Source organism: Pyrus communis, chromosome 9, assembly GCF_041283825.1.
Source record: "Pyrus communis isolate YQ-2024b chromosome 9, ASM4128382v1, whole genome shotgun sequence".
NCBI classification, from domain to species: domain Eukaryota; kingdom Viridiplantae; phylum Streptophyta; class Magnoliopsida; order Rosales; family Rosaceae; genus Pyrus; species Pyrus communis.
The window spans coordinates 26,395,137-26,456,084 of record NC_142573.1 but is presented as its reverse complement, the minus strand read 5'-3'; the positions used below and the strand labels follow the sequence as shown (position 1 = coordinate 26,456,084).

The 60,948-nt window shown below is 37.0% G+C and overlaps 4 protein-coding genes and 3 long non-coding RNA genes across 9 annotated transcripts in view; 4 read left to right on the top strand and 3 right to left on the bottom strand.

Moving 5' to 3' along the window:
- Positions 1–274: 274 nt before the first annotated feature.
- Positions 275–3,912, bottom strand: LOC148694491 (uncharacterized). The gene is made up of 2 exons (XR_015966345.1): positions 825–3,912; positions 275–770 (listed from the first exon to the last, which is right to left on the bottom strand). It is a non-coding gene; the product is annotated as an uncharacterized LOC148694491 (long non-coding RNA).
- Positions 3,913–6,102: 2,190 nt separating this feature from the next.
- LOC148694489 (uncharacterized) lies at positions 6,103–13,399 on the top strand. The gene is made up of 5 exons (XM_088699678.1): positions 6,103–6,263; positions 6,380–9,061; positions 10,737–11,306; positions 11,487–12,317; positions 12,507–13,399. The coding sequence occupies exons 2-5, from the start codon at positions 7,934–7,936 to the stop codon at positions 12,534–12,536; spliced, it is 2,559 nt and encodes an 852-aa protein (XP_088555804.1). The 5' UTR covers positions 6,103–6,263; positions 6,380–7,933; the 3' UTR covers positions 12,537–13,399.
- Positions 6,423–7,571, top strand: LOC148694490 (disease resistance protein At4g27190-like). The gene has a single exon (XM_088700716.1). The coding sequence runs from the start codon at positions 6,423–6,425 to the stop codon at positions 7,569–7,571; it is 1,149 nt and encodes a 382-aa protein (XP_088556842.1).
- Positions 13,400–33,495: 20,096 nt separating the features above from the next.
- On the bottom strand, positions 33,496–34,150 carry LOC148694488 (uncharacterized). Its single transcript, XR_015966991.1, has 2 exons — positions 33,998–34,150; positions 33,496–33,812 (listed from the first exon to the last, which is right to left on the bottom strand). It is a non-coding gene; the product is annotated as an uncharacterized LOC148694488 (long non-coding RNA).
- A 14,802-nt stretch (positions 34,151–48,952) lies between these two features.
- On the top strand, positions 48,953–54,962 carry LOC137740763 (disease resistance protein At4g27190-like). Its single transcript, XM_088699680.1, has 4 exons — positions 48,953–51,612; positions 52,372–52,941; positions 53,128–53,937; positions 54,124–54,962. Exons 1-4 carry the CDS (start codon positions 49,678–49,680, stop codon positions 54,313–54,315), a joined length of 3,507 nt encoding a protein of 1,168 aa, XP_088555806.1. The 5' UTR covers positions 48,953–49,677; the 3' UTR covers positions 54,316–54,962.
- LOC148694487 (putative disease resistance protein At5g43740) lies at positions 48,986–49,675 on the top strand. Its single transcript, XM_088700715.1, has one exon. The coding sequence runs from the start codon at positions 48,986–48,988 to the stop codon at positions 49,673–49,675; it is 690 nt and encodes a 229-aa protein (XP_088556841.1).
- Positions 54,963–55,570: 608 nt separating the features above from the next.
- LOC137739782 (uncharacterized) overlaps positions 55,571–60,948 on the bottom strand; it is a 5,483-nt gene continuing 105 nt past the window's right edge. The window contains exons 1-7 of one of the 3 annotated variants that reach the window (XR_015966340.1): positions 60,819–60,948; positions 60,416–60,615; positions 58,139–58,401; positions 57,883–58,021; positions 57,520–57,606; positions 56,711–57,236; positions 55,571–56,455 (exon numbers count right to left, since the gene is read on the bottom strand). The exon at positions 60,819–60,948 is cut by the window's right edge and continues 105 nt beyond it. This is a non-coding gene — a long non-coding RNA (uncharacterized LOC137739782). The remainder of the gene's footprint in view (positions 56,456–56,710; positions 57,237–57,519; positions 57,607–57,882; positions 58,022–58,138; positions 58,402–60,415; positions 60,616–60,818) is intronic. The other 2 variants (XR_015966338.1, XR_015966339.1) reach the window with 2 other exon arrangements.

Genomic DNA, 60,948 nt, shown 5'->3' with positions numbered 1-60,948 from the left:
CATGCCACACTCAAGTTGACTCTTGCTTCACCAAGTTGTTCCATCTGGAGAAGGAGACGCAAATCTATTGAAATCCTAATTTGACTACACCCAACTTAATTCCTATACACCCAAATTGAACACCCACTAGGATTTTTATACAAAGAAATGTGTTCATCAAGTACAACGTTGAGTTCAACTTCACTCACCTTTTGTCTATCTCTCCAACGTTGATTTCAACTTTTAGTTTTAAAAACCTATTGAAGCTAACTTAAAAAAGGAATTAAAACAATAGAAAGAGATTTCTTCAACTTGCAAAACAAATTCTCCTTCCTTTCACTTTGTACCCATCCGGTTAAAAACATATAGATCTCTTCATGCAAATCACCATGTAGGAAAACCATCTTTACATCAAGTTGCACAAGCTCAAGATCATATTGTGTAACAAGAGCTAACATAATAGGAATTGAAGAGTGCTTCACAATCAGAGAAAAGATTTCATTGTAGTCAATCCTTTCCGTTTGTGCATACCCTTTAACAACTAGTCTTGTTTTGGATCTCACATTGCTTTTCTTATCAATACCTTCCTTCTTGCCATACACTCATTTGCAACTGATAACTTTCTTACCCTTGGGCAATTAGCTAATTCCTAAGTCTTGTTTTTCAAGAGAGAATTCATCTTGTCACCCATGGCATTGCATCACTTCTTCTTTTCTTCACTCTCAATGGCTTCCTCAAAATTGGATGGAATCTCATCAGTGCTAATGGGAAGAGCAAAAGCAACATAATCACTATACCGAGTTCGCTTGTTAATATTTCTCCTTCCTTTGTTCTTGGCAATAGACTCTTGAGGTGAAACTTGCTCTTCATCTTGAAAAGAGCATTCAACTTCAACATCTTCAACATCCTTTTGACCTCCTACTTCTTCACTTGTAGTGGCTTTAACATTAGCGGAATAGGATATGAAGTACTAGAGGCAACTTTCTCAAGCTCCACCTGTTGGACATCTTTCACATTCTTCTCAGTGTCTCTAAGCATACTTTCTTTGTCAAATGTCACATCTCTATTGATTACAAGTTTCTTCATGGATAGGCATCATAACCTGTAATCTTTGACATCATTACTAAAACCAAGAAAGATATTCTTTTTGGCTCTAGGATCAATTATTTTCAGTTACATGAAAAGGTGAACCAAAAATACGAATATAACCATAGTTAGAGGATGGTTTTCCAATCCATAGCTCCATTGGTATTTTACCCTAAATAACACTTGAGGGTAACCATGATGTGACATGCATAAGTATCTTTGCCCAAAACGACTTGCTCAAACCTGACTGAGACAACATACATCTAACCTTCTCAAGCAAGGTTTGATTTAATCTTTCTGTAACTCTATTTTGCTGTGGAGTTCCCCTAACACTGAAATGCCTCACAATCTCTTCCTTTTTGCAAACTTTAAGGAAATGATCAGATATTTGTTCTCCACCATTATTTGATCTCAAAATCTTAATTTTCCCCCCAGTCTGGTTCTCAACCTTTTTCTTCCAACCTAAAAAAAATTCTCAACACCTCATTTTTGTGCTTCATAGTGTAGACCTAAGACCTTCTAGAATAATCATCAACAAAGGTCACGAACCAATGTCTAGGGAGTCTTTGTAGTGCCCTAAATATTTGAATGCACATAATCAAGAATGTCCTTTATTTGATGTACTACAGTACCGAATCTCATTCTAGTTTGCTTCCTCAAGACACAATGCTAACATAAATCAAGCTTACAAGTCTTAGCACCTTTTTGAAGACCTTGTTTCATAAGCCCTTGTAGAGTTCTTTCACCGGCATGGCCCAATCTCATATGTCATAGTTTAGTAGTATCTGAATCAGACATGCCCATATTTTCTGAGACTATAGGCACTTCACCTGTCACAGTGCTTCCTTGCAATGGATACAAATGACCACATCAAGGAATTCATCACAATAAGCGAACCATAAGTAACTTTCAAAGTGTGCCCATTTGAATGAAACTTGAAGCCCTTGGATTCTAAAGTACCCAAAGAAATAATATTTTTCTTCAAATTAGGTACATACCGAACACCTGTCAACTTTTTAATCATTCCATCGTGCAACTTCAAACAAAATGTACCAATCCCTTTTATTGTACAAGGATTGTCAAACAATAGCACCGACAAACTTTTTCAAGCTTGAAAATCAATCCTTGTGAGGAGTCATATGATGAGTACAACCTGCATCAAACACACACTTAGTAGCACAATCAAATGATGAGGAAGGAGTTAAAGCAAAATAAAAAACAAATAAAAATCAGTTTCAAGCTCAACAACATTAGCTTCAGAACCCATTTTGCCTTTGTTCTTCAATCTAGGACAACCTTTCTTCCAATGACCCTTATTAGGACAAAAAGCACATTCATCCATTTCCAAACTTTTTCTACCTTTAGAATTTCCTCTAGGTCGAGACTTTGACTTTTTCCTACAAGAGAAAGATCTTCTCTTCGATGATTTACCTTTAAAAAACAAAGCCTAAGAGGTACAATTATGATTTTTATCTCTATGCCTCATTTCATAATTCATCAAGGCATTTGACAAATCTTCAAATTTTATCGTTTCCTTACCATGCATAATGGTGGGTAACAAAATGCTCATAAGTCCAGCAAAGAATTCAACAATATTAAGGCCTTATCTTCATCATTAATATCCTCATCTAAATTCATTACATCATCAATCAACTTATTAAAAACATCAAGGTGTTTAATCATTCTTGTACCTTCTCCATATTGGAAGCGATAAAGATTTTTCTTCAAGTGTAGTTGGTTCTCTGCACTCATCGTCATGTACTTTTCTGCTAGTTTCTACCACAACACATTTGCCAATTTTTCCTGCATCACAAAATACTTATGAGTTTTTGCAAAGCACAACCGAATTGTATAGCAAGTCCACAAATTTAATTTCTCTCAATCTAGCTTCAACATAGTTTTCGGCTTATCTCCCAAAGTGGCAAGTAGATCTTATTGATCCAACACATCCTTGACCGCACATTGCCACATCCCGAGGTTGTTTGTACCGTCAAACTTTCCACTTCAAACTTGGCATTTTACATCGCAGCTCTTGCGAACCTGGAGTTTCTTCCAGAAGAAGTCTTATCTTGCCTGTTTGACATCTTTAGCAACTAGACGGTACCCAAGATCAACCAGTGTTCTAATACCAATTGTTGAGCTTGGATGGCACCAAACCAATTTGGAAACCAACTCAAACTAACCCACAGGAAATATATCAAATGAAATGCAAGAACAAAAGTAGAAATGACATCAAAATTTAACGAGGTTCCTCAACAGTTAATGTAATTGTAGTATGTTCTCGAAGCAGTAGAAGCTCACCAATAATCCATTATCAATCAAATGGGAGTGTTAACAAAATATTTGACAATGTCACAACCTAAAACCCCAATACATTCAGTAGCTCTCACACACCAAAGAAACAAATAGAGAAAAAAATATAGTGAATAATTTTCTCTCTATGCAATGTTCAAAGTTATTACAATAACAACTACTTTGATGGATGATTGCTAACCAAAAAGGGCAGTAACTCTCTTCTCTTCTCCAATAATGGGATCGTCGGCTCCTCTTAATTTGCCCTTTTTTTTTTTTTTTTTTGCTGGCTTCAAAAAGGGAGCAGTTGCTGCCAATTAAAACCCTAGCTGCCTCATGTGCTAGCACATGGGCCAAATAAAAAAGGCCCCTTCAATGGGTTGTTCGGCTTACAACTAAAGGCCCACAATAATTTGATCACATATTCAACACCTTGAGCCTCTGAGACTGTCGAATGGCCAAAAAAGCAGAGAAATCTGCATAAATCTGAAAAGAAGACAAAAGGTGGGATAGTTTCTCAGATTTAGTAGATATGCTCTTTCATTGAAATCATCCGAAAAATTACAAAGCCTTCGAACTTTCATGCTCCGTAGAAAAGAGAGTGCGAAAAATGATACTAAAAACAAGAGTAAATTACACAAAACTACCTCAATTATTGAACCGAATCAAGAGGAAGAGGAGAAAAAGAAAATATAGGGGTGGGTCCCATATGTTTTTATAAAAATATTTAAATAATTTATCTTTAATTTATAATATTTAATTAATATTTTTATCTAGTTGGGCCAAAGAGTGGGTCCTACTCTAAGCTACATCAGCACTTAACAGAAAAATTAACAGACAAATTGACGAAGGTCTGACGTTGCAATAAATTTGTAAGATAGGGTATGACATTTTAGTTTTTAAAACATGAGATATGAGATTGTGGTTCGACCCAAATTGAGGGAAAAGAAATTAATTTCGAAACATAATTGAAATTGTCACTAAATGCATAATAAAATGAAGAAAACCAAGTTGAGAAAAGCTTGAGCCTTTCTTGCTCTTCCGCACCTCTGTTCATCGAACTTGTCATCTCCTGAATAAATCAGTTGTCCTTTTCTTTTCCTTGTTATGTTTCCATTTACTTCTCCCTAACCGAAAATGGCTTAAAGTTCATTTACCGACAACATTAGAAGAGAAAAACACAAAAACTCTTCAATTATCTGCACGCCACTTTAGACATTAAACACACATTGATTAATTTTTTCATTTGACAATGTCTTCTCTTGTACCTTTGGTCTACTTGAGGCTAATTACCGCAATGTTCCCTTCTTTAATTATCCACTGTTCTCATTCTGGGACAATACTTGGGTACTGAATAGTCAGTACCCAAAATAATAACCACATGAAGTGGCCCATTCAGAACAAAACATTTGTTACAATTTTAATTTATAAACGTGTAACCAAACACAATATTAACCTCACATCCAAACATCCCCTTTCTTTCTCAACGCCTGGCTCTTCAAGCCTCACTACTCACTTTCTGCCATGGTTTCAGCGCCAGAAACCTTGTCCTCTCCAACGCTTCCAGTAACCTTGTCTCTTCCATCGGTGCCACCCACTTCTCCTCCAAACTTTCTCTGTCGACGACCCCGCCCCAAAATCCTCATATTCTTTATCGTGGAAGCCATGGCAGCACTCTGTCGTCATCGGACTTCTCTGTCATGGAATTCACAGCAATATAGAAGCCCAAATTTCCCCAAATAATTTCAACCTCCTTCGTGATTTTTCTTCTAAGTGAAATTTCCTTCATAAGGTTAATTAGTAAGATGGATATGATCTGTCATGAGTTGTGAAATTTGGGGGTGGAGCAGTCATGACTTTGGGAGAAAGGGGAGGGAGGTGGTTGATGGAGGTATGGCAGCACTACTCTCGTCATAACCACCATCTCCACCAACACTGCCATTATCTTATACATTACAAAGATATTACTATCAAACAAAATACTATCACGTTTTAATATTTTCTTTATAAAAAAAATCATTATTAAATTAATCTAATATATACATTATCTAATTATAAAAATGTAAAATTGTATTTGTCTTTGAGAACCCAATACGCGGACTTGCTTATGTGGTTCTTTCAACACACAACCAAACACCTTTTAAACAAACAACCAAACAGCTCATTTCTTCCTCCCTGTAACTTTTTCACCCCTTTTCCTCCATCTCCCTTCGTCTAGGACCAATCACCATGGCTGCCATTATCATACTTGTAAATAAATAAAAAATTGAATTCTCTTCAAGATGAACAAAATCAGACACTCTGCAGCCCCCTAGCTCTGCTCGACCTTTCAGAGCGAGGTTATCTCTGTTCCTAACCTCGCGTTGCTCGAGCTCACGGCTGCCTGGATTTCGCAGTTGATGGCCTCAGATTTCTTTCGTAAACTAGAGCTCGTCATGAGCCTCTGGAACTCGTCGAGCCTTGGCAGAGTTAACTCGCTCAGCTCCTGAGAATCGGGGGTCAACTCCATCGTACCATCTAGATCAGTAGCTCTGTGGTACAAACTTCAATTGGTGGTCTTCAACGAACAACTCGTTTTACATTTCGTTCTCTGCCTCATGCACCGGCTTTAAGCGTACAGATATGGTGTTTGTTAAAATGCCTCAGTGAAATTCAAAGCAGATTACATATGTTTTTCATAGTTTTTAAAAATTTGAAAACAGTTACCTAAATTCCGTACCAAGCAAGTTTTTTTAGTATAATAATTGTATGTGAAAACTTGTTCATGGTCTCGACTTCTACTTTGCAAGTGTGGAATAACCTTCTTTTTGCTTTTACTATGCAGATTTCTCCAAAAGCAAAAGAAAACCAAAAGATTTGCGTACTGCTCTGTTTTTCTTCAAGCGTAGCGTTGATCATGAGCTAAGGTATGACCTATTGTTTTATTTTTTATTTTTTTTAATTTCATCTGCTTTGAAAATAAAGGATTCCTTTCTCGTATCTTGAATTTTTTATTTATTTTGGATTCATATATATTCAACAGATCGGAGAAGCAGACGAATTGGTAAGTTGAAGGTGCCATCGCGATGGAGATACTCACTGCAATTATTCCTACAATAATTGACTACATAGTTAGACCACTTGGACGGCAAGTGAGTTATGTCATTTTCTGCAAAAGCAACCTTAAAGATCTAAGGAGTGCATTGAAGAAATTTAATGATGTCAAACAAAGGATGAACCATGACGTTGAAAAAGTCGAAAGAAAAGTTGATCAAAAAGTGGAAGCTGATGTCCGGAACTGGCAGACAGAAGCAGATGAGATCTCTCGAGAGGCAGAAGCATTATGGGATGATGAAGGCCGTGCAAAGACAAAGTGTCTGTATATATGTCCTAACCTGATATCCTATCATCAGCTCAGCAGAAAATCAACTAAATTGGTGAGAAAGATTGAAGAACATGAAAATAAAAACAAGTTTCCCACTATTTCTTACAATGCTGCCTTAGAAGACATATCTGCCATAGCCTCCGACGAGTACGTGGCCTTTGAATCAAGGACTTCAATGGTGAAGGATATCATTACGGAACTGAAAAAACCTGATATCAACAAGATTGGTGTGTACGGATTAGGGGGCGTTGGGAAGACAACACTTGCCAAAGAGGTTTACAGAGAAGCTGTGAAAGAGAAGTTATTTGATGATGTGGTTATAATACTAAATGTCAAAGAAAAAAAAGACAACGAAGAAATTCAAAAAGAAATTGCTGAAAAGTTTGATAGGGACGTTGATGAATCTCTGAAAATGGGAACAAGGGCGAATCTCCTATGGGCCAAGATAAAAGATAGGAAGACTCTTATAATTTTAGATGATGTTTTGGGAATAATTGACTTGGAGGCTGTGGGACTTGTTGGCGTGCCGACTTGTAATTTATTGTTATCCTCTAGAGATCAAACAGTTCTTTCTGGGATGGGCATGCAAAAGTGTTTCCAACTTGGCCTTTTAAGTGAAGAAGAAACTTGGAGGTTGTTTGAGAAGATGGCAGGTGACGTGGTTAAAGACGACCGTATACGGAAAGTAGCAACCCAACTAGCAAGAAGATGTGGAGGTTTGCCGGTTTCAGTTGTTACGGTTGCAAGGGCTTCAAGAGAAGATAGTCGTTTAGAGGTATGGAAAGATGCCTTGAGGCGCTTCAAAAGCTTTGCAAGGACGGACCAGCAGAAAAAGCAAAATTTGCTATAGAGTGGAGTTACAATCGGTTGAAGGGTGATGAGCTTAGGCCATTATTCTTGCTATGTGGAGTTATTGCAGGGGGGAGCTGTAGTATTTCTCTCAGTGACTTGTTCAAGTATAGTATGGGTTTGGGTTTGATAAAAAATGTTGATACAGTGGAAGATGCACGGAATTCATTGCATGCACTGGCTGCAAAACTAAAAAATTCTTGCCTATTGCTGGATAGTTACGACCATAGTACTGTTAGAATGCATGAGCTTGTATGAGATGTTGCTGTCTGGATTGCATCTGATGATCAAAAGGCCTTTTCAAGAGCATATGGAGAGGAGGTGAAAGAATGGCCCGCTGAGGATTTATTTAAAAAGTACACTATGATCTCCTTAATATCTTGCAAAATCCCCAGACTTCCTGAAGTACCTTGGGAATGCCCAGAATTAAAATTGTTGGTCTTGGAGAATGATGATATTGGCGACTCCGAGGAAATCCCAAGCAAATTTTTCGAAAGGATGAAAGAACTCAAAGTGTTGGATGTAACCAAATTCCATATTCCGTCACTACCTCCATCTCTTCAATCCCTAAAGCATCTCCACACATTGTGTTTAGATCGGTGCGAGTTGGTAGACATAACTCTTGTTGGACAGCTAACACACTTGAAAATTCTTAGCCTCCTAAAGTCCAAGATTAAAGAGTTGCCCAAAGAAATAAGGCAATTGACTCGGCTACAATTATTGGATTTGACCGGTTGCTCTGAACTTGTTCTGATCTCACCTGGTGTTATATCAAGCTTGACAAGACTAGAAGACTTGAGGATGGGTATAAAAAGCTTCAAGCAATGGGAGGGTGAAGGTTTGGTCGATGGCAGAAGAAGTAATGCTAGCGTTTCAGAGCTGAAGCACTTATCTCATCTATCTGCATTGGACGTACACATTCCAGATGCTAACCTTCTTCCAACAAACTTGTTCTCTGATAAGCTAGAAAGATACACGATACTTATCGGTGATTGTTGGGCATATCCTGACATCCATCCAACCTCCTCGAACATGCTAAAACTGAAGCTTACAAGTGGAAATCAGTTCGACCGAGGTATAAAGTTGTTGGTAAAGAAATGTGAGCAATTGTACTTGGATGGGATGGAGATTGAGAATATTATTTCCTATCTGTTTGACAGTGAAGCTATTAATCAGCTGAAGCAGCTCCATGTCCAAAACAACGACGAAGTTAAGTATGTGTTTAACTACGTCAAATTGAGTTATTCTCATAATGCCTTCTCCAAGCTGGAATCTCTAGCCCTTGAAGACCTTGTGAGTTTGGAAAGTGTATGTTATGGGCAACTCATAGGCGAGCCTTTCCGAAAGTTAAAATCTTTGATACTTCGGAATCTACCAAAGCTTATTGGTTTCTCTTCCAAAAATAAGCAACTAACGATTGCTACAGAAGCCGACGAAATCGTTACGGAGGATGAAGTTGGTGGACCACCGAGACTCTTCAATAATGGGGAGGTACTTTCTTAGTTACTTTTCTAGCAAAATGGTTGCATGATTCTTTCTCCAAATAGCCTTCTTCTTCGAATTTCGACATATAATTTTTTTTTATTCTTTCAATAAGAAAAAAGATACAAATGCTTAAGATTTTTTTTTTCCACAAGCAAAAACCATTTAAATAATATATTATGTTATTAGGTTTTGATATTAAGATTTTTTTTTTTTAGGTATTTTCTAACAAGTTCAAAACTTCTGCACCCATTTATGCATACGGCCGCTCTGTGATTTTTTAAAAATTTTGATATCTGTCCATTCAGTCATCCAAACTTAAGGGAGTAAACTCCAAATAAAGTAAAGAAAAAAATACAAAAAATCAGAGCGTAGCCCAGCATAGCGGGTACCTCTCGCATTCACTCATCCAAACTCTCCGGCTCCCCCATTCCCCTTCCTTAATGAGAGTCTTTTATTATTTTGGTTTAACACATTGCAAGTAAGGAATGCCGGTGTAATATCATTCAGCATGGTCAAATCAAGCTCTACACAAATTTTTCTCAGGTTTTGATATTAAGATGTTTTATTCCCAGAGCATTCAACTAATGAGTTCAAATATTCTGCACTTATTTATGTATGCAGACGCTCTGTGACCTTTTTAAATTTTGAAAATCTGTCCATTCACTCAACAAAACCTAACGGCGATGACTCCAAATAAAATAAAAATATAACAATCAGATCGTAGCCCAGCCAGCGTAGTGGGTACCTCTCCCATTCCCCTTCATTCCTAACGCCACCAATCACCGCACCCTCCTCCCTCACGGATCCCCACCTCTTCAAGCACAGCGGCAGCATCTCCCTTGATGACATCATCGAGATAGCCAAGGTTATGAGGAACAGATCCATGGCCGAAGGAGCTCGCGGGAACGGTGAAGTAGATTCTCGGAACCTGATTCTCGGTGGGCTGCACGGTCAACGGCAAGGACCCAAGGATTTGCAATAGGAGATGGTCGATGGTGCGTCAGGGGAGACGCTTATATTCACAAATCTGACAGCCAATATTCCCAGATTTGGTCGTCCCCTATTGTTTGAAGGAGCAATTAAATTGAAGGGCGAGGCTTTTGGGTTTGATTTATGGATTTAAAGTGTGAAGGAGATGCAATTGATATTGCTGCTGTTTAGTTTGGGGAAGTGAGACAGAGAGGAGGATGAGCGGCTTCTTTTTTCTTACTTTTATTTAATTTTACTGGGAGGACAGGGTTATTTTAGGGTTTGGATTATGGACCGGTGCCAACTAATGAAACATGTCAAAGAGGAGTCGCACTTATTTTGAGTGCAAAAAATTTAAACTTGATGATCAGAATAATTCATCATTTACCATTAAAAATATTCATAATAATATGTTTTTGGCATCAATTTAAATAAAATAGTTTTTTATTTGATCGAAAAATAACTAGTTTAAATTTGGAATAAAATTGACTTAACTTTGGCCCTATAAAATTTGATATAGTTTTTTACTCCAATTTGTTCTTTGCTAGTTAATGAATGTACAAAGATATACAGCTGTCTAATAGCCTGGTAGGTTACATTTTTTATATATGACCTTTTACTTTATATTCACACATTTGGAACATATATGACTAACAACAATGTAAACTATAATTTCCTAAAATAAACATGAATTTTGCTCTGTGCTATGCAGGTTTTGATACCCAACTTAACAACCTTAGTTGTGCATCAATGTGATAGTTTAAGATTCTTGTTTTCGAGTTCCATGGCTAAATGTCTCGGACAACTCAAACATCTCACAATATCCAAATGTCAGGCACTACAAATGGTATATGACACATCATCTACCACTCAAATGAATGGTTTTGAATGCCCAAATCTACACTTCGTTGACATAGACTCATGTGATAGTTTGAAAAATGTTTTTCCCGCCTCAGTGGCCAAAGATCTTAAGCAGCTAGAGATGTTGAAGGTTAAGAATTGTGATTTACTGGAGGAAATTGTCGCGAATAAAGAAAGACCAGAAACGGCATATGAGAAGTTCGAGTTCCCGAAAGTAACATTTATGCAATTTTATAACTTGCCCCAACTTGGGAGTTTCTATCCAGGATTGCATGTTTCTAATTGGCCATCACTCAACATCTTATATTTCATGAAATGTGGTGGTGTGAAGATTTTGCCTGCCGGATTTTCAACATATCAAGACAAGCTTGAGTTGGGCCACCCAAAGCCAACGAAACAACCTTTCTTTTTAATGGAGAAGGTATCCATACTTGTACGCAATTCTTTTGATATTTAAAATTTTATGTGATTTTTACATACTAGTTAAACATACACCATCAAGTAAATACAGTTATTATGTTTTTAATATTAAAGTTATTATGTGGTGTCCAGTTTTTCCAAAATATTTTAAAGCATGCTCTTACCGTTGATTATATTTCAGGATAAGTCATTCCTCAACTTGGAATACTTAGTTTTGGACGAGAACACAGAGATTTTGTATGGTCCACTCCCGGCAGAGTTGTTGAGAAAACTAAAAGGAATTGGTTTTGCTACTTCACATCCCAAGTCGGATGATTTCTTTGAGAATTTACAGAATATTGAACAGCTCCGTGTGCTCTCTGCTCCTTGGAAAGAATTAATTGTCCACGACCACCAAGGAAGTAGTAGCGGGGAGATACATGAAGTTAAGACCCTCCCACATGTAAAGATTCTGTGGCTCGGCAATATGCCGGAGCTGATACATCTAGGAAAGGAGAACTCCCAACCAGGGGGCCCTGTTTTTCCAAACTTGGAATTTCTATGCCTAGAAAAATGTGGCAGATTAGAGAATCTAGCTTCAACTTTGATATCCTTTCGGAATCTAACCACTTTGACCATATTGGATTGTCACGGACTGCAATACTTAATACCTTATTCTGTGGCTAAGAATCTGCAGCACCTCAAGAAGTTGGTAGTTAAGTCCTGTGAAAGAATGGTAGAAATAGTGGCAAGCAACGAAAATGATTCAGAAAATGAGATTACTTTCAATTGCTTGAAAGATTTGCAACTTTCTGGTCTACCAAGTTTGCAAGGATTTTGCACGGGAAATTGCATTTTCAAAGTCCCATCCTTACCCACTTTGATTGTCGAGGACTGCCAGCTGATCAAGTTAAAGATTTCTCCTGATGGGTTACTCCAAAGTGATCCAAGACCAGAAAGACAACAAATAGCAGAGGAAACTGATGATGTACTGAAGCTAAGTGATTCAAAGGAGAATGATCGTGATCAAACCGTAAGTTCTTCATTCACTAATTAAGCATCTATTAATTTCACTCTCCAATTTTTCATCTTTTTCTGAACCTTGAACCGTTAAAATTAAAAGTCTGATTTATTCATCTTATTCGTAGTTCTTCAGTCAGATTTCTTATTGAACAGTTTGTGTGGTTGTTTGTAATCGTCAACTAAATATATATTTTTACAGGACCAGCTGATGATTGCGGATACAAATTAGATGTTACAATTGCAACACTCTCTACCAAAGAGGAATCCTCATTTTTTGGCTGGCATGTTAAGTTTTTCCGGGTGTGTGTGATTGCTTGTTTGTGTGTTATATTCTTCTTTCTTTTGTTTTTCCTTTTAAAGGAAGAAATATCATCCTGGGGAGCAGACTAGAAGGCTCTCTGATCTATTGGACCACACAACACATTCCCCAGAAATCGCATTGGTATGTCCAAATTTTTTGGATAGAGACAACTATGCTACTTGATGTCGTGCTATGACTGTTAGTCATAGTTCCAAGAACAAGATGGGCACCACTCTTATTGTCAGTGACCGCCATATTGGATTTAAGCTGGCAAAGCTTCCTCCTCAAGGAAGAAGCCTTGGTTATGTGATTTCTGTGGGCTAGAGGCCAGTTCTAGCCTTGGTTATATGATTGCTTGGACCTTTTTGGCTTTGGCGTTACTGTGGTGGTTGAATCAGGGGCATTGGAGATCCTGAAGATGCAGGCTATATTGGCTTTAGCGTTATTGTGGTTGCTAGTTGGGTGTTACTTGCTGTGACTATTCTCTGTTCACCCCTCAACGGTCTGTGCCCAGCTTCGTATCCGAGGCCGATTTCATCTTGTTTGATATAAGCCTGCAAACTACGGCATCAACGGAAAAACTATCCCAGAAACTTGTGTGATTTGGGTAGGCACTGATACATATTCCGAGTCATGTTACACTTGTGTTGACTTGTTAATGTTTCGTGGTAAAAGTGTGATTTGTATTTGGAGCTTTGTTCGCTACATTTTCGATATTAGTGTGATTTCTGTAAACATTGATGCATTTGAACTGGTGCTTGTATGCACTTGTCTACTGAAACTGCTTTGTACTAGAGAGTGCTTATTCTTTACTAAAATTGAATCAATCGAATCGCATCTTCTAACTGGATGTGTGTCATGTGTATATTTTTCTTTTTCGTTTGGAAAGAAAGCTAGATTCCATTGGTTGGAGTAAAATTTGTTAACAGAGCTCCTAAAATGATGTTTTTTTTTATTTTTTATTTTTAAATAGTTTTAGCTAAAACTTTGCTATAAAATAGAGAGCATGAGATAATAAGTGTTTGTTGTGGTTGTGTTGATTAATCCAAGTTTCGCTGTGATCCCACAAAAATACACCCCACTCATGTTTCAATGTTGATAGCCGCTTTCTTGCCTGCTCATAATCAAATCCTTGTCATCCATACCTTGATCAATTTGTCTGACCGTACAATCTCCATTACCTCCCTCAAAAAAAAAAAAAAAAAAAAAAAAAAAGAGCAGGAAAAAAAAAATTTGTTTCGATAAAGAACCAAAATTCACAGGTGCAACTTCTCCTTGTCAAAACTCGACCACGTCCATCTTTCTACAATGGAGGGGAGTAATTTTGAGAACTTGAAGAAAAAGATTCTTATGCAAGTTATCTCACATTGAACTTGGGGTACAGAAATGAGGTGGATATTGAGCATAAAAAAACAATAAGATCATTGAGCAGACAAGAACATTGGTTACCGTAGGTGATGTTTTGGGAAGAAATGATTTGGACCTTGTGGGACTTCTCCGGGCACCGACTTGTAATTTACTTTGAGCAGACAAGAACACTTGTTACCGTAGGTGCTGCTTTATATTTCTTCCTCGAAGAGGTCAATTGGAAGCTTGCTGGCCCAAAACAATGAAGGAAGGAAGGAACAAGCCATATAATACCTCAGTAGAATCCTTACTAAGCCCGAAGACTTGCGCCATATCTAGGATAGTCGAGGACATGGGGCCCATCCTAAAGTCAAAAGTGTTGGTGCCCAAGTTCCAGAAAAGGAGAGCGGTGGTCAATAATTCGAGCTTAGCAACCACGGTGGTCTTTGAGAGCATTATCATTTCCTAGATACCATTGTTCATCCATTTCCTTTTAAAGATAGGCTCGAGCTCGTTTATCCACTTAACCTAGAATTTATCATTCATTAGAAGGAAGCCGCGATGGTGGTTTAACCACTTGGATTAAGAAATACCCGACTCAGCCAGGAATGGGTTTGGAGTGAACCAATTGGCCATGGGCATGTTGGCCTCTACTGAGATTGGGACCTGAGAAATCCATGCGGGTCCCAATAAGTGCACCCCACCTTCTTCAAAGAAAAGTTCAGAATGCAGGCCTGCCTGAGGACGATGAAGGGCATTGAGCAAACGGCGTAGAGTGGCAATACCCTAACCAAATTCATAAGAAGATCGGGTTTGAGTAGCTTTTGGGGCCATTGATTAAACTTGGAGGGAAATGAGAAGATTTAAAAAGGGAGCCGGGAACAAGAAAGGTCTTTGAGGACTCTGGGAATTCTGGGAAGTTATGAGGATTTCGGGGTTTAAAGCTGCTTAAGGGATTAAGAAAATTATATAAGGAGTGGTTGATTAAGGACAGAGATCGTGGGTTAGTGTAAAAGATTCTAATAAGCACCAACTGCATTAAATGGCGCACGTACTAAGTAAAGACGTGCGTCTGTTGTTCAATTATTATTAGCGCCTCGGTTTGCAGGCTTAACAACTATTGAAGGGGGCACTGTTTAGGTTAATATTTAACTTTGGGCTTCAAGGGAAGGAAGCCCAAAAGAGCTCAATAGAGGAGATTTTGCCTGAGGCCCAGAGTCAAGCCCGGATACCTGTCTCAAAACAATACGACAACTCGGCTCCCCATTAAATTCAAAGGTTAGGTGCTTACAAGAGAAGTGACAACCAATGGAAATCCACCTACTCTTGGCCCAAAAGAACTTTTCCAAATGGCAGAACATGTAAAAATGTTGATGACTCACTACCCTCTAGTTGTTTTCGGGCAAGAGCAGATGCACCACAGTCGGGCTAATTCGCCTATAAATAGGGGAAGAGGGCCCAAAGACAAGGAAACTCAACCAATCAAACAAACAAACATACAACTTGCCTCTTAGTCAAGCAAATACCCAGAAAGTTGCGCTTTGTCCATATTCTACACCCTTTAGCCTTAGACACCCCTTAGAAAGACATTTTTCATCTATGTAAAAGCTCTGCTAACTTTTTCAAATGTTGTAGTACCAATTCTCTTATGTAAACTTGTTTGCCATTCATCCTTCTTCAGTACTCAACCTCTTGTAATTGCAAAAAGAAGAGACCGCAAGATATTTAACCTCGACCGATAAGGTGAAATCTTGTCCAACTCTCTTTGTATCGTCTTTCAATTCATAGATCTAGTGTTGTAATGTATTCCCTAGTATATATTCAAGTCATTTCCAGTCTCTTAATGATTCAAAGCTCCATCAGTTGTCAGATCTGGTTTCCTTAGTGGTTTTTACTGTCATAAGAAGATTAAAAGTGAACTAAACTGATGATTTAATCAGCTCTAGACTTCCACCCTCTAAGCATACAAGATAAATGAAAGTTCTTGATCTCAAGGCATAGAAAAGAACTTAATGTTGACTTAACCCATCCACGACAATCCTTTAATAATAAGAAGTTAGAATAACTTAGGGTGCAAGTAATCAACTTAAACACACTTGTTCTATATCTGCCATATTGAGATGGCAGTGGCACGCCTTTGCACCAGTTAGTTTTGATTGTGAGCCTCAAGGCCTATACCTAAGGCCCCACAAAGGCACCTTTCAGAACTAACTGTGTCCTCCTCTTGCAGCAACCCGACAAGCAGGAGCCCGATAACCAACCAAAGTGCCAACTCCTCGGGGAGCTGTGTGTTTGAGCCAGGAACGCCCACCATCGAGATTTCCTGCCCGAACAAACTTGTTAGTGTTTTGTGGTAAGAGTGTGACTTGTATTTGGAGCTTTGTTCACTACATTTTCGGTATTGGTGTTTGGGAAATAATGCTAGTATGATTTCTGTAAACATTGATGCATTTGAACTGGTGCTTGTATGCACTTGTCTACTAAAACTGCTTTGTACTAGAGAGTGCTTCTTATTGTTTACTAAAATCGAATCAATCGAATCGCATCTTCTAACTGGATGTGTGTACATGTGTATATTTTTCTTTTTTGTTTGGAAAGAAAGCTAGATTCCATTGGTTGGAGTACAATTTTTTCAAAGAGCTCCTAAAATGATTTTTTATTTTTTATTTATTTTTTATAGTTTTAGCTAAAACTTTGCTATAAAATAGAGAGCATGAGACAATCAGTGTTTGTTGTGGTTGTGCTGATTAATTCAAGTTTCTTCGTGATCCCACAAATTCTAAAAATACACACCACTCATGTTTCGATTTTGATAGCCACTTTCTTGCCTACTCATATCAAATCCTTGTCATCCATACCTTAATAAATTTGTTTGACCGTACAATCTCCATTACCTCCTTAAAAAAACAAAAAAAACAAAAAAGAAAACTGTTTCGATAAAGAACCAAAATTCACAGGTGCAATTTCTCCTTTTCAAAACTCGACCACGTCCATCTTTCTACAATGGAGGGGAGTAATTTTGAGAACTTGAAGAAAAAGATTCTTATGCAGGTTATCTCACATTGGACTTGGGGTACAGAAATGAGGTGGATATTGAGCATAAAAAAACAGTAATATCATTGAGCAGACAAAAACACTTGTTACTGTAGGTGATGTTTTGGGAAGAAATGATTTGGACCTTGTGGGACTTCTCCGGGCATCGACTTGTAATTTACTTTGAGAAGATGCGTACCCAAAAAGATTTTACACCCTGAGATGCGAACCCAAAAATATTTTTCAGCTTGACCTTGCGAAGAAGAATCGTGGAATTTGTTTGAGAAGATGGCAGGTGAAAGTAGCAACCCAACTAGCAGAACAATGTGGGGGTTTGCCGATTTTAGTTGTTGCAGTTGCAAGCACTTTAAGAGGGAGTGCTTCAAAAGTTTAGACAAAAAAGGATTAAAGGAGATAGCATACTTGGGTCTAGAGTGGAGTTATAATCAATTGGATGATGAGGAGCTGTTTCATGCTCTGTGGAATGGTGGCACAAAGTGACTCTAATTTTTTTGTTAGACTTGTTGAAATATATTCTAGGTTTAGAGTCGGTTAAAAATTTCGATACTGTGTAAGAGGCACCGAATGCATTTCATTCATTGATTCAAAGATGGTTATGATGATCAATGCTAGAATGCACGAGCTTGTACGGGATGTTGCTGTCCAGATTGTTAACATATGCGGAGTTGAAAGAATGGTCAGCTATGGATTTGTTTAAAGAGTCCTCTATGATATTGGTCTCTCTCCGTTACTGTACTGTCCATACCCACGCTTCCCTAAGTACCTTGGGAATGCTCAGAACTGAAAATATTTTATTTAGGAGTAGTGATGGCTTGCTAGAAATCCTTTGCAATTTTTGTGACGAGATGAAAGAGCTTAAAGTGTTGGATTTAACTGTGCTTCATTTTCCATCATTACCTCCTTCTCTTAAATACCTAACAATTCCTCAAACATTGTGCTTATATCAGTGCATGTTGGGGGATATAGCTCTAGTTGGAGAGCTAAGAAACTTGGAAAATTCTTAGCTATGCACACTCCCAGGTTAAAAAGTTGCCCAATGAAATAGGGGAACTGACTCGTATACGATTGTTAGATTTGAGTGGTTGCTGGGAACTTGTATTGATTTCACCTAACGTTTCATCAAGGTTGAAAAGACTAGCAGACTTGAGAATGGGAATAAACAGCTTTGAGCAATGGGAGGGTGAAATGTTAGCGTTCAGAGCTGAAGCATTTGTCTCAGCGAACTGCATTAGATATATATGTTCTGGATGCTAACCTTCTTCCGAACAACTTGTTCTCAGATAGTTTGGAAAGGTACACCATCTTTGTTGGTGATTGGTAGTTATATTCTGATGTCTACGGAACCTCCTCTAACATGCTAAAACTCAAGCTAAATACGAAGAATCAATTCGATCAAGGTATAAAATTGCTGCTAAAGAGATCCGAGCATTTGCACTTGGATGGGAAGAGGCCCCGCCGGGGGGGGGTGTGGGCGGGGTGGGGGGTGTAAATACTATTTCCCAATTGTCACATTTGTCATGAATATTCATCTTTTCTGCATTTGATATTCGTTGGAGAAAACAACATTCATGACAGAAACCTAGTTGTGTCTTCCTTTGCTTCTTCTTTGATGTGGGGTGTATGTAAGGTATGTGTAGAAAGTGTGGGGTGTGAGGAAACATGGGATGGTATGTAGGGTGTACTATGATAAACATAGGTTTTCCGAAACCTAGCATGTCGTGCAATGTCTCAAATCATAACTTGTATATATAATAATCACTAGTGAATGTCCGATAACCCCTAGGCCCCATGCCGGCTCCCCGTTTCTAAGCAGACAGTTAGAGGAAAATACATTTCAGGCCTCATGTCGGCTTCCCATCCCTGTGCTAAATAGCCAGAGGAAACATACTCCAGGCCCTATGCCAACACCAAACCGTCACTCGGGACGGACCAGAATCTATCCCTACGTCCCGTAGCGGAAAGGACCACTAGGTAAGTACAAAACCAATGTACATACATATATTGAAAAACAACTTCATCGTATAAAGTCATCCATCATCTATACTATAAGGAGGTGTTCGAAACATGTTCTAAATATCATATCTTCATCCATCGGATATTCTATAAGAACATGGGTTATAGGAAAAATAGTAATAATTCAAACTAGCCTCAATAAGCACGTTATCTCAAAGCGTTTCATAAAACATAATTATGAAATCATGCTTTTTCCATGTATGCATTTCTACCATTAAAACATGCATTTTTAGAAGGGGTCCACTCATAGTACTTAGCTGTCGAAGAGCCACGCAACTAGCGAAGACGGAAACGCCATAATTAATTGCCCCTAAGCACATAAAGGGTACATTTAGTCAAACTTTACTCAAACGATTGAATTTGGAAAAACGGACATAAAAAATAGGTTCAGAACATCAAAATTAGCTTAAGAGAGGTTACGCACGAAAACCCAAAAAGTCAACCCAAAAAATCAACTTTGACCTTTCACAATTCAAAGTCAAAGTCAACCGGTCCGGGTCGGTCAACGGGTCAGGTCAACTCGGGTCAAAGGTCAACTGGGTTTGGACTTAGGGTTGGACTGGGTTGGGTTAAAGGGTTTGGGTCCAATAGGGTTTAGGGTTTAAAAGGTATTGAGCTTGAAAGCCCGGTCCAATTAAAAGGGTTTTAGGTTTGAATTAAAAGGGTTTTGGGTTGGGCTTCACGAGACTTGGGCCTCTGGACATTTGAGCTCCTGGTTTGGATCAAGTGCGTTGGGTAACCCGGCCCAAAGGCCTGGGTTGAGGGTGGTTTTCAGGCCACCCTTTGGCCGGTTTCTGGGTTGCCTTCAAACGCCCATAACTTCTTTGTTACACAACTAAATCAAGTGATTCAAAAAGGAAAGTTGTAGTACTCAGCAAGACGAAGAGATTGATACCTTGCACGCTGGCCAAATCGCCGTGGTTTGGCTGGAAATTGCCTCAAAAGGGGCAGTGCTCGCCAAAAAATTTGGAAAAGCTACTTCGAGCTATTTTTTGCCATTCAAACGTATACACAACTTAAAACAAGCTTCAATCTAACGCTAAAACACATCCCAAGGGTTTCTAGAAGCTTACCAATGTCGGAAAAACACAAAACACGTTGGAGAAGATGATGAACAGTACCGACCTAAAGGAAGAGAAGGGTTTGTGGTGTTCTTTCTTCGTTTTTTAGAACACAAGGGTGATGGTGATGATGTTTTGTTGTTGTTGTGGTGATTGATGATGAGGGAGTTGAGGGTGTGCTGGGAAGGGAGAACACAGGTGAGAGGGAGAAAGAGTGAGAGGGAGTCATAAGGGAGAGTGAGGGAGAAGAGACAACTGAGAGAAAAGGGGGAGAGAGAGACTTTTCAGAAAAAATAAAAGAAAAGGGAAGGGAACCGGGGGACAAATCAGGGGTAGGCCCCCCTTGGGCACACCATTTAAGACCCAACAATCATTTTTAAAAGAAAAATATCCCCAAACTTAGTGAAAATATAAAAATACCTTTTTTGTTCCATAAATCCCGGGACGGGTTGTTACAATGAGTCCCCTTATAGCTGGAATTAAGGTAGCAAAAGATTAGGATAAGATAAGATAAGGTTGGATAAGGTTTGGATAAGATAAGGTTGTTTGGATAATGTTTCCTTCTTTATAACTGATTCCTTATCTTCCAAGTCTTGAATTAATTCTTCCAGATGTTAATCACATTCCTAGCATCTTTTGATCTTCAATTTCATCCATCCACCTTGCTCCATGCATGTGATATCCATTCCAAGCCCAAAACTGCTCTAAAATGCTCCAAATTGCACTTTCTTGCCAACTTTGTCATTTGAACTTGAAAACACACGAAATTAGTCTAAAACACTCTAATAAGTAGAAATTAGCTATGTAAATGCAAGAAAACAAGCTAACTAAGTCGCATAAATATGCTCCTATCATTCATAGTCATTACGACTTTCTAAAGTAGAGAGTGGGGAGTATCGTTGGAGTACAGCTTTTTTTAGAGAGTTTTTTTAAAGTGACTATTTGGTAGTTGTAGCTAATACGTAACTACCCCAACAACTAAGCCCAAATCTGTTACTAGCAATAGACATATGTACAATCAAGATGATGTCATCTGACATCATAACAATACCCCCTCCGTGAAATGAGCCTTGTGTTCAAGGCTTGAAATTTGGGAATCACTGCTTCAAATCTTGAGAACTTTCCCAAGTTGCAACATCTGCAGATTGATCAACAGCAGTGGAATAGACGCACAACAGTATCTGCCAAATCTTATCGGAAAGTAATGCTGCCACTTGATTAGCACAATAGCAGCTACATTAGTTCTCTTTACCAATCCTCTGCAAGTTGAGCTTGAGACGAACCCAAAAGATCTCTGACTGATTAGTTCCTCGAAATGCATATTAGGAACAGGCCATGTGTTCAACATGATGGAAAGAAATGTAAAACAGCAGCACTGCAATTCATCATTTTACTTTTCATGCTGAGTTCTTCCATAAAATTGATCCCAAAATACTTGACCATTGAGAACCCAATGAGCCAATGCCATAATACACCCTCCCATTATTAGAGACCTTGTCCTCAAGTTTTTAAGTCCAGTAGCATCTTCCTTACATAAATGTTGACAACAAACCCGAACTATCATAGTGGTGCAATAATAGCTTCTACAACATGCATCAAAGTAATACTAGCTCCCCAGATCAAATTACTACTCTAGAGCTTTAACAATAATGAATCTAAAACACTAGACCATCCTCCAGTTTTGGTATGTGCTTTGCAACCATGAAGGCAGCATCCAACTTCCTTTGCTCAACATATTCGCTACTAAGATGGTAAAGAATACCAGGGTCTATCATTGTCATTTGTCACCATTCTTCTACCAATGGGTACCAATTAAGTACCCATCGTGTGTCAGGGATGTCGTTGTGGTGGTGGTAGTGGTGATGATGATGGTTATGGTGATAATGGTGTGTGCCCGTGTGTCTGGAAAATGCTTGTGTTCACTTGTGCATAACTGTTTTGTATTACAAGAATGCTTTTTATTCGAGCTCTCTATGACAATTTATTGTACTGCTACCTTGATTCAGGAACTAATTAAGATTGCTTTCAGCTGGTTTGGAACTTTCATCTGCCAAATCTGCAAGGCTTTTGGTCAGTGGTTTATACGTTCCTATGAGATTGACTCGATGGAGAAATTTGAGACTCTTGTACCATACTATATTTTTGATGAAAAGCTGATTTATACCTTCCTTTATCTTTCTGTATGCTTTCATTTGCAACTAATGCGTCCCACTTCTGTATGCTTTCATTTGCAGTATACTCAAAATCATCACTAAAGATATTTTCAAACAAATCACAATCCATTACACAAAGTGGATCCAATTCCAAGGCAAGACTAAGCAAACACAAACTGTATAAAAACCCAATAAAAGTAGAGGTGTAACAATATTGCTATGCATCTAGATTTATTCTCACCGATAACGAATATAAGAATTTCATGATCTTGTTACTCAAGCTCCAAGGAAAAATGAAATAAAATTCAATGGTTAAAATTAATCCTTATGTAAATGTATTCCCCACATCTATATCATTCAAGTACAACGAAATTCAGTGTTTCAACAAAAAAATAAAAAATAAAATAACCCCGATTGAGTTGAGTTCAGGACATTCAAGTACAACGTAATTGAAATCTGTGCAAAACATACCATGAAAACATAACATACAAACAAAACTTAATTGAAAGTAGAAAGAAAAACTTGGACATGAGAACCAATTTGTGAGGGGTATAGTTTACTCCCATTATCATACTTTCCTTCTCTCAATGTCACAATCCCACCCACCGAATCGAAAATCCGCACGAATGGGTGACATCCTCACTCACAATTTTTCTCTTCTCTCCCTATTGTATAAACACATTGTACCATAAAATGGCTCTACATGAGAAAGAGAGAGCGCACAGAGTCATAAATCTTGAAACATCCCAACATTACAAAAGCAGTAGTACAAAGTGAGCACCAATGACACCGCACCAGTACAAAGAGTACATCACTCACTAGTTATTCTAGCTTGAAATGGTAGGGAAGGAACCTTGACTGAGATCTTCAATCCACTTAGACAGCCCAAATGAATAGAGAAAAACACAATTAATAAACACGGGGACAAAGAACCTGAGAAGCAGAAACAAACTTCTATGCACAAAAATTTTGTGCAAGTAAACAAACATCCAATTGTACCGAGACTTGAATGATCCATGTTTTCTAATATAACTTAAACCTAACCATGAATTTACAAAAAATTTAGATAGAATTATTAACATAACTCAGAAAAAAAGACTCAACTTCGCAATTAAATTTTCTTACATAACTTAAACCCAACAAATTTAACTAGTAACTTTCATCCACAAAATAGATTTTAACATGACCTCAAAGAGTTTCTTCTAACCAATTAAACCATTACTTAACAAAAAACATGTAGACAAAGCTCTTATCAAAATCACAATATTGTACTGAACGGGAACTTCAAAATAATCTTAGCTATGCACTTTTCCAAAACGAAGGAAAAATCTACTTTGTAACTTAACTTAATATAAGAAACCACCAATTAGTCACCTAAAATTCATAACCAACACAGAAGACAACTCCAAATCCTCAGGTTTACACATGTATGAGCCAAAGGTCAAGTTTTTACAAAACACTCATCCCACAATATGAAAAAGCAGATCGAAAATTTTAATTTTTGTATAGAAATAAGCCAAGGGTTAAATTTTTATAGACACGGTAATTTTATACACAATAAGCATACATAAAAACATAAAACTTGACAAATTTTCATTAACTTCTCAACCGATACAAAGAACTCAGTGGGTGCTGATGAATGAAAAATAATTCAGAATTGTTTTTACATTTTTATTATTTTCTAAGTTTTTAACGGAGCCAAATTAAACCGACTTGCTTAAAAAAAAATGATACCTGTAAGGCTGGAGATTGCTTTCAAGGCCTTTTTCTTTTCTCTGTCGTTATGTAAATTCAATTTCACTACCACCCTCTGCAGAAAGAAAACAATTTTCAATTAATAAATTGCTTTGGGAGACAAAATGAAAATTCATTAATACAAAGACCAATAACGATTTATGGGATTTTAGGGTTTTTTGTTACCCTTGCAACTGAAAGCCTAAAAATCCTAGAAAAATGCCAAGAAACTTAAGCAGAAAAAATCATATTTTCAACAACCAAAACCCAACATCGATTTAATCATAAACGAAACAAGAAATTAAAATCTAAACACAGAATTACAAATTAACGAATTGAAAACCCACAAAAATAAACATAAAATAAAAATAAAAATAGACAACTGACCTTAAAACAAAGAATAAATACACAGAACCAAGAGAAGAATACCCAAAATGAAAGAAAATGAAACAAATATATAGAGAGACAACCATCCCCCAAAACCTGACCTAACAGGACTAAAAAATTTGAAAATAATCCGTAGCCTTTTAATCACTACATGTAGGGGACAATATTGAAATCCAATACAAAACTACGGATTTTCATATACCACAATATTTAACAACTACCATACATGGTTCTTTAAAAATGAGTATAAACTAACCTGTAATCACAATAGCAAACAACAACAAAAATCAGAGAACGCAATATTCTTTCATATTTTCTAATCAATTTTAAACCCAGAAATGGTTACATCTAGACCTTTTATTTACACCACACCCATTGCTCTACCCTTGCATCTATTAATCCAAATTCATTCAAGGAACAATGCAGAGGAGAAAATCCAAAAATAAGAAGTGTCCCCTAGATTCTTTTTTTTCATTTATTTCTCACAAATCAATCATATATTTAAAAATCAAGCATGAAAGCTTTACAAAGATAAATAAAAAATGTACATAACTAATTAGGCTTTGAACATGCAATCAGGGCGCATAATTATATACCTAAAAATGGCAAGGAACCAGCTTCTTCCTCCCACGACCAGAATTTCTGAAATTTCCAAAGAAAATAAATCCCTTAGCAATTCAGAGAAATTCGAGGACCAAATCTGATTAAATTTTAGACAAATGACCAAAGCTACACCAAATAAATGAGATTAAAAACATTTTGAATCTAAAAAAATGGAAGAATGATCATATTAAGACTCCTAATATGACTATATTCAAACATTTTACAGACGAAAGGGTGGGGGAAGGCAGATTATAGCATCGCGAACAAAGAGATAAAGTGAGATTATAAGTTTGACATATATCAAAGTTCAAACGAACGACAAATTATGCATGTATTTAGTAAACAAAAGAAAACAGTGCTGATATTTGTATATCGAAGATATAAAACTGTGTAGCTACCCTCTATTCGATAAAGGCACTCAAAATCGAAAGATAATGGTGAATTTGTGATGCAGATGCTAAGATTAGCAATTGGATTAGCTTTTGTTCTACAATTGGGGATGCAAATGCTAAGATGGCTTTGGAAAACAAAGTAATTGGAGTCGCACCTTTTCAAATCAAGAGAAGTTTTGAGTCGTACCTTTTCAAATCAAGAGAAGCAAACTGGCAAAATTTATCATAAATTAGAGGCATACCTTTAATCAAAGCCTGCAGAAAACTGGTAGTACCCTGAAATTAACAATAAATTTAACAAATTGGATGATGAAAATCAAAACAAAGAAGCCCTAAGAAGCAATTAAGAGGGGCCTTTGGAGTTGGGGGAGAAGAACCAAAGAAATGAAAATGAAGGGGGCTTTTGGAGGAATGGGGAGAAGAAGAGAAGTAGCTCTACACACACACACACACACACATATATCAACTTGTCATATTTCATAAAACTAAAAGCATGGCAATTTAGCGAACCTTGGTTTCCATTTGTCATATCCGGCAGTTGCTTCAGCCACCCCCACTGGAATCCAGGGTTGAGTGCATTTCATTCAAAAATCCATCACTTTGAAAAACGAAAACAAAAAATCAATTCAAACCTAACATATCCAACAACCCAAATATTATAATAATCGAATCAGACAATAAACAATTAGAGACGAAGCTCTATTATCATAAAGAAATCAGGGGTTGTCTGGTATAAGCTAGCTGAAGCTTCATCAAATATATAGAGAATGATCAAACAATCAAAGACTAATCTCAATTACCAGAAAGTATTTGTGCCTTGTTTGGTAGAACTAATTGAAGCTTCATCCACTATATAAAGGATGACCAAAGAACTAAAAAAAGTGGTAATATGTTGTTATAATTGAATCATAATTCGAGTCTTACTCCAAGATGGACGGCGTGGCAAGTTTAATTCATGAAATTAGGAATATATAGAGTCAAATAAAATTGGATAAACCAGAATTCTTGATAGATCAACTATGAGGGCTATATATAGTCATGTCACAGTTTGGATTATATGTAAAGAAGAGAACCAAAATTTATGAAGACACAAAGACTTCAGATACGAAGACACAGACTTTAGATACAAAGAGAATAAGAAAACAAAACAATTTGACACTATTTCTTTCTTGTATTGTGAAGCAGTGGATTGCCACATGCTAAAACGTTAAATCTGCTTGGATATGGAATGTGCAGACACAAAAACATGGACTCCATACTTTGGCCTACCAAAAACTCTTTGTGGATGCTTACCCCAGAATTGTCTGCATGAATTTTTTCCTTCTTTCAAGCCATGCTTTATCGATAGCCTGTCATATTTCGTATTCTAAATGTGTCCTTAGATTGTGAAACATACGCATCTTATTAAACTATAATTCTTATTTCACTTTAGTAATACCTCAAACTTTCAAAAGCTGCTTTAGCTTCATCACTCATTTTTCAATGGATTTTCTTCAGGCCTCCCTGGCCTATAAAATACAGAATAGGAATGTGAAAGATAAAAGTTACAAACACTGAAAAAACAGAGTATACTTTTAAACAATATGTTCAAACACCCAAATATAATTAATATCTTCCAAAAAAAAGATATCACCTCTCGATTAGATTTCTTTCGTTCACGAACTTTCTCCTTGACAAACTTCTAAGATATAACCAAAAAGGAAAATCAGGGCTCACAACTGGAGCAAGGAGTGGGGAAGGAGGCAGAGAGAAGTGGGAATTATACCTGGAAATAACCAAAAAAACCAGCAAGTACGACAATCTGTGAACAAGCTTGGCAAAGGTAGAAATTTCATTTAATATTCATATGAACATGATAAGATCCATATGCAAAATAAAAACAAAATACAGTATACTACAGCTCATAAAAACTTGCACTCAACTCCCAGTTCATAAAAACATAGAAAGAAAGTGTATTGGTTTGGTATAACCGAATAACCATGCACAATAAGGAGCTCATACTCATATTGAGAGATGTTCAAACATGATTGTACAAATCATATATAAGAAGAAATACTCTACGCATATGCTTTGAGTAACAGAAATTATACTAAAAAATTGAAATTATTATTGATTAAGCCCTCCAAAATTTCTCAATCACTTCAAATGTCAACTCATTGTTTGCAAAAGATATACAAAATAGTATATTAGTTGGGTTACGAAGAGTAATGCACTCTTACAGTGACTCTCACATGTTGAAAGACCGACAATCAGACCGTTGCACGTGCAAAAAACATGATTATACAAATCATATATAAGAGAAAGTACTATGTAGGTATACTTGAAGGTAACAAACTTTATACGAAAACTCAAAATTATTATAGAGTAAGGACAACTATATTATACAATCAACTTTGTATTGTTATCCATTGGTAAATTTTCAGTATTAATTCTATTGGATTATCCATAAGAAATTAAGAATCTAATACTGCATCAATTCTTAGTTCAAAGTTCAAACCAACAGCCACTGTGCTTATGTGGTCTAGACCCAAAACATACAGTACAAAATTGAAAACTCCATAAAAATGATCCCTCACTTTTATTCAGAGAAACTATCCCATTTGAGCTTCCGATCTACCACATCTATATCTGGAGCTGGCCCGCAAAGAAGCCAGTGCTCTGCCGACGTAGTATGTGCACCAATTCTTCATCTATTCATTCATTAGAAAAAAAGATTAAAACCCAAACCCACCCCCCATTTGAAATTAATCAAAATTAGGTTAACCAAGAAACGTATGTATCATCGAAACTGTTTCAAATCATCCTCATAATCACTGAGGTTTTAATTGATATCATCCAACCTGTTTCATTCATTAGAAAAATAAAAAATAAAAAAAGATTAAAACCCAAATTCCCCCCCCCCACCCCAAAACCCCCTGCGGCGGGAGAGGGGGGGGGGACGGGGGCCGGGGGGGTGGATTTGACACTCCTCTGACCCTGATCTCAGCTCAACCATAGTCTCTAATTCAGCCAACCCAATTTAAGAACAATAATACATACAGTTCCCACAGTAATCAAATGAGCTGTGTCAAATCCGCCTATATGTCAAAACCCTATACATAAGTTTCATAAAAAAATTAAGGAGAAATTAGGTTCACATCCTTCTTTTTGTTATTCTATTGATTAAAATCCTATTCATTTTCAATTTTTGATCAAGGTCCTTGGGTATTAATAACATCATTAATTATCTGAATAATAAAATATTTTTATTTTTAAAATATATTCCTTTAGTGTTAAAAATGTTACAATTAGTATATTTTTATTTATGACTAAATTTTTTATCATATATTTTTATTTTTAGTTTGTACCTATTTTTAATTTGCAAATATTTTTTAATTTGTACCAATTTTCTTTTCATTTTTAATTTGTACCCATATATTAGTTTCTTTTTGTGCCCATATTTTTTAAAGTTTTATTTGTGTTTGTACCCATGTGTATACTGTCACGTGACATTGTATATTTAATTAATGATTGAAAAATTACATATGGTATATTTATGTTTTATGCTTAAACTTTGTATCATATATTTATATTTTTAGTTTGTACCCACTATTAATTTGCAACCTTTTTTTTTTTTTTATTTGTAGCATTTTCTTTTGTTTTATTTTGTACCCGTGTATTAATTTCTTTTAGCACCTATATTTTTTAAAAATTCATTTGTACTCATAATTTTTTAATCTTTTATCTGTTCCCTAATTTATTTATAATGTACCCATTCTTCTTTATTAATGTACCACTTTGTTATATGTGAAATGTACCAATTTTTTTAACACTATGGATACATTCTTTTGCCATTTATTATTTCTTATTTTTGCATAGTTTTTAATCATTTATTCAATCAAAATGTTGGAATTTTTTTATTGTAACCGTTTCTAATAGTATTATAATGAGGGATTTTAAATTTATAGGATTATAAATCTCATAAAATATCAAACAATTAATGTCAAAACTATAAAAATATCAATATTAATAGTAATATAATGAAGTGTACAAAGTCAAGGAACTTTGATCAAACTTTGAATACTATTAAGGTTTTAATCAAAGAATGTTAAAGATTAGGGACCGCATCCAAAGTATCCCAAAAAATAAATCCAAATAGAAAATCATGACAAAAAATTGGATTAATTGACACTAATCCAAGTCAATGAAATAGCCAAGGTCAAGAATCCATACCCGAATACACTTGTTACCCACAGTTCCTGCACCCAATCAAAAATCAATAAATCGTACTAATACCAAATTTGGACGGATGTATTTGCATCTTGCAAAATTAAATTAAATTAAACTAAGCAAACCCAAATTAAGTAAATCAAAGACTTCCAGACATAATGTGAAATATAAAATAGAATTTCCCCTTACCAGAAACCAAGAACCCTAATCTGATCAATGCCCGATTAAAAAGAACCAATTAATCAAAACTTCCAGACCGACACACATAACATAATATAATATATGTAATTGCTACTTTCGTCTTCCGTTCAAAAAATTATATGGTACTTCAAAATATTTTATATTACGTAATTTTTAATTGTTCGATCTTAAATGTTGTACAAACACAATGGGGAAATAATTGTCATTTTACCATAGCAAAATTAACTGAAAATGTGACTTTACCCCTTCAAACTCGATTTTTTTTACATAAAACCCACGATAATATATTTTTCTAACAAAAACCCAATGACTAGGCTCCACCTAAGCAAATTACCTAATCGAGATTGTGCGTCGTATTTAATATTATTTGGATTCCCCAAATTACCCTTAGTTAAGTCATTATAGCAGTTTATGTTGATATCAAAATTAAAATGGAAAGCTTTTTTAATGTTCTTGTAACGTGTGTACTGGCTTTGAAATTTTAGTTGACGTAGGAATAAAAATTCAAAACGTTTTGAATTCAACAATAAATTTTCAGATTAATGTACCCTATTGCGATTTAATAAAAACCATGCTTTTGTTTTCTTTAAAACAAAAGGGGTAAAAAATGATGTGTCTAGTATGTTTTGTTTTATTTTTCGAACATCAATGTACCTATTTTTTTTGTTTTGAAAAGATTAGTGTACCTACTTAGTACTAATAGTTTTGGTCATTTTGAAAAATAATGCACCTGTTATTAAATTTTTGAATCTGGAAAATATAGGTAAATTAGTATAAGATTTCATACATGTTTATCATGGTGTAAAACTTAAGAATGCTCAAGAGTTTACGTTAATTGCATGCCTCTTTAATGAGAGGCTGCATGTATTTATATTCATTTCAAAGTACATCAGGGAAAGCAATCCCTATTTACAAGGCTTTTCAAAATTCAAAGATTACAACAAACTGGAGGAAAGATATATATCCGAGAACCAACAAACATTTGTGGGAGTTGTAACCTAAGCTAACTCTTCATGGATAAGAGTTTAGATCGATCACAACTCCCTGAAGTCTTGGAAGTGAGAGTCAGACTGACGTGGTCTATCATCCCCCCGCAAGCTAACAGGTGGAGGAACAACGGAAAGCTTGGAAACAAGAAGCTTGAATCTTGTTGATGACAATCCTTTTGTGAACAGATCAACAACCTGATCTTGAGAACAAATATAATTAACAAGTAACTGACGACGTACCACCTTCTCTCGAACGTAATGATAATCAACCTCCAAGTGCTTTGTCCGAGAGTGAAAAACAGGATTAGATGCAAGAGCAATTGAGGAAATATTATCACACCAAATTGTGGGTATGTCAAGATGCAAGTACAAGTCTCGAAATAAAGACCTGAGCCACGAAATTTCTGCAGCAATGTAAGCAAGCTGCCTATATTCAGCTTCAGAACTGGACCTACTAATAGTCTTTTGTTTCTTCGAACTCCAGGACATGAGATTGGACCCAAAATAAATACAGAAACCACCCGTTGAATGTCGAGTATCTGGATTTCCAGCATAATCAGCATCAGAATAAGCCGTGAGATTAGTAGAACCAGGTTTGTAGACAAGGCCATGATTGTATGTGGCCTTTACATACCGAAGAATCCTCTTTACTGCCTGCCAATGTGTAGTTTTGGGAGACTGCATGAACTGACATACCTGGTTTACAGCATAGGAAAGGTCTGGTCTCGTGATAGTCAAGTATTGTAGGGCACCCACAACACTCCTGTATATCTCTGGATTGTTGTGTGGCTCACCATCATATGCACTAAGTTTGTGACCACTAGGAACTGGAGTAGAAACTGGTTTTACATCCAAAAAATTTGTTCGTGTCAGCAGATCCAATGCATACTTTGCTTGATTGAGATGCATTTGTTGACCAAAATAATTAACTTCGACACCCAAAAAATAATGGAGAGGACCTAAGTCCTTCATTGAGAATAAAGTACCCAATTTCTTGATCAACCTCGACATATGGCAAGGGCTATTTCCTGTCAACAAGATGTCATCCACATAAATCAATAAAATCAAATAGACCCCACGGTGATTGAAAACAAATAAACTGTAATCACAAGTTGACTCGTGAAACCCTAATTGAAGAAGAAACTCTGAAAACCGAGTGAACCACGCTCGAGGAGCTTGTTTCAAGCCATAGATGCTTCGTTGTAATTTACACACATGATTAGGATACTGCTGATCAACAAAGCCAGTAGGTTGCCGCATATATACATCTTCCTATAAAAAGCCATGCAAAAATGCATTTTGGACATCCAGTTGTCTTATGTGCCACCTTTTTGAAACTGCTAAACTGAGAATAAGTCGAATAGTGCTGTGCTTGACCACAGGACTAAAGGTCTCTGTGTAATCAATACCAGACTGTTGATGAAATCCATTGGCAACTAACCTGGCCTTGTGCCTCTCCACCGAGCCATCTGCCTTTTTTTATATCTTGAACACCCATTTATTTGGCAACAGATTCATATTAGGTTGATAAGGAACAAGTTTCCACGTACCACAACGTTGCAATGCATTAAACTCTTGGACCATGGCATCGCGCCATGCTTTAGTCTTGACTGCTTGACTATAGCACGTGGGTTCAACAAAAGAAAAATCAGTAGAAACATGCAATGCATATTTGGGATTAGGTTTTAGTATTCCTGACTGCGAACGAGTGGTCATGCGTTGCAATGGCTCAGAGAGCTGACGTATCTGAGTATGGGCAGTATCTGAAGATGATACGGGCGGATGGAAGTGTGGTTCAGAAACTTCTGCTTGCTCATTTAAATTAGGTTGAGTGGAGATAGGGTTAGGTGAAGATAAGGTAGGTGGCAGGTTTGTAGGTAGTGATAGGTTTGGACTTTGTGGAGGGTTGGTCAATGGAGTAGCAGCGGGATTTGATTGAGGCAAGCTGTCTAAGGTATGGGATGAAGGTAGTGAGTTGGTGGAAGATATTAAAATAGGAAAAGTGAACAAAAGATCAGGAGATGTAACAATACCTATTTGATCAACGTTTTCCAGTGGAGATGTGAGTTCCTTAAATGGAAATGAGTCCTCATCGAATAGAACATGGCGAGGAAAATATATTCGCCTCGTGGAAAAGTCCAAACATTTGTACCCTTGATGGTTCAGTGAGTACCCTAGAAACACACACGGTTTTGACTTGGGTTGAAGTTTATTTTGGGAATACGGCACAAGCCAAGGAAAACACTTACAACCAAAGACCTTAAATGTCTCATATTTGGGAAGTTTGCCAAATAATTTTTCATATGGTGATTGATAAGACAAAAGCCGAGTGGGCAACCTGTTGATTAAATAAGTTGCTGTTAAACAAGCATCAGGCCAATATTTGTTGGAAATATGAGAATGAGAAAGCATGACAATTCCAGTTTCAACAATGTGGCGATGTTTTATTTCTGCAATACCATTTTGCTCAGGATGTTTGGGGCATGAAAATCTTTGAGAAATTCCATGTTGTGCAAGAAAATTTTGAAAAACACGACTCTTATACTCTCCTCATTCATCACACTGAAAAATTTTAATGGAAGTATTGAACATATTTTCCACTTTAGATTTAAATGTGACAAATATTTCAAACACTTCAGATTTATGTTTAATGGGAAAGATCCAAAGAGTATCTACAATAGTCATCCACAAATAAGACATAATATTTAAAACCTTCATGGGAAACAACTGGAGAACACCAAACATCCGAATGTAAAATTTGCAAAGGAAATTGGGAAACAGACTCAGAAGCACGAAAGGGGAGTTTAGTACTCTTTCCTAATGGACATGATTGACAAAACATTGCATCAGAAGTACCATGAATTGGTACTCGCTTATTTGAAACTAAATACTTAATAATAGACGACGAAGGGTGACCAAGGCGTGGATGCCATTTTTGGGCCGAGACTCGGATGCCTACACACACTGAAATAGGGTAATTGGACTGTCCACCGCCACCAGGAAATGGGTATAAGCCATTCTCACATCTCCCGTGGAAAAGCGTCTTCCGGGTCTTGAGGTCCTTAACAAGAAAAAAATGAGGAAATATGAGTAAATAACAATTATTATCTAGGGTAAACCTATGGGCAGAAATAATATTGGTGGAGGCAGTGGGACATCTTAGAATATTTTGTAATTCAAATGAGCAAGACGGAGTTTGAATTGTATTTGAACCAAGATGAGAGATAGAGAGACCAGTATCATTACCTACACCACCAACATTTTCATTACCATGATACTCTTTTGGATTGATCAAATTTTGAAGATCTGGAGTGACATGTGCAATAGCACCGGTGTCAAGCAACCACTGTCCATTAGATTGCTTGTTGATGGTGACCGGTGATGTTGCCATAGCAGTAAGTCTCTTAGCTGGAATGCGCCCTTCATATGCTGCATTCATTCTTTGATAAAAATCTAGGGCAGGATGCCCTTGTTTTCCACATATTTGACAAGTGAGTCTTTCACCGGTAGCCGTGAACTTCTCACCATTGCAAGCCGAGTTTAGCCGTTGATTATTACTGAGAGGAAAGACACCTCGCTGGTTGGCAGCACCACCACCACGTGCAGACGGAGACACACCACGTCCATTACCTCGAAATCGTCCACCACGACCTCGAGTAGTCACAAATGCATTCACAGGAGCAACCTCCACAGTAGGAGCAGTTTGCTCAGCCATCATCCTCTCCGTTGTCAGTAAGAGAGCCTCAAGTGTAGGGCACGTGATTGGAGTGTCACGTGCATGTGCAGCACTCACAGTCATTTCATAAGCAGGACCCAGATTGTTCAGGATAATCTGGACAAGCTCATCATCATTCACTGGTTGCCTAGCAAGGGCAAGGTTGTCAGAAATCGAGTTCATGCGATCAAGATAGTCTGCAATAGACATATCTCCTTTTTTGGTTTGCATCAGTTCATTCCGAAGGAACAAGATACGATTTTGGGACGATGAAGCATACCTTTGCTCGAGAGCCTCCCAGGTATCACGAGAGCATCTCTTGCTTGCCATAACCGATAGCACAGATGGCGTGAGGGAGCCATTTATCCAACTCAATATCATTTGATCATGATGAACCCAGGTTGTGTATACAGGATTGATGTCAGCGGCACCAGGAAGCTGTTTGGGAGGACACGCAATGGACCCATCTACATAACCCATCAAGTCACGACTCCTAAGAATCGGGAGAATCTGAGCCAACCATAGAGGATAGTTGGTTCGATCCAGTTTGATATTGACGACTGTAGTCATGGACGAGAAGGAGTTCATATCAGGTAATGCTGGGTTGGGATTGGAGATGTTTGGGGTTGCAGCACCGTTGGAACTATCAACCATTGGAAAAAAAAATTGGATCTGTGTCGTTGGACTTGCTAAGGCTCGTATACCATGTAAAACTTAAGAATGCTCAAGAGTTTACGTTAATTGCATGTCTCTTTAATGAGAGGCTGCATGTATTTATATTCATTTCAAAGTACATCAGGGAAAGCAATCCCTATTTACAAGGCTTTTCAAAATTCAAAGATTACAACAAACTGGAGGAAAGATATATATCCGAGAACCAACAAACATTTGTGGGAGTTGTAACCTAAGCTAACTCTTCATGGATAAGAGTTTAGATCGATCACAACTCCCTGAAGTCTCGGAAGTGAGAGTCAGACTGACGTGGTCTATCACATGGATCCTAAGCCTCTATTAGGTGGCATATTGTTAATATTTCTCGTATAAAATATATTTATCATTTAAATTAGTGAATCTACAAAATATAGGTAAATTAATTTGTATAGGTAAATTAGTATAATATTTCATACATGTTTGTCATGCATCCCAAGCCTCTATTTGTAGGCATATTATTGGTATTTCTCATATAAATATACTTATTAGGCAAACTATTGATGTTTCTCATATAAAATATATTTTATTATTTACATTAGTGAATCTACAAAATATAGGTAAATTAGTATAATATTTCATACATGTTAATCATGCATTCTGAGCCTCTATTAGTAGGCATATTATCGATATTTCTCATATAAATACACTTGTTAGGCATACTATTGATATTTCTTAGATAAATATACTTATTATTTAATCAACAAAATATAGGTAAATTTGTTGGTATAATATATTAACAGTATAGGAGCTTGTTGCTCATCATAATTAGGGTGAGTTATGATAACCTTTATTGACTTAATTAGGGAGTTGTGGCATAAGTTGTAAATATATTGTAACAATAGGTCACTTTTTTGCTTACATGTCAGTTTGTTTGAAAATTGGGTTTTATTTAGAGATTTAAATTTATATGGGTTTTTGTTTATGAAATGTAATTTGTCAGGGCTTATATCTAAAGAACCCAAAAATTAATACGCATTTCTGATCAAGTGATCATGCAACCTCTTAAAGCTTCATGATCAAGTGATCATGCGACCTCCTGAGGCTTACTGATCAACTTAAAAAGCTTACTGGTCAAGTGCTTACTTGAATCAGATTCAAACCCCAACATAATAGAATAAAATAAAATTATTTTCATAGCTAATACAGTTAGTACAATTTCGTCGATGAATCAAATGTGCTAAATAATTGGTGTAGATTCCCACGCTAAAGTGCTAAATAATTGCCAGGAAAATTAAGTTATAATTTAAGATTGACGTCAACTAATACAGCCATTTCTTGCCTACCAAGCACCACTAAGTCTTCACTTTTAGTCTTTTTCAATTGCATTTCTTTGTCGTACCACGTTATCTCTCTCATGCATTATTTATCTCATCTTCTTCTGCTAAGAGAGTCATTCTTCCCATTGCCCTTCTCTTGTCTGGTTTTGGTTTCTTTATCACAGCAACCTTCTTTTGCTTAATCTACTTTCCTTTACTTATAAAAGTGAAAAGTCGAATCCGAAAACCAAAAGAAAAAAGAAAAATTACGTTCGGTCAATTTCGTTGTTTTCCGTGCCTCTTGATTTCATTTTTTGACAATTTCAATTTCCCATCACTCGGTTTTACTTAGAAAGGGAAAAAAAAGGCATATATACGCAGTTGGCTTTATAAACATACAACTTTTGCTCCAGTGTTCTATAGGCAAAGGAATCCGGAGAGACAATGTACAAGGTGCGTCTTTTGATTTTTCCTTGTTTTTTGTTTCATTCCTCAGCTCTTTATGAGGTTTTTAGTTGTTTGTGCGAATTTGTTCGTTTTGTTTAACCCATATTATTGCTTTACCAGTCAACTTGAGATCAAGTCGAACAACAATCAAATCTGAATCGTATATGTTGGCTATGAGATGCTAGGATGCTATAGGAAACGCTGATAGATAGTTAGCCATTTGGTTAAAGTGGCGCCCCCAGGGTCCTAAACCCTAAAATCTTTGATCTAAAGTCTACGAACTTCAGGTTTACATACGTAAGTTTCTGCAAGTCACACACAGTACCAACAATAACATATTAAAATACAAAACTGCATTCTAATCTTTCAAAAATATAACTTTTAAGCTAAAATATTGTGTAAGATTAAAATCAAATTTAGTCCCTTGATGCATTTAGTAACCTCATAATTATATTCTTTTTCTTTTTCTTCATTTAATTGTATTATGATATATATATATATATATATATATATATATATATATATATTTTTTGTTATCATTATTTAGGTAAACTATATTTAGGGATGGTAACGGTTCGGTTTGGGAACGGAAATGCTATATCCATCCCCATAACCACGAAAATTAACCATATCCATAACCACAAATTAACCATCGGGGATTATCCATAACCATATCCACTGGGTAACAGATTTTCAATCGGTTATCTGTTATATATCTTCGTCAAAAAAAATATATATATATATATATATATTTATCTAATTGACGCATTATAAATTTTAGTCGATACTAATTCCGTCATTAAATAGCAACATCCAATTACAAAAAACTAACAATATATTTGAAGTTGTTTATGATAACATGCATCAATTTCTTGACAGTGAGACTCTTGAAGAGAGATGAATCTGATAAACTTGTAATATTTGATAATTGATATATAAAATGATTCAATGAATTAATTTGGTTGAGTATAACAATAAGAGTATTGAATTGATGAGGTTGTTGGTATGCCCCATGCATGATGTTTGGTGCATAATAAAAATAGTATAGGGTTTGATGCATGCATAATGAATTAGTATAGGGAGGGTTCGGTAAATTGAATAAAATTATATTATATATCAAATATATATATATATATATATATATATATTCAGGTCTGATTCAGGAATGGATACGGATTGGGGACCCCTTTAACCATATCCAAAACCATAACCGAATAAAGTTCACGGTTTTTCCCCATAACCATACCATACCTGAATTTTCATATCCAAATCCAATCCATTCAGGCAGTTATCCACGGTTATCGGGTTTAACGGTTAAAATTGCCATCCCTAACTATATTTCAATACACTTTGTGTTCTGCATTTATGTCACATCTTAGACCGGCTTCGCTGTAACACAATATTGTCTGCTTTGGACCACGCCCTCACGGTTTTGCTTTTGGGTTTCGGCACAAGAACTTCCCAGGGGAGTCACCCATCCTAGGATTGCTCTCGCCTGAACTCACTTACCTTTGGAGTTCTTATGGGATCCAAAGCCAGTGAGTTCCCAAAAGGCCTCGTGCTATAGGGAGGGGAGCATGTACATATAAGGCACATCATCCCCTCTCCGTTGATTGATGTGGGATCTTACAATCCACCCTACTTAAGGGGAACCCAACTTCCTCACCGGAACATCCGTACCAAACGGCAGAGTGGCTCTGATACCATTTTGTCACATCCCAGACTGGCTTCACCGTAGCACGAGATTGTCTGCTTTGGGCCACGCCCTCACGATTTTGTTTTTGGGTTTCGGCATGAGAACTTCCTAGGGGGTCACCCATCCTAGGATTGTTCCCGCCCGAACTCGCTTAACATCGGAGTTTCGATGGAATCCGAAACCAGTCAGTTCCCAAAAGGCCTTGTACTATAGGGAGGGGAACATGTACCTATAAGGCACATCACCCCCTCTCCGTTGGTCGATGTGGGATCTTACAATTTATGTAGATTAATTCATTTAATATATTTTAGTATAGTCATTTCGGTACAGACATTTAGGTACATTAATTTAATATAATACATTTCGATACAGACATTTAGTACATCTTATATTTCAATATATACATTTGGGTATATCAATTCATTTTAATATATTTTTGGTATTCGACGTTTCCTAAATGGATCCTATCAAATATTTCACATTTTCTATGATCATCTTTATTTTAGGTATTTGAATGTAAGAGGAGGTGGAGGCCCTTATTGGAGCCTGGCCCTGCAGCTCAACTTGGGAACTGCGGTAATCAAGGTAGATTAATTCATTTAATATATTTTAGTATGGTCATTTCGATACTGATATTTAAGTACGTTAATTTAATATAATACATTTCAGTATAGACATTTAGGTATGTCATAAACATTTAGATACATCAATTCCTTTTAATATATTTCGGTACACTTATATATTTACATGTTTCTTACTTGTCATTATTTTTATTTTTTGAATATTTTCTCATTTAGGTACATTTATAAGGATATAATTGGAGGAAGTTAAAAAAAATTAATAAATTAAAATGTGTAAATTAACAAATTCAAATATTTAATGGAGACATTAATTGAATAATATACACATTAAACACTAAAACAAAACAGAATATGAATTGGAATTTGAATTAAAGTACATATCTAAGAACTAAATAAATATGTAACCTAACACCAGCTTTTAATTAAATATTAATTTTTAGATTTATTAAAGTTCAGAAACCTCTATTAAAAGTTATGACAATCCAACGATTGTATTGCCAAGTTAAAAAAATGGAACCACGGTCAATTACGATTTTTTCAACCAAACATTTGAATCTGGAAAAACAATGCTAGAAATAAGTTCATAAGATAGAGGGCCACTCATTGACACTGGAACATGCTACAATTATTAGTCCACGCCTTGCGACTTGCAGTGGTTTGACGATCGGGGCGAATCTCTGCCATTTTTAAATTAGGATTGTTTGAGTTTTCATGGAATGTTGAACCCCCTCTCCCAAGTCCCAAATTCTAGCTCTCGTTCCCATATCCGTGCTTCATAAGGTTTTTATTTTGGGATAGCATGCTTCACTTTGGCGGTGGTGACGCTAGTCGGCTTCGCCGAGAAAAGGCAGGTTGATGGCTAAGCTCGCGGGTTAAAGACAAAAGATAGAGATTTGGATTCAATCTCTTGAAGCACTACTTTTTTTTTCGGAATCACCCTTGAGGAAGGGCTTGACCTTCTCCTTGAATGGCACCTCGAAAACTCCTTCCTAATGTGGATGGAACGAATCTGGTGACGATATTTCCTTCCATAATCTAATCTCGAACAAAATGACAATCAATCTCAATGTGTCTAGTTCGTTGGCAGCAATATGGAGGGCTGCTTGGTTATCACAAAATAGGGTAGCTGGCCCTTGATTTTTAATCCTCAAATCATGAAACAAGTATTGCAGCCATGCTAGTTCACAACACGCTGCTGCCATAGAATGCTACTCTGCTTCCGCTGACGACAAAGACACCGTTTTCTAACTTTTGCTCTTCCATGAGATAAGGCAATTTCTGATAAACACACAATAGCCTATAGTGGATCGTCGAGTAGTAGGACAACATGCCTAATCTGAATCACAATACGCCTTCAACTTTAAATCATTTTGAGAAGTAAACATTATACCTTGGCCGGGGGTGCTCTTGAGGTATTTCAAAGTACGCAAAGCAGCATCATAATGTGGAATCCGAGGAGTTTGCATAAACCTACTCAATAGGTGAAGTGAATATGTAATATCTGGCCATGTAATGATGAGATAAATGAGATGACCAATCAATCTTCGATATTTTGCAAGATCTTTAAAAACCACTCCCTCATCAGGAAGCAATTTGAGATTTTGCTCCATTGGAAATTTTGCCTAGCGAGCCTAAAAATCCAACATCATCAAGGATACCTAATAAATATTTTCTTTGTGAAATGAAAATACCTTTCTTGAAGCGTGCCACTTTTATGCCTAAAAATATTTTAAATTACCAAGATCCTTGATAAGAAAGTTTTAAAAGACTTTTAAGACCATCAATGGCATGCGAATCATTTCCTGTAATCAAAATATCGTCAACATAAATAAGGACTGTAAAGGACTTTCCTTGTTGCTTGGTAAATAAAGAATAATCGGCTTTGGATTGAACATGTCCTGCAACATGAAGAGCTTGAGAAAACTTAAAGAACCAATGTTTTGAAGCTTGTTTCAACCCATAAAGTGATTTGTGTAGGTGACACACTAAATTCTCCCATGTCGCCGAAGACCGAGTGGAGGGTCCATGTAGATTTCCACCATAAGATCACCACGAAGAAAAGCATTATGGACATGCAGATTTTTGTAGCAGCCCAAGCCGCATCAGCTGTTACCAGCCAGGCAACCTAGCAGGCCCCAGCCCAAGCAGCAGGCCATGCCGCAACAGCCTTGCCACGCCTGCCCAGAATCAATGCGTGATGGGAGGACAATGTACAATATAAAATACATAAAGTAACTGAGACTCATACATACAATATATATCAGGGCTCGGCGGAAAACTTACAACAAAGCGTGCCTACTTTCGAGTGCACAACCCACAAACTACACCACTTGAGATCTTATTCACTAAGCACTACTTGTTACACTGTAAGACAACCCTACGTCGTGGGAATGGTGCACCAGACAAACCAAAACCCAGATAAGCTGCGAAGCTCATGTGAGTGACAATAATACATCATATGTGAATATAAATCAATCAAATGATTAAATGTCAAAGTAGTGCTACGTCCACACAGTACTTTCTTCTAAATACTGTATTAACCGTCAATACCATTTCGACACTCTCTTTGGATTATGACATACCACTCACCTTTCATCAATTCCTAGTAATCATAAGGGTCTAATTGCCACATATTTCATAATTTAACCACCATACACCTAATTGATACATATAGGAATGGTTATTCAATTTCGAATCTCTCCACATGTCTATCAAGATAACATTCTGTCATCACACAACCCGAACTTGTGTAGGAATGACACACCATCAATAATACTATCACGTGTAGGAATGAGATTGGTATCTATTTCATCATTGCATCTCTTTGTTACGAGTAGGAATGAGTCAACATATGAAATCATTCACTTTTAGGCAACGTCATCATGTAAACTATTTGATTCAACTCTTTCTAGATTGAGCCACACAAGCCTTCAATCTAATTTTTCATGTATGTAATCAACAATATTCTAGGGTTATAGAGAGACAATTCGATCGAAGCCTACAATAGGTAACCAATCAAGATGTGGTCCCCTATTATGAATTAACCAAGCAGAACCACTCCTGAGAACACCATGTATGTAGTGACCCCCATAATCGATTAACCAAGCAGAGTCACTCCTAGGAATATGAATAGGCAGTGATCACCCATCACGGATTAACCAAGCATGATCACCCCTAAATATGTATGGCCATACCTAAGTAATAAGGATTGTCCATCGCAGATTAACCAAGTACAATTCCAAAGTAGTATGGTCCTCCATTGTAGATTAACCAAGTAGGACCATCCATGTACCACTACTATATGATGCAGATTCCGATTCTATCCCACAATACCGCATGTATTAGGTTAGCAATCATCTACTAGCCCTCACATAATACAATCATTTCAAGCATAGCACACCATCAATAAACATAGCATAATAATACAAATTTGCATAAAATCATTTGAAAATCCATGTTATATCCACATAGTATATAACAAGGGAGTTTCACGGGTAATAACCATATCACATAATATTATAATCACTCACCTAGGTTATTTGCAATTCTATATTCACCAACTCCACTCCAAGGAACCTAATACAATACACAAACCCCACTTAGGAAACTTAACAAGATTGACACACAAACATAGGCCAAATGTAACTTCCACGTAATCGAGACACACGTCAACCGGGAACGACACATCATCATGGCTAAGCTCCATCAAGCCTCAACAACATTCTAAAACTAAATGACACTCTAGAGTAGGGCAAGTTAACTAAAAAGTCAACTGCTGTTAAAGTAGATCCACTAAGATCAACAACACTAGGTTATTCAATTTGGAAGATCCGCACATCTGATTTTTGATTCATAACTTCTCAAAGGTCCATTAATAGCTAGGATGATTACAAAATTGAGAGACGATCCAATGGTTGGATACAAATGAGTGGCGGTCCAATTTAATCACTTTACAAAACAATTGAATTTCGGGAAACCGAGCTAGACACAAGTTCACAATGTCACTAGAAGGTATTTGGTACTTAGACAACACTTCTGGATGGGTCCCATGCACCGCCAGACGCGGTGGTAGCCAGGGTCGAGGGTTTGGTAAACCCGAATTTATCAACATTAACCAAAATGGCTCAAATTTATGAGGTAGCTAGAGCTCAACAAAGGAGACACTTTTTGAACTAGGCCAATGACAAATTCAAGCAGAAAACCGTCGAAATTCACCAAGGAAAATCGGATTTCTAAGGTTCAAAACACCGAACACTAAAACTACAACAATAGCACGAAACTAAGCATACCAACTTGTAGATTATGAAGAGTAGATGAAGTTTCATACCGCATTTGTTCGAAATGGTTGCCGGAATCATCGAAAAATGACCAAAATGCAGGAAAAGTCGAGGGCTTTGTGGCTTTGAAATGGAAAAATGGGACATATAACACCACATGAACGTTGTGCTCGCCAAGAGCTTTCCATGGACATTAAGATCACCCCATACGGAGGTCAGATAAAGGAGATATGAGTAGGTCAAGTTTACGACAGGTCCAATCTCCCCCCAAAACAAGTCAGCAACAACTTTTTTGTTTTGGAAAGCTTCTGGATCAATTAGGTAGTTCCCCTCCCCCCGCCCCACCTAAGAAAAAAATTATAGCATTTGGGTTAAATTGCCAAAATGCCCTCCAACTTAAACATCTTTAACTTTTTCGTTTTGATTTCGAATTAAGATTCGTTTGCCCCTACGCGCTCGTGGGTTCAAACCCTACATAAACAACTAAAAAGTTGATAGAAAGGGTTGAGGAAATTCGACATTACCAAAAACACTTTCTTGAAACTTGAGAAGTTAACAAAATAATTTCAATTAAATCTCCAAAATACTTCTAAAAATGAAATAAAATACTAAAATTCAAGACGGGATATCACAAGCCCAGTGGCCAGGAAGGCTCAATCACTATCGTTGTTGTCACGCCCTGATCCTGACATACTTCCAGCATCGACACGTGACGTCACCAAGTACCCTTATATCTAACATACCCTGCCTCCAGGATATGGACAAAGCACTACTCAAGATTCGGATTGCGTAGTAAATTTTGTATACTTTATGGTTGCATCTAACCTCCTCGTTAAACTGCCTACGTACCCCAAATAGGGATCAAGCCATTCGTAGTTCACCTTTGTCAAACTCTGAGCTTTTCATAAAACATAAAGTACCACACTACACATCAACCATAATCCAAACAACAATTGTCATATTGCCACACACACAGGTATGCCATTCACCCATATATGTTTTCCAACACCATTCCACAATCACATCAATCAATAACACATATAATGCATCAAAATCCAACATTATCGAGTTCTAGACCACTCAACGAAACCAAAATACCAAGCAACTTCTTGTAATCTTTTCAGACCTATCACCTGTACAATCAGTGCCTACACCATGAGAATGGTGCACCAGGCAAACAAGAACCCATATAAGCTGCAAAACTCGTGTGAGTGACAATAATACAACCTCTGTGATAATCAATAAAAAAAAAAAAAACCATCGATGATAGTTTATAAACCTCAAATATTAATTCATACTTATGGAATCATAGTCAAGTCATTAAAAACTACGAATGAGTCACCCAAACATCCAACGACTTTTCTAATTCAAACCACAAAGATTCTCAAAAGTTATCGTTCATAAATACATTAAAAACTAGGGTTAGAGGGACGCAGTTCGACCGAAGCCTACATAAGTAACCAAATAGGAAGTGGCCCCCCATAGCAGATAAACTGAGCGGAGCCACCCCTGAGAAGGTAACCAAGTAGGTAGTGACCCCCATCATGGATTAACCAAGCAGAGTCACACCTACGGAACCATTAGGCAGTGATCACCCATCTCTAATTAACCAAGCATGATCACCCTTAAGTATGTATGGCCATAAGGATCGCCCATCACAGATTAACCAAGCATAATTGTATGGTTCCCTATCACAGATTAACCAAGCATGACCAACTTTAAGAAGATAACCAAGTAGGTAGTGACCCCCATCATGGATTAACGAAGTAGAGTCATAATTACAAAACTGTTAAGCAGTGATCACCTATTACGGATTAATCAAGCATGATCACCCTTAAGTACGTATAACCATAAGGATCGCCCATCACGGATTAACCAAGCACAATTGTACGATCCCTTATCACAAATTAACCAAGCATGACCACCTTTGAGAAGATGACCTAGTAGGTAGTGACCCTCCATCTCAGATTAAGCAAACATAGTCACACCTACAAAACTGTTAGGCAGTAATCACCCATCGCAGATAAACCAAACATGATCACCCCTAAGTATGTATGGCCATAAGGATCGCCCATCGTAGATTAACTAAGCATGATCCATAAATAGTATGGTCCCGTATCGCGGATTAACCAAGCAAAACCATCCATGTACCACTGCTACATGGTATGGACTTGGTGTCACCTAACCCCTTGACACTAAGGTAATGGTCCTTTACTAGCCCTCATGTTTAACAAACATTTCAAATAGGCAAGTCACATAACATTTCATAAAGTAGATCGATGGCAAACTTTATAAAAATAATTATTTAACATAAAACATAATTTAAAAATCCATGTTGTATCCACAAAGTATACTAGCATGAGAGGTTTTTAGGGTAATAAATATATCACATATATATTAAAGTCACTCACTGAGATAAGCCCACAAAGCCTCACTAAGTCTCTAGTAATATAATTTTAGTATTTCAAATGGTTCAAGACATGTTGACCAAAAGTCAACTCTCAGTCAGCGGTGGGGTCTACAACCCTACGTAATTCGATCCAGAATATCCACCCATGAATCATCGATCCGTAACTTCCAAGAGTCTCATTAATCTTCTAGAACAATATCCTAAAATTTCAGAACGATCCAACGGTCGGATCTTTGCCAATCACTAAAATTAGGTGGCGTCACTAATTAGTTTTACAAATTTAGAAGTTCAATTCCAGAAAATCCGTACGTCATATGCCCGATCCGTAAGTTCCAACGGTCCTCAAATATTACGTACTATAATACATTAAAGTTTGGTGACAATCCAACGGTCGGATCATCGATTCATATAATGATCAAGTGGTGTACCATAATGAAAATGGGTTCAAACAATCAAATCACATCAAGGGGATATCAAATCTGAAATCAGGACATCTAATTTAGCTTAAAAAAATCATCGGTCCATGGGCCGTGCGCCACCGCAGGTGGCGGTTTCCAGCAAACGGAAACCCAATTTTCCGACTAACTCTAAAAGTTACCAAATTTTACAGAAATGTAGAAGTCACCAAGAGGAAGAACGTTCATACTTGGGCCAAATTCCAATTCGGTCCGGAAACACCTGAAATCGCCTCGATCCGCCGGAAACCCTTGAAATGGGTACACTTTGATTCATCTTCTCCAGTGCTCCACCACCCCCAAACTTGTTTGGGGTTTGTTCCTAGGCCTAAGAGGAGTTGATTGTTGGTGGTTTTCTATGGTGATTCATGTAGGAAAAGCAGATCGTCATCGTGCACCCACAAAGCTTGTCGGCGTGTTCTAGAGGAAACCGAGGCCCAATTCTTTCAATTTCTAGGTGAAAATGGAAGCGAAGAGATCAATGATGCGTTCTCAAGTGTTGCCCCGTCACAATTCACCTGAAAATGATATGATAAGGCATCGGATTGCATGTTGGAAGTTGGGTTGGGTCGCCGGTCGAATAGGGGGGTCGAGGTTCCATTCTTTTCTCTTCCTTCCTTTCCCTCATTTTTTCTCATCCTGATTGCCTTGTTTCCCTCTCATTTCTCTCCTTTCTCTCATTTTCTTCCCATCATTGCCACACATATGACACCACAAATTAGTGCAACAAATATGGAGCCTTCCAAATTTATGATCAAATGACCATTTTGCCCTTAACTTTGTTCGTTTATAACTCTTTTGTTATAACTCCAAGTTACATTTCGTTTGCGCCCACGCGTTCGTATCAACGAGTACTATCCAAATATAAATAAAGTGACAAAACATATAGGAATTATATACGTCCTCAAAAAATCCATTTAATTCATTAAGGGCGTTTTCGTCCTTTTACTTATTAAAAAAAATTATACGCCACAAATATAAAGGCGTCAAAACTAAGAATACAAAATACGTAATTTTAAATAGTGAAATTCGGGGCCGGGATTTCACAGTTGATGTCATTATCACTACTACCACCATTGCCACTCTCCACGTCATCACCTTCACCACCATTGCCACCACAACCTCTACCATCTTTGTCATCATCACCATCGCAACCTCTCAATCAATGTTGTTGATATTGTTCCTCTCTAGCATTGTTACCACAACAACCTTCTGCCGCGACTACCATCACCATCATTCCTACTACCAGTCTACCATTACCCTTTTCCCACTCAATTATTGTCACCATCCAATGGGTGTGTCCCCATCACTACTACAACCAACCTAACCACCATTGCTTCTAGCACAACTTTTGCCATAACCACCGTCTCACCAGCACTGCCATTATTCTTATACATTACAAAGATATTACTATCAAACACAAAATTATTGGCTTTTGACATTATCTATAGCGTAATGCTTGGGAGACCAAATTTAAAAATAAAAAAAAAAAAATTGTAAACCAAATGATGTGGATGTGATAATTGGAATTCAACTCAAGCGTTGATTAACATGCTAATTTTCTATTTGTGACACATCATTCGATTTGCAAATTTGATCTCCCTAACATTACCCTTATCTATACGTATCTGAATACTATACATGTTTCAATATTTTCTTTTAAAAAAAGATCATTATAAAATTCAACTAACATATACATTATCTAAACATAAAAATGCAAAAGGGAATTGTTATTAGTACTCCAAAAATCTCATTTTACATCCCAAAGTTTCTATATTGGAAAAGAAAAATACACTTGTGAAGAATATAGAATGAGATTTTTGGAGTGCCAATAACACTTCCCAAATATTACTTAAACACACAAACTCAGACGCCAACAACTCCACTTTTCTTCCTCCTCGCAACTTTTTCACCTTGTTTTTCCTCCATCTTCCTTCGTCTAGGACCAATCATCATGGCTGCCATTATCATACTTTTAAGTAAAAAAATTGAATTCTCTTCAAGATGAACAAACTCAAACGCTTGGCAGCCTCCTTGCTCTGCTCGACCTTTCCATCTCTGATCCTGATTTCGCGGTTGATGGCCTCAGATTTATTTCATAAACTAGAGGTCGTCATGAGCCTCTGGAACTTGTCGAGCCTTAGTAGAGTTGACTCAGTCAGCTCGCGAGAATCGGGGGTCAACTCCATCGTACCATCTAGCTCAGTAGCTATGTGGTATAGTGTTCAACGAGCCTTGGTGGTCTTCAACGAGCCTTAGCAGAGTGCTCATGCACTGGCTTTAAGCGTGCAGATATGTTGTTTGTTAAAATGTCTCAGTGAAATTCAAAGCAAATTCTATATGTTTTCTTTGTTTTTAAGATTTGAAAACAGTTGCTTAAGTTCCGTACCAAGCAAGTTTATTTTAGTATAATAATTGTATATGAAAACTTGTCCATCATCTCGACTTCTTGCAAGTGTGGTATAACCTTCTTTTTGCTTTTATTTTTGTTTCATTTGTATACTGCTATGTTTTTCTTCGATCACGAGCTAAGGTATGACCCATTGTTTCATTTGTTTCATTTTTTAAATTTCATCTGCTTTGAAAGAAAAAAAATGATTCCTTTCTCGTATCCTTAAATTTTTGTTTGGATTCATATATATTCAACATATAGAAGAAGTAGACGAATTGGTAAGCTGAAGGTGCCATGGCGATAAAGATAATCGCCGCAATTATTCCTACAATAATTAACTACACAATTAGACCACTTGGACGCCAAGTGAGTTATGTCATTTTCTACAAAAGCAACCTTAAAGATCTAAGGAGTACATTGAAGAATTTTGATGCTGTCAAACAAAGGATGAACCATGCGGTTGAACAAGTCGAAGGAAAAGTTAATCAAAAAGTGGAAGCTGATGTCCGGAGCTGGCAGACAGAAACGGATGTGATCTCTCGAGAGGCAGAAGCATTATTGGATGATGAAGGCTGTGCAAAGACAAAGTGTCTCTATTTATGTCCTAACCTGATATCCTATCATCAGCTCAGCAGAAAATCAACTAAATTGGTCAGAAAGATTGAAGAACATGAAAATAAAAAAGAGTTTGCCAGTATCTCTTACAATGCTGCTGTGGAAGACATATCTGCCATAGCCTCCGACGAGTACATGGCCTTTGAATCAAGGACTTCAATGGTGAAGGATATCATTACGCAATTGAAAAAACCTGATATCAACAAGATTGGTGTGTACGGATTAGGGGGCGTTGGGAAGACAACACTTGCCAAAGAGGTTTACAGAGAAGCTATGGAAGAGAAGTTATTTGATGATGTGGTTATAATTCTAAACGTAAAAAAAAAAAAGACAATGAAACAATTCAGAAAGCAATTACCAAAAAGTTGAGGATGGATGTTGATGAATCTGTGGATATGGGAACAAGGGCGAATCTCCTACGGGCCAGGATAAAAGAGGGGAAGGCTCTTGTCATTTTAGACGATGTTTTGGAAAGAATTGACTTTGAGGCCGTGGGACTCGTTGGTGTGCCGAACTGTAAGTTATTGTTGACATCTAGAGAAAGACAAGTTTTATTCCATGATATGCGTACACAAAAAAATTTTGAAATTGGATTTTTAAAAGAAAACGAAAGTTGGAGTTTGTTTGAGAGGTTGGCAGGTAATGTCGTTAAAGACAACCGTATACTGAAAGAAGCAACCCAGCTAGCAAAGAAATGTGGAGGTTTGCCGGTTTTGGTTGTTGTAGTTGCAAGTGCTTTAAGGGAAAGTAGTTTGGAGGAATGGAAAGATGCGTTGAGAAGTTTCAAAAGATTTGACAAGAAAGAAATGAATGAAAAAGCATTCTTGGCTCTAAAGTGGAGTTACGAACAATTGGAGGATCAAGAGCTTAAGCAGTTGTTCTTGCTTTGCGGGAGTTGCAGCAATTATCTAAGTGACTTGTTAAAGTATAGTATGGGTTTGGGTTTGATAAAAAATGTTGAGACAATGGAAGATGCACGGAATTCATTGAATAGAATGGTTAAAAAACTAAAAAATTATTGCCTATTGCTGGACAGTTATGATGATGACTCTGTTACAATGCATGAGCTTGTACGAGATGTTGCTGTCCGGATTGCATCTGATGATCAAGGGGCCTTTTCAAGAGCATATGGAGATGAGGTGAAAGAATGGCCAACTGAGGATTTATTTGAAAGTTACACTGCCATCTCCTTGAGGTTTTGCAAGATCCCCAGGCTTCCTGAAGTACCTTGGGAATGCCCAGAATTAAAATTGTTGGTCTTTGTGAATGATGATATTGGCAACTCCCAGGAAATCCCAAGCAAATTTTTTGAAGAGATGAAAGAACTCAAAGGGTTGGATGTAACTGCATTCAGTATTGAGTCATTACCTCCATCTCTTCAATCCCTAAAGCATCTCCAGACATTGTGTTTAGATCAATGTGAGTTGGAAGACATAACTCTTGTTGGACGGCTAACGAACTTGAAAATTCTTAGCCTGATATACTCCAAGGTTAAAGAGTTGCCCAAAGAAATAGGGCAATTGACTAAGCTACAATTATTGGATTTGACATGTTGCTCTGAACTTGTTCTGATCTCACCTGATGTTATATCAAGCTTGACAAGACTAGAAGAGTTGAGGATGGGAATAAAAAGCTTCAAGCAATGGGAGGGTGTTGGTCACACTAGTGGAGGAAGTAATGCTACTGTTTCAGAGCTGAAGCACTTGGTTGAACTAACTGCATTAGACATACATGTTCCAGATTCTAACCTTCTTCCAGCCAACTTGTTCTCTGATAAGTTAGAAAGATACACCATACTTATCGGTGATTGTTGGGCATATCCTGACATCCATCCAACCTCCTCTAACATGCTAAAACTCAAGCTTACAAGGAGAAATCAGTTCGACCGAGGTATAAAGTTGTTGGTAAAGAAATGTGAGCAATTGTACTTGGATGGGATGGAGATTGTGAATATTATTTCCTATCTATTTGACAGTGAAGCTGTTAATCAACTGAAGCATTTCCATGTCCAAAACAACGACAAAGTTAAATATGTCATTAACTCCGTCAGTTGGAGTTATTCTCATAATGCCTTCTCCAACCTGGAATCTCTAGCTCTTGAAGACCTTGTGAGTTTGGAAAGTGTATGTTATGGGCAACTCATAGGCGAGCCTTTCCCAAAGTTAAAATCTTTGAGACTCCGGAATCTACCAAAGCTTATTGGTTTCTCTTCCAAAGGCAAGCAATTAACGATTGCTACAGAAGCTGACGAAATCGTTACGGTGGATGAAGTTGGTGGACCATCGAGACTGTTCAATAATGGGGAGGTACTTTCTTAGTTATTTTTTCTAGCAAAATGGTTGCATGATTCTTTCTCCAAATAGCTTTCTTCTTCGAATTTCGACATATAATTCTTTTTTTTTTCTTTCAATAAGAAAAAGGATATAAATGCTTAAGATTTATTTTTTTTCCAATAAGCAAACACCATTTAAATGATATATTATGTTATTCGGTTATGATAGTAAAAACAAATTCCAAAATTGGTCGTCCCCTATTGTTTGAAGGAGCAATTAAATTGAAGGGCGAGGCTTTTGGGTTTGATTTATGGATCTAAAGTGTGAAGGAGATGCAATTGATATTGCTGCTGTTGTGTTTGGGGAAGTGAGAGAGAGAGAGAGAGAGAGAGGAGGAAGATGAGCGGCTTCTTTTTCTTACTTGAGTTTGTGGATGGGTGTTAAGCAATGAGACATGCTATAAAAAGGTCACACTTATTTTGTGTGCATAAAATTTGAACTTAGTCATAAACATCAGAATAATCAACCACTTGCTTTCACAACAATATGTTTTGGTATCAATTAAAATAATTTAAATTTTGATTAAATTGACATAATTTTGGCCCTATATTTCTTCTTGTTCCTTGCTAATTAATGAAATGACAAAGACATACAGCTGTCTAGTAGCCTAGTAGCTTACTTTTTTAATATGTAACCTTTAATTTCTATCTAAATATTTTGAGCATGTATGGCTAACAGCAATGCAAACTGTAATTTCCTAAAATAACATAAATTTTGTTCTGTACTATGCAGGCTACGATGCCCAACTTAACAACCCTGATTGTGCATCAATGTGATAGTTTAAGATCCTTGTTTTCAAGTTCCATGGCTAAATCTCTCGGGCAACTAAAACATCTCAAGATATCCAAATGTCAGGCACTACAAGCAGTATATGACACATCATCTACCACTCAATTGAACCGTTTTGAGTGCCCAAATCTACATTTAGTTGAGATAGACTCGTGTGACAGTTTGAAAAATGTCTTTCCCTCTTCAATGGCCAAAGAGCTTAAGCAGCTAAGCAAGTTGAATGTTGAGAATTGTGGTTTAATGGAGGAAATTGTCACGAATGAAGAAGGACCACAAGCGATGTACAAGGAGTTTAGGTTCCCTAAAGTAACCTATATGATGTTTAATAATCTACCCCAACTTCAGAGTTTTTATCCAGCACTGCATGTTTCTAATTGGCCATCACTCAACGTATTAAATTTCATGAAATGTGGTGGTGTGGAAATTTTTGCTGCCGAATTTTCAACATATCAAGACAAACTTGAGTTGGGCCACTCGACACCAATGAAACAGCCTTTCTTTTTAATTGAGAAGGTAACCATACTTGTACACAATTCTTTTGATATTCAAAATTTTATGTGATTTTACATACCAGTTAAAGTGTTAAACATACACCATCAACTAAATACATTTATTAAATTTTTAATATTAAAATTATTATGTGGTGTCCAGTTTTTCAAAATATTTTAAAGCATGCCGTTACCGTTGATAATATTTCAGGGCAAGTCATTTCTCGACTTAGAATACTTGACGTTGGACGCGAACACGGAGATTTGGTATGAACCGTATGGTCCACTCCTGGGGGAGTGGTTGAGGAAACTCAAATCAATTGAGTTTGCTTCTTCACATCCCAAGTCAGATGTTTTCTTTGAAAATTTACAGAACATTGAAGATCTTCGTGTGCTCTCTGCTCCTTGGAAAGAATTAATTGTCCACGACCACCAAGGAAGTAGTAGAGGGGAAATACATGAAGTTGAGACCCTCCCATATGTAAAGCTTTTGTGGCTGATCGATATGCCAGAGTTGATACATCTAGGAAAGGAAAACTTCCATCCAGGGGACCCTGTTTTTACAAACTTGGAAGTTCTATGCGTGCACAAATGTGGCAGATTAGAGAATCTAGCTTCAACTTTGATATCCTTTCAGAATCTAACCATTTTGAATATATGGAGTTGTCACGGACTGCAATACTTAATACCTTATTCTGTGGCGAAGAATTTGCAGCAACTCGAGAAGTTGGTAGTTGAGTACTGTCAAAGAATGGTAGAAATAGTAGCGAGCAACGGAGATGATCCAGAAAATGAGATTACTTTCAGTTGCTTGCAACATCTTGAACTTTCTGATCTACCAAGTCTGCAAGGCTTTTGCACGGGAAATTGCATTTTCAAAGTCCCACCCTTAGAAACTTTTATTGTCAAGGACTGCCACCTGATCGAGTTAACGATTTCTCCTGATGGGTTACTCCAAAGTGATCCAACACTAGAAATAGCAAAAGAAACTGATGATGAGGAGAATGATCGTGATCAAACCGTAAGTTCTTCATTCACTAATTAAGCATCTGTTAATTTCACTCTCCAATTTTCAGCTTTTTCTGAATCTTGAACCGTCAAATTTAATAGTCTGATTTATTCATCTTATTCATAGTTGTTCAGTCAGATTTCATATTGAACAGTTTGTGTTTATATGTAATCGTCAATGAAATATATATTTCTACAGGAGCAGCGGATGATTGTGGATTCAAATGTAGATGTTACATTTGCAAGACTCTCTGCCAAAAAGGAATCCTCATTTTTTTTGTGGTGTGTTAAGGTTTTCCAATTGTGTGCGATAGCGTGTTTGTGTGTTATTTTCCTCTTCCTTTTAAAGGAAGAAATTTCAGCTTGGAGAGCAGACTGGAAGGCACTCTGATCTGTTGGACCACACTATGCATTCCCCACAAATCACATTGGTGTGTTCATATTTTTAGATGCAGACCACTATTTGTCATATTCCAAGAACAGGATGAGCACCACTCTAATCATCAGCAACCGCTTATCGGATTTAAGCTTTCAAGCTTCCGCCTTGTGTGATTTCTGTTGGCCATATTATGTTTGTGTATGATTGCTTGGACCCTTTTGGCTTTGGGGTTATTGAGGATGCACGCTATCTTGGCTTCGGCGTTATTGTGGTTGCTACTTTCAGTATACTTATTTCCAATATTTCTTGTTTACTTGCTCTAACTATTCTCTATTCGCCCCTCAATGGTCTGTGCCCAGCCTTGCTTCCGTGGCCGATCGCATCTTGTTTGATATAAGCCCGCAAGCTGCGGCCTCAATGGAGAGCTATCCTAGAAACTTGTGCAATTTGGGAAGTCATGTATGCCTGTATTGACTTGTGTGTTTCGTCATAAGGGTGTGTTTTGTATTTGGAACTTTGTTCGCTACATTTTCGGTTTTGGTGTTTGGGAAATAATGCTTGTGTGATTTCTGAATTGGTTTTTGGGATGCACCTCAATTTCCATATTTTCTTCACACTCTCTACTAAACTTAATGAAATACTCATTTTATTTCTTCCCATGTTTTGCCTCTTTTTTTTCTTTTTTTCTTTCTTGTATTTTGCTTCTGTGATACGCAAAAAATATCATTTCCAAAAAAAATATCATTTCCAACCATCTTCTTAAGAGCATCTCATATACATTGAGCTTCTAACTAGAATTTAAAGAGGACTAGTAGTTACTGTGGCTTTAGCCTGTGCATTGCCGCAAGAATGTCAAATGAATTCTAAATATTGTTTGTGTTAAAATAATGGACTAAACCAGAAATATGCATAAAAGCTCACTGAATATTCAATTCGATGCAAATAGATTCATTTCAAATAAGAACCAACCCAAAAATGCACTTAAAAGCTCATTGAATTACCAAATTTGAATAATTTGGGCAATTAGAAAAATCAATTATTTTGGTTATAAATATTCAATTTTATTCATTTTAAATAAGAACCAAACCAAAAATGCTACACAAAGTCACTAAATAACAAAATTTCAACAATTTGAGCAATTGGTTGGATCCTCAAAATAAATCAAAGAGCAATAATTCAGAGAAAGACTATGTGGAGGAAAATACCATCAGCAGCCATGCCAAAAACAGAGAGATTTCTTCGGCTCTACGATAACAATCAACATCAATAATCAAACCTCATCGTAGACCATTTTAAATGAAACGAAGAGAGTTGTCTTACACAGTTACATGCATGGAGCCCATGCCAAATCTATATCTATGAATTCTGCAAAACATCACACAACCATCCTCTCAGAAGACAACAAACAAAACAATACGGAGACAGACTTGAACCAAGAACATAAAGATGAGACCTTTTAAAGTCTACCAAGGACAAATACACATTTGTGGCTAAATCCCTTAAGATTTGGTGCAACATATTGACCTCGCTCAAAATTCCCTTTAAGGGAAAATTCCATCAAAATAGGCGAACTCAGGAAGCTTCATTACCTGGATCTTGGTGAGAATTCCTTAAACCCTTCAATCGCTTTTGAGCTTGGTTTTGTAACCATCATCGGAGTTGTGCAGCAGATTCGATTTGCAAGTTTCAATGTGAACAATAACAATCTAACAGGGTATTTGCCAAAGTGCTTGAGGAATTGTTCGGCATTGTCTAGAGTCCGGTTTGATGGGAACCAATTTACTGGGAACATTATAAATGCATTTGCTGTTAATCCCAGTCTTGAATTCATTGCTTTTAATGACAACCGGTTTGTTGGTACACTCTCACCACAGTGGGAAAATGCATAAGCATTATACATATGTGTATGGGTTGAATAAAATTTCAGGTCCAATCCCACCTGAGCTCGGACAAATGACAGAACAGTAGCTTCTAAAGTTGAGCCAGAACCACTTGACTGGAGAAATACCGGCACACATTGATAACTTACTCCTGGGTTACAACTTGGACCTTAGCAGCAATTCTCTCTCCAGAGTGATACCTTCAGACTTGGAACAGCTCACAATTTTATAGGTTCTCAATGTCTCACACAACCATCTCTCAGGGGAAATCCCTACAACAGTTATAAAAATGGTGAGTGTATCCACCTATGACTTTTCTTATAACAACTTGACAGGTCCAATCCCAAATTGTGTCATTTTCCTAGAGAATATTCCAATTGCTCAAAATCTTAAGTCCAACTACATTTCTCAACGCCCAAATGTCCACATATGAGAAACCAAAACAGAGCCTTAAAAGGGGGGGAGAAGAAAGAAAAAAAACGGAAGAAAGGTACTGTTCGACTCCTACAGTGTCAGTAATGGTTTACCTTTTGTTTTGGCAAAAGTTTCCCAGGTGGCCATAGAAAACAAAGGAATATGTCATTGGCAGTCAGACGTTTATGCTAAGAATACAATAGTAACTCTTAAATCGGTTACAGAAAAAATAAAAATATAAAAAAATAAAAAAAACAGCATCATCAACAGCCTTTTTACATACACTAACATTTTAGTCAACCAATTTACATGATAGGAACCGTAAATTGGCAGCACAACAAAAGGGGATCAACAAAAATCTTGACAGTTACCTGAAACTACCATTCCACTTGTTTTCAATTGTGAAGCACTATACATGTATTCACTAGCAAATGCTCATATACATGATCTAACCTATCAAAAAACATTGTTAAGAGGAATGACGTACATGCTTCTATCCTGGCAGTTTAGTTTCAGGAAGCGAACAACTGCACAATGGGACCGTCTATGTCTTCAGTTGAATGTGAGTTGAAAAGACTATTCGCAGTAGCTTAAACCAACTCGGTCCCTTTCGTTTTACATTCCTTCACTAATTCCTCCCTAAATACCATAAAAATAAAAAACAAAAAATAAAAAAAATCAGAATTTCCCCCACTGAACAAAAACCCATCAGCATAGCGTGAAAAATTCAATATTTCACTTAAAGACTGCCATTTCACTGATGGGATTAATCCAAATAAAATCCCAATTTCCAAAAGTAAATTTTCAATTAATCTCTCAAAAGCAATCATTTCAAAAAGCCCAGAAGTACACAAAAATATTACCAAAAAATAGAGATATATTGAATAAGTAAAGAAAAATAACTTAGAGACCACGAGATTACCCAGATCGACTTGAATTTGCTGCTGCCGGGTCTCCATTGCTGCTTTCCTGCAGTTGTTTTTCATCCTCTCCATTCGACAGTCCAGGTCTGCAACCCCAAAAACATGCAGAAACGATTAGCTTCACGGTCGGATTATCAAATCATGCTGTGACAGGACCGACATACACGCAAGTAAAAAATTCATCAATTTGTTTTTTCTGAATCCATAATTCAGATTCGAGTTCGAATCCAACGGAAAAAAAAAATACATAAATCCATTAAAATTTTTGCCCAGATGAAAAAAGAAATAAGGGATGAGTTAGAAGCTTTTAGCAGAGAGTTCACCTCAACAGGGAAAAATTTAAATGGAAATTGAAACTTTACTTGCTTAACGGCAGCAGAACTTGAACGATCTAGAGGTTTTTCGGTTTTGGTATTCCGGGGATTTCACGACCGGCTTCACTGGAATCCAAATTTTATCACTGACTTCACATAAAATCCCTAAAATCCCAAATTCCAATCCCTAAAACAAACCATAATTTCAACAACCACAAACACGCAAAATCCAAATTAAATCTGCATGTCATTTCAGATTTTAATGATAACCCACCAACCCAATACACACAAAAGAGTAAATTACCTGAAATCACGGCTGCTCTAGAAGTTTCGAACGACATGCAGATTGTGCGACGGTGCGAAGGCAAACGGCGACGGAGAGAGAGAGAGAGAAGTGGGTTCCGCTGTTTGAGGATTAATGGCGAACAGGTGGTGAGCGCTCTGACGCCGGCAGATTGGGAGGCGTGGAGGTCCCTCAGAGCTCGCAGCGAGTTGAGGGAATTGAGTTTGAACATGATCTTCTTTGCTCTAAGGCGGACTTCAGTGAGACGAAGCAGTAGTGGAGTCCTGACAATGGAAGGAATGGATGAGATTTTGTAGAATCAGATCACCGCGTGGACAGCATGGGCAATTTCGTAATTTCATCGTACCAGGTACGAATTAGAAGGGTTGATTACACTTATTTCCTGACGTTTATTAAGTTTTCACAAAATTTCTCACATTTGAAACATTATACTAACATCTCTTCAGATTTTAATTTTCTTTCATACAACCCCTCAGTCAGCATTTTGTTTATAAATTTACTAATTTTGAGAGCTTGACAAAAATAGATTCTTATGCAAGTTATCTCACATTGGACTCAGGGTGTAGAAAAGAGATGAATTTTGAGCATCACGAGTTACATTCTTTCTTCTCCTTTGTCGTTCGTCTCACTCTCACGAGCTAAGGTATGTCTTTTGTTTCATTATTTAATTTCAATCACATTTTATTTTTGTCTTTCCATTTTTCATTTTATTTTGTTGCATAAATTTCTAGATCTTTTCCATGTTTTTGGCTTCGTTTATGTTCAACAGATATATAAGTAACTGAAAGTGGCGTCGAGATTCCTACCTTTCCCAAGGTCATCTATTGAAATCCTAAAATCCCTAAAAAAAAAAATCTATCAACTAAAAACCCATCAACATTGAAACATTGATGTTGAAAGCGGGCTTACGAAACTTTTCATGAAAGGGGGTATGTTCGTTCTATTCATGGAAATGGATTTCTTCCAACAAAATGGACTTCTTCTAAAACATTGATGTTTTGGATTCGATACACAGAAATATTGGGATCATTTTTTTTTTTTTTCCAGACAGCTTTTCTCCATTTTTTCTCTGTTAACCAAAGAACCAAAAACATACTAGCAATGGGTTACTAGTTGTTTCATATTACACCTTTACTTTATGTCTATTTATCTTTTTTTGTCTATATATTTGGAATATATACAATTAATTAATAACCATGAAAATTGTCATTCTTCCTATATACACATACATGGTGCATTATATACAGGTTCTGATGCCCATCTTAACAACCTTGATGGTTTTAGATTCTTGTTCCATGGCTAGACGTCTTGACAACTCAAACATCTTGAGGTATCCAAATGTCAGAAAATGGAAGAGATTGTAGCAAACAAAGAATATAGTGACGCAAATACGGATAACAGGTTTTGCAAGCTAAAACATCTACAACTGCAATATCTCCTGCTAGATTCAACTCATGAAGTTATATTTATTGAACTTCTGTCTTTGAAGCTGTTGCATCTAGACGATTGTCTTAAACCAAGGGCATTCATATTTGATGGTAAGAGTGAAAGTATTACAAAACACAAAGAAACTGAAGAGAAGGGGCGGAAGGAGAATCTTGAGACTTCTGTACAATATTTTCTTTTCGATGAAAGGTATATTATTCATGCATTTCTCTTTCTTTATGGCAAGATTGAATATTTTCTTTATTCATGCATTTCCCAGCCACCCGAATCTGTCTTGACACCTTGGAGATATGGCAATGCCAGTCATCACTATCTCCCACCCCAACGCCACCATCACCACTACCAACACTACTCTAGGGACAAACACAATCGCCACCCCCATTGTTACTATCTTAAAATTTATATTACAAAAGCTTTACTACCAAACACAAATTTTCTAGTTTTTGACATTTTAGATATGGGTACTAGACACGTTTTCAATGAGCCTTGGTAGTCTTCAACGAGCGAATTGTTCTTCATTTCATTTTCTGCAGGGCTCAAAGTGTGCAGCTATGATGTTTGTTAAAATGTCTCAGTGAAATTCAAAGCAAGTTATACATGTTTGCATGTTTCTAAGCTCAATACCAAGCAAGTTTTTGGATTATAAAAATTGTTTTCAGAAAGTCGTTCATCATCTTTTTAGTCTTTGTTTGATGATCAAGAAACATCCGTTTCATAGCATAATTTCTACTTTGCAAGTGCTGTATAACCCGACTTTTTCTTCTGCTAGGCAGTTGTGTCCAGAAGTAGCTTAGAAAAAAAAGCAAAAGCAAAGCAAAAAGAGTTGCATACTTCTCTGTTTCTCTTCAGTTCCTCTTGCTCCCTCCATAGATCCTGCGGAAGGCACCAACACCAAGACCACCCCTCAAGTAGATTTTCCTTGCCATGGATGCAGATCTAATGTAGTACCAAACAGGCTCATATGCTGCAAGCTCCTTGAACTTATTCAAAACTCCCATCTTTACTATTAACTTAACTGAACCCTTAAATCCCTAAAAAGTTAGGAATTATGTGAAATTAGAAACTGGGCATCTATTGAAATCCTAAAATCCCTTAAAAAAAAATCTATCAACTAAAAACCCATCAACATTGATTCTCAAATCTAAAATCACAATATCAGAATTCAGAAACAATCTTATAAATTAATTTACAAGAAAAGGAAAATAAGAAAAAGAACAAGTGAATAAGGACTTACAGTTGCCGGAGGAAGGACGGAAGGCAGGTGGAGGGCGGAGCCGGGATGCAGGCAGCGTAGACTAGAGGGAGGAGCCGCCTAGTTGTACTGATGAGACTGGTGCAGACGAGGGAAACCAACGACAAAACAG

Bases quoted from the DNA above. Each gene is read 5' to 3' on its own strand.
- LOC148694490 (XM_088700716.1), top strand. From the start codon at position 6,423: ATGGAGATACTCACTGCAATTATTCCTACAATAATTGACTACATAGTT.
- LOC148694489 (XM_088699678.1), top strand. From the start codon at position 7,934: ATGATCTCCTTAATATCTTGCAAAATCCCCAGACTTCCTGAAGTACCT. The intron at 9,062-10,736 runs GTACTTTCTTAG...TGTGCTATGCAG, and splicing joins GACTCTTCAATAATGGGGAG to GTTTTGATACCCAACTTAAC. The intron at 12,318-12,506 runs GTAAGTTCTTCA...ATATTTTTACAG, and splicing joins AGAATGATCGTGATCAAACC to GACCAGCTGATGATTGCGGA.
- LOC148694487 (XM_088700715.1), top strand. From the start codon at position 48,986: ATGGCGATAAAGATAATCGCCGCAATTATTCCTACAATAATTAACTAC.
- LOC137740763 (XM_088699680.1), top strand. From the start codon at position 49,678: ATGGATGTTGATGAATCTGTGGATATGGGAACAAGGGCGAATCTCCTA. The intron at 51,613-52,371 runs GTACTTTCTTAG...TGTACTATGCAG, and splicing joins GACTGTTCAATAATGGGGAG to GCTACGATGCCCAACTTAAC. The intron at 53,938-54,123 runs GTAAGTTCTTCA...ATATTTCTACAG, and splicing joins AGAATGATCGTGATCAAACC to GAGCAGCGGATGATTGTGGA.